Here is a 72,089-nt window from a genome sequence, read left to right on the forward strand (position 1 = left end):
TCCTAACAGACCGGTGACATCTAGCCCTCGCTATCCACGCCAGGAGGGCAACGAACAACGCTGCTTCCGGTGCAAACAGCTGGGTCACTTCAAGCAGAATTGCCCCATGAATGACAACACCAGGTCAAATTGGTCTCAACCTGGGTACCGCCCACCAGCAGCAGCCCATTGTGTAGACTCGGCTTGGGATCCCCAGGAGCTGGGTCAGGAAGAACCATTGGGCACCCCTTACGAAGCCCTCATGGTACAATCTGTTATTACGGACAACAGGGAACACCATTGTCAGCTGGTCATGGGCGACAGCCCTGAGCCGGAGGGGCCCTGGAGGGAGCTGGGCAGAAAGAGGCACCGCCGGCCACCCTTCAAGAAGAAGAGGTCCTGGAAGCTGTATAACAAGCTGACCTGGGAGGAGAAGAAGCGACTGGAGGAGAGGGAGTCGCAGCGGGCGTCCCAGATGCGTGCCGAGATGTTCGCCAAGGGCCCACCGGTGGCCCCTTACACCACCACCCAGTTCCTGATGATGAAGGACCACGTGGAGAGCCTGCAGGACATGAGCAAGCAGGATCTGATCCGTGAGTACATAGAGCTGGAGGAGTGCATAAGCCGCATGGAGGAGGAGAACAACCACCTGAGGTCACAGCAGGCTGACCCCCCCAGGCTCCATGAACTGGAGATGGAGCTGGAGAAGCTCCAAGAGGAGAACCGGCGGCTGCGGAGGGAGCAGGGGGTGGCTGACCTTATGGGGCTCTGATTCCCCTCCCCCCCCCCCGGACTCTGAGCACCAGTGCTACAGCATTTCAACAAATATAACTTTTTCCTTTTTATGAATCTCCTGGGATTGTCACTTCAGAGCCATAACCTGCCCCCTCCCATAGCGGGACACCTAGACGGCGGCGCACAGACCCATTCGCTGTCTTCACACTGACTTCTGGTGACTTTGCAGATCGCACAAAGACTTGGGGACTGACCGGCGTGTGATCTGACGACCCGGTGACATACCTGAGTCTGAAGCAGTTGCCAAGGGAGGTCAGTCATGCCAAACGGAGTTAACCTCGGACTAAAAGCTCTGAACCCGTCAACCCTACTGGACCAGGGAAGGTCCAACCGGGTTTGCCGGAGCAGGGAGCAAAAGGGGGGCCATTGTGATACATTTGCCTATATGTCTCAGTTTACTGCTCCCTGCTAGCCATATGGATTCATTCCTCTGACAGGTTATTGACGTGCTAATGTCCCCTCACTATTTCTAAAGGTTAATTGATCTATTGTGTTGTGTGAAGGAGAGCTGGGTTTAAGTGGCTTGTGTTAATTATTCTGATTGCTTCATTGTGGTAATTATCTCTCTATATGCGGGGTCGAGCGGTCTGGTTGATGTATTCAGTACAGCTAGTGCTCAGCGTCATTGATGTCATTGTCTAAAGAAAATGTGTTTTCAGCATCGGCCCCGTCGTGTCTACCTAGTCATCTGTATGGAAGCCCCAGTGTGAGGGGGGCGGAGATTTGTCATTGTAACAGTTTTGGAAATGACATATAAGCTGTGTGTGTTATAACATTAAAGTCTGTGTTGTTCAAGCAGTAAGCTGGACTAATGTGTGGCTTTCTGGGCGATTCCAGGCATATCCCTCCTCGTGGAATATTGGGGTGATTTTCGTTATGGGAAGAAGGGAACGTTGACTGGGATATCATACCGATACCGTCACACCGCCGCGCAAGACAGCAACACTGTAAGTACTAAAATCTTTTTTTACAGGAATGTCGGTTCCACTTTAGGGGTGCGCGCTATACGCCGGAGCGAGCAATACCCCGATAAATACGGTATGTATAATTGCAGGTGAAAATGTGCAGAGCCTCCACCACAGATAGCGCTAGCAGCTCACCTCATAACATGGACCCCTGACTTAACAGATGGGTCAAATGTGCCTTCCCATATAGTATAAAACACTTGGAACCCTCATCGGTAGAGTCATCTCAGGTCAGACAACCAACAAGGGCAGCACGGACATATATAGATCTGATGATCCGATTCTCCACAATGGGAACACCGAAGCTCAAATTGGCATGGTACATACAATAAAAGGAGATATATAGTGCTCTCTGCATAGAACTATTTATTTTAAAATTAGTAGTATAGTGGAACCCTGAAATGCGAGTGATGTGGTTTACGAGCGTTACGCATATACAAGCTTCTTAAAAAAAAAATCTGACTCGTTTTGCAAGTGTTGTCTCGCAAGACGAGCAGGATTCAAGCCACTTAGGTGGAATGCTCTACCCACGACCATCCGCTTGGAAGAAAACCATCGGGATTTTAGGAAAAAACTGAAGACCCACCTCTTCTGAAAGACATGTACAACTCTGGATGCCAGCGCCTTGAGGCGATTAAGTTCACATTTGTTGCGCTTAACAAGTTTCTCACTCACTCACAATACCGCATTTGGCCAGATGTGCGCGGGAGCCGGTGACACTCAGAGACATTCGGAAACACTCAGAGACACTCTATTCCCGAGTGTCTCAGAGCATTTCCGAGTGTCTCCGGCACCCCCTGCACCCTGGCCACATGCAGTACTGCATAGATAAGCAGTGGCTGTGGAAGGATTATCTGAGTTTTCATTATTTCCTATGGGGAAACTCGCTTTGATATACGAGTGCTTTGGATTACAAGCATTCTTCTGGAACGAATTATGCTCGTAATCCAAGGTATTACTGTAAAAACTTACAAACATAGCACTATAACCCAGGTATGCGAGCATTCGTATTAACCACTTCAGCCCCAGAAGGATTTGCCCCCCTAATGACCAGGTCATTTTTTGCGATACGGTCCCAAATTTGTTCTGCAGCAGGACAAGGACCCCAAACATACAGCCATCACATTACCACTTAAGGACCGCCTCCTGCACATATACGTCGGCAGAATGGCACGGCTGGGCTGTGCTATTGTCCAGCCGTGGGTCACTAGCGCGCACCCGCGACTCGGTCCGAAGCTCCGGGACTGTGGGACCCGCAAACCCGATCGCCACTGGAGTCCCGCGATCGGTCCCCGGAGCTGAAGAACGGGGAGAGCTGTATGTAAACACAGCTTCCCCGTTCTTCACTGTGGCGGCGGCATCGATCGTGTGATCCCTTTTATAGGGATTCACAATCGATGATGTCACACCTACAGCCACACCCCCTACAGTTGTAAACACACATGAGGTCACACATAACCCCTTCAGCGCCCCCGTGTGGTTAACTCCCAAACTGCAACTGTCATTTTCACAGTAAACAATGCATTTTAAATATATATATATATAGGATAAAACTAGAGCCAACGAGCTGGAGCCCCTGCACGGTGCACCTGAGAGGAGGTGAGTGACAGCACCGCTAGGCCAGTCTGAGTGGGAGGGTCACTGATGTAAGGGGGAAGTAAATACAATAATGTAAGGGGGCACTGATATAAAGGTTTCCCCCTTATATAAGTAACCCACCCCCCTTACCTTAGTGTATTTTTTCTGCGGAAGATGGTCCCCCCCACGTTCTGAGTTCCTGGGGTCCCCCTTGATGATTGACCACTTTTACCACTTTTAACTGAAATTTGCTTTTATAAATATAAAGCCCTATGTGTTTTTATATCTGTCTTCTCTATATATAATACACTCATTAAATGTGCTTTAAAATGTATGGTTTTCACTTTCATAATTTTCAAAATCTCATTTGGGTACAGCATTGTATGACCGTGCAATTGTCATTCAAAGTGTGACAGCGTTGAAGGCTGAAAAATAGCAGGAAGGGGGTCAAAGTGCCCTGTAGGCAAGTAGTTAAATGAGCTTCAAAGTGATTTTTCTTTAGCAATAAAGTCTTACCTGGTGAGTGTGCATACAGGCCATGGCAGTTGAGTGCAATACATATTGTTTTCTTTGAAACATTCGTACCTGCTAATTCCAGGTCTTTCTAAAGCTCTTCACAAGTGGTCCTTAGCTCTTGGACAACTCTTCTGAAAATTCTTTTCACTCCTCTGTCAGAAATCTTGCGTCTTGTCCGATTTATGATGAAATATTGCTCTTTCCATTTCTGGATTATGGCCCCAATAGTGCTCACTGGAACATTCAGAAGTTTAGAAATCCTTCTGTAACCAATGCCATCAGTATGTTTTGCAATAAGGTTGTGAAGGTCTTGAGAGAGCTCTTTGCTTTTTCCCATCATGAGATGTTTCTTGTGTGACACCTCAGCAATGAGACACCTTTTTATAGACCATCAGTTGAGACTGAACCAGCTGATATTAATTTACACTAAGGTGCAGGATTGCTTTCTAATTACTGATAGATTTCAGCTGGTGTCTTGGCTTTCTATGCCTTTTTGTACCTTGCTTTCTTCATGTGTTCAATACTTTTTCCCTGTGTCATTCCATTTTATTACACACAACTTAATTCTGAACTTATTTGTTTTGGTCTCTTTGTATGTATGGATTGTATGGGTTGTAACCGACGCATGGTGAAAATTTCATGTCACCTTTAGTAATATATTTACCTAGAAAAATGGTGACATGTTCAAAACTTGTTTTTCCCCTATTATATTTACAATATATAAATATTTTATATTAAAGTGTAGCCTTACTTATAAACACATTAGAAAACAAAAGTTTGGGCAGAGCTACACACCAGACATGCATAGATTGTTGACTCAAGTATATTGCAAGCTTGAGTGAAACAGTAAAGCAGTAGCAACTAAAATGCTCAAAACAAACATAAAAAAAAAAATGGAAAGGTCACAATAGAAAACAAGGATGCCATAGCAAGTGAATGTAAGCATTCAAGAATGCCACAGTCATTAACCTGCTTATTCGTCCATATCCCCGATGAAGGTGTTTTCAAAACATATGTCAGACAGGTGTAGCCATTTGTGGCCATTGAGTAAAAGAATTACAGCAATAAGACTGACCTTTGTACTTTCTACTGCTTAGACCTTTTGGCAGGCTCTAAAAGAAAGAGAGCCCCAGTAAAAAAATGATACAGTGCAAAAAAAGTTTAGCAGGACCTGTTTAACAGTTTGTGTTAAAAACAGGGGTTTAGTTAACACTAGAGTTGAGCGGACACCTGGATGTTCGGGTTCGGACCCGAACCCAAACTTTGAAAAAAAAGTTTGGGTTCGGGACCGAACCCGAACCCGGACTTTGACCCGAACCCGAACCCCATTGAAGTCAATGGGGACCTGGACTTTTGACTACAAAAATGTCTCTAAAAAACTAAGGGAAAGGGCTGGAGGGCTGCAAATGGCAGCAAAATGTCGGGAAGAGCAGAGTCACCTATAGATTGCAAACAGCCACTATAGTTGAACAAAATTCCTAAACTATATGAAGCACAGCAGATGTCACAGGAATAGAGTGCTTGTTGATATTTTTGGAGCAACATAGACCTAACACTTTCCCTCAGCAGAATCAGGAACCTTCCCCTCACATAAGTGAAGCAGTGACAACGAGCCAGATGCCATAAGATGATGCAGATATCTAAGGAATAAAGTGTGCCTCTTGATATTTCTGGAGCAGTATAACAGCATAGACCTAACACTTTCCCTCAGCAGAAACAGAAACCTTTTCCCTCACATAAGTGAAATCGAGCCAGATACACCTAACACTTTCCCTATGCAGCAGATTCCACCAGCCTTTCCCTATCTAGAGTGAAGCAGAGTGACGATCTGTGCTGTGTGCCTCTATCTAATATAGAGGCACGTCACATGATGGGTCACATGCTGCACTGGCCAATCACAGCCATGCCATAAGTAGGCATGGCTGTGATCAGTTCCCAGTCACAGTAGTAACACGAATGGCGATTGGCTGCCGTGCAGCGCGCCAAAACATACCCGAATTTCGAACCCGAACCCGGACTTTTTCCAACTATTCGGGTTCGGGAAAAACCCAAAGTCCGTACCGAACCCGAACTTTACAGTTCGGGTTCGCTCAACCCTAGTTAACACACATTTGCAAATAAATGCGTAAGCTGCAGAGCCGCTCCAAGGCACCCCATTATTATCTGCAGGCCTAACTCTTGTAAATGTAGCGGTACCCTCATAAGCGCTGCTGAGTGTTGCGGTCCATCCATCACCCTGCGCGGCCAGGTACACACTTTTCAAGCATCCAAAGGCATGAAACAGTCCTTGCATTTGTTTTTTTTGTTTTATTGCGGGGAATAAACACGGATGGGGATAGGGAAATTATGAGATGCCCAGTTGATTATTAGACAGTTCAGGGACTTGAGACTATATACACCTCCTAGCTTCTCTCCAGCATATCGCTTGCAGACTATTAGCATTTAGGATGGCGGGCGCATAGTTGCGGCAGCGTAGCGTATGGCATTTACACTACGCCGCCGTAAGTTTGCAAGGCAAGTACTGTATTCACAAAGTACTTGCCTGCAAAGTTACGATGGCGTAGTGTAAATGGGGCCGGCGTAAGCGCGCCTAATTCAAATGAGGATGTGGGGGGCGTGTTTTATGTATATGAAGTGTGACCTGACGTGATTGACGTTTTTTTAAGAACGGCGCATGCGCCGTCCGTGTACATATCCCAGTGTGCATTGCGGCTAAGTACGCCGCACGGACCTATTGGTTTTGACGTGGACGTAAATTACGTCCAGCCCTATTCACGGACGACTTACGCAAACAACGTAAAATTTTAAAATTTCGACGCGGGAACGACGGCCATACTTAACATTGGCTACGCCACCTAGGGGGCATGTTTATGTTTAGGCGGCCTATCTCTTACGGAAATGGCATAACTTTACTGTGACGGGCAGACGTACGTTCGTGAATAGGCGTATCTAGTGATTTACATATTCTACGCCGAACGCAATGGGAGCACCACCTAGCGGCCAGCCTAAATATTGCACCCTAAGATAGGACGGCGCAAGCCGTCGTATCTTAGATAGGTTTAAGTGTATCTCTGTTTGAGAATACACTTAAACTTAGGACAGCGCAAATTCCGAGTTAGGTCGGCGTATCTACTGATACGCCGGCCTAACTCTTACTGAATCCAGCTATATCTCTCCTCAACACCTCCAGTACATCACTTACTTGCACTTCTCAGAACCATCTAGCACTGAGATTTAGACATGACACTGGCTCAGCCAGGCCTTAGCAAATGCCCTTTGGAGGCAGGGACCGCAGGCCCCTATGGTGTAGCAAAGATATGGTAGTTCTTGGTGCTAGCTGACCACGTGGCTACTGCTCCCTGTACCACCTCTTCTGGCACTACCAGCCCTCCTGGCTGCAGCTGCCCCTCTCCACTGCCCGTGCCACCACAGTCTACTCTCCTCGCTCTACACCCATCCCAGACTGCAATCTCCCAGTCCTCTCAGGTGTGCCTCCCCAATCCTCTGCTGACTGTGTGTCACTCACCAGCCCTCTTGGCTGCAACTTGTTGTTCCCTCCTAGAGACTTGCCCGGCAGTGCTCTCTCCCGCTGTCCTCTCTTGCTCCTCCCGTGCCTCCTGTCCAGGACACCTCTGTGGGTTGTCAGAGGGTCCCTTCTGCACCCGAGCCCAGGCCCAAGCTCACCCCCCAAACCGGGGAGCTCCCTCAATGGCCACAACAGCCTAGCACTCTATCTCCAAAACAACTCCTCCCCAGCTAGGCTGACCTTGGGTATTTAAGGAGGCCTTCCCCTTGCCAATCCAAGTTGGTATTGGTCAGGGTTCCTCAGAATACCCCAGGTAGCTCCACCTTTATTCTCCTCTATTCTTTCCAGAAGACACCAGAACATTCTGGAAAGTAGTGGGAGGTGTTGGTGATGCTGCCTGTGAGTCACCCAGCTCTGCCTTGGGTCACTCCCAACTCATATCAAAACACACACCCAGGCTTCAGTCAAGCCTGGAAATGTACCTATTCTAACAAAAAGCTAACCACTACACCTCTAGCACACTAGAGTGGGCTACATAAATTTATGAGAGCCTCCATAGTAGAAGCACATGCATTCTAATGAATAGAGAGAGGGCAGGTGAGCCTGGAGGGAGCCCACCCCTCCTTAAAGGCACAGGGGCGCACTGGACACCCAGCACTTAGCACCATGACAGTAAAGGTGTCCAATGAGTCTCCTCACCAATATTACATAAGTAGCAAACAACTGGCCACTGCCCCCCCACCTATAACTGGCCAACATGTAAGTCTTGCAGTTAACCTAAGTGTCTCTAACATTTAACCCATAACTTTTTTCCCTAACTTGAGCCCTTAACATTTGATCTACCTACCTCACACATAATCCTTAAAGCAAACCATTTAGGGAAAAGTGATGGAATGGCCTTAATCCCCCCAACCCCAGAAGCCTACAGTTCCCTTCCATTTGCTTTCCACTAAAGGAAATATTTAGTGCTTCTGGGTATGGAGGAGCATACGACTATTTTAAAGTGCTGGGCCACGCAGAGCAGTCACACAGGGAGTCATAACCCTGTGTAAACTACAACTTTGAAAGCTCATCTGGTGCGAATAACTACTACTGAACCTACATTCTCATGCTTCAAGTTTTCATGCTTCCAGTACTGTTTCTGTTTTTGAGGTTTCTAATCACTCCCTGTCCCAGTAGCAAAAAGAATGCTCCTCAAAGGCACCTATACAGCACTAAAAACCTGGAAAACGTGCTAACTCTTCCCCACTGCTAAAAAAAAAAAATGTTTTATTGCTGTCCTTGTTACAGTTAGAAAGATTTAATCTCAGTTTCTGAATTGGTGATCACAAAAAACTTAAACTGGAACTTTGCTTAAAATGGAAAGTTCCATGCATCTTCCTCCCCAATCCCCCCCACTGTACCATTATTGTTTTTTTTTTGGAGGGGCACCTTTATCTGACAGGTGCCCGCTCCCACATTCACATTTCTTACCTAGGCGAGAATTATGGAAGTTCGGGCCACCAGCTTCTCGTCCAGAATCTCCTGGGACACATCACAACCAGTCTAAAGGCACAACCTAATTTCATGCATGTGCAATGGGGAGATGGCTGTGAAACAGCAAGAAGTGACAGCTGGCTCCTACAGGCAAGATGGTGGTACCTGGGACCTGAAGAATTTGCCCTGGTGAAAATTAGTTTTAATGAGTGTAGTTTAATCACTTGCTTACTGGGCACATATACCCCCTTCCTGCCCAGGCGAAATTTCAGCTTTCAGCATTGTCACGCTTTGAATGACAATTGCGCGGTCGTGCAAAGTGACTTCCAAACAAAATTGACGTCCTTTTTTCCCCACAAATATAGCTTTCTTTTGGTGGCATTTGATCATCTCAATTTTTTGCACTATAAACAAAAAAAGACCACCAATTTTGAAAAAAAAAAAACCAACAATATTCTTTACTTTTTGCTATAATAAATATCCCATTAAAAAAAAAAAAAAATTCTCAGTTTAGGCCGATATGTATTCTTCTACATACTTTTGGTAAAACAAATCGCAATAAGCTTTTAGTGAGTGGTTTGCGCAAACGTTATAGCGCCTACAAAATAGTTGATAGAATTATGATATTTTTTTTATTATTTTTTTTTACTAGTAATGGCGGCGATCTGCGATTTTTGTTAGGACTGCGATATTACGGCGGACACATCGGACACTTTTGACACATTTTTGGGACCATTCACATTTATACTGCGAACAGTGCTATAAATATGCACTGATTACTGTATAAATGTGACTGGCAGGAAAGGGGTTAACACTAGGGGGCGATCAAGGGGTTAAATATTTTTCCCTGCTAGGTGATTCTTACTGTGGGGGGGAGGGCACTGACTGGGGGAGGTGACCCATGGTTTTCCCTATGTACAAGGGACACACCATCGGTCTCCGCTACCTGACAGGACGTGGATCTCTGTGTTTGCACCTGAGTGACGCGGCAGGCGGGCACGCAGGCACGCTCCCCATCGGCGGGAGGCCAGAGGCCGTATATTGACGGCCTCCTGGCATTGTAGAGCCACCTTGTGGCCGTAAATAGACGATGGCCGGATGGGAAGTGGTTAAAGTGATTTAAAAACAAACATGCTATACTTGCCTACTCTGTGCACTGGTTTTGCACAGAACAACCCTGATCCTCCTCTTCTCAGGTCCCCAACTGGCGCTCATGGCTTTTCCTCCTTGCTGAGTGCCCACCATAGCAAGCCACTCGCTATAGGGACATGGCCTGACCCCATCTCCTGCATCCTCATCACTGGCCGTGGTTAATTGAGTCTATGAGAAGGGAGGTAGAAGAGAGAGCCACTGCTCTTGTGCACATCGCTGGAGTCAAATCGGGCTCAAGTAAGGTTTTTTACATTAAGGCTGGGTTCACACTGTGTGCGGCAGCAGGGGGTCCAGTGTGTTCCCATTCACCATTTCAGGTCAGAATTAGGTCTGACTTTTTGTCTGAATTTGAACCTGACACTGAGTCAAAGACGCACAGGACTCTTCTGCAGTGCGCTCCGCGGTTGCTCTGGAATGTGTGAACTCTCAAACTCAAACTCTCCTGTCATGCGAATTGGATGGGGGAAAACCCCATTCAATTCGCAATAGTGTGAACCCGGCCTAATTCAGAGAATGCATTAAGGTTAGAAACCTTCAGCCTTTACAACCACTTTAAGGGGTCATTTCCCCAATAGGATCAATGACAGGTAAAATCTGACTGAAATACTTATCTTTCCCCATTTTATCCAAAACTAAAACAAAAGAATTTAGCTGACGTGATAAATCAAGTTAAGCCCTGTACACACGACACACGGTATAAAGTCCGTCGGGAATCCCAACGGGAAAACCGAGAACCTGCTCGGTAACTTTCCCTGTGTACACACGAGAGGTTTTCCCGTCGGGGAGAGCTCTGGCCGGGAATCCCTGCCGTGTGTATTCTGCCTCGCAGTGTTTACCCCTAATAAAACTGCCGGGCTTAAAACCGCCGGGAATCCCGGCGAGAAAAAAGAGAGCAGGTTCTCTATTTTCCCGATGGGATTCCGTCAGTTTTTCTGACGGGAAAACTGTGAGGAAGCATGCACACAGCCATTTTACCCAGCCAAAAGCTCTCCCCGCAGTTTTCCTGGCAGGAAAACCGGTTGTGTGTACGAGGCTTTAGTGAGGCTTTAGTGATGCTGAGCTGTGGGAAAATAGAAGCTACACCCAACCTATTTAACTTAACACAAAGCCTGCCACGGAAAATTAACAAAATCAAATCTGCTTGCAAATATTTACCTTCTGAAATAGACACGTAATTTCCATCATTCCCTTGTCCTCAGATAGGAATCACTCTTTACCCATCAGTGCAATGGCTGTCTATTCCTATTTTTCCATTAGTCTTGCAACGGACTGTATCCACCTGATAAAAAGATTAAGATATCTCCAATTTCACCCTGCCCATTATCTGCCCACTTGATCAGCAACGTGGGGGATTTTTGGTAAACCTAGCAAGCTTAGCATTTCACAGATTTCACATCCATTTTACTTCTAAGAGAAGTGCTGGTAATAGGTCTTAGAAAAACAAACACTTATTGGCTGCCATTGATGTGGATAAATAAATCCTCTTTAGGATAACATGGTCACCTTGGTTATCAGGCCTACTGAGTGCCTGCTGTGTTTATTTTCACTAGCGTGGCCTGTGACATGTGTCACTATAAAAGAAGGAAGACAGAGTGTGCTTCACATTGGGGATGAAGGTAATCCTTGTCAGACACGTTACCTGTCAGTTTGGTAAATAGGAGCCTTTTAATGGATTACATTCAGGTTACATTTCATCGAGTCGCTGTGTACCAGATGGCGGCCTTCCCATGTGCTTGGCTGTATGGTTATCTCTGCTCCTCTGGCCATTTGCCTATTACAGTCAGGTATGCTTTGATGTGCTAATTAAGAACTCTATACTGTGCTCCTACTTGTCAATCATGCATAATTGTTTTATATTGCCTAAGTAAAGGAAAAACAGACTAAAATATGCTATACGTGAGAGACAGTTGCCATGGACCCTTGTCTAGAAAAGTGATGAGCCGCACTTCATATGTGTCAATATTTCCGTGCTGTCCTGCTACAGGATAACACATCTCTAATAGCAGGTGACTTCATGATGCCAAGCCTGTCCTTTTCTGTTAGGTCTAGGGCTGCATTCACACCTTGGGGTATTTACGCCCGACGCCCGGCGCTCGTGCCGCTGGAGGGGCGATTTTACATTGTTGTCTATGAGATGGTTCACATCTCATGCCGAACGTAGAAACGCTGTACGCCTCCTGCCTGAAAACAAGTCCCGGACCCTTTTTTTCAGGCGGCTTTCGGCGTTCGGCATAGACAAAATGTGTTGTAAAAAAAAAAAAAAGGTTATAACGACCCGCTTTGTCGCGGCAAATCGCGGTACAATACACCGCAATTTGTTGCGGCAAAATACGCCGCGTTATAGTGTGAATGCAGCCTTAAACTCCTTTTCAGAGGAGAAGTGGTTGGAAAAGGCTGCTGACACATGTATTTCTGTCTCCTGCTGACGGGAGCACCAGTTCATACATCTCAACCAATGTGTGACCTTGAGAACTAGAAGATTGCTGAGTAACTGAAAAGTAAAAATGTAGTATAAGTAGACTAGTGCGAGGGTAGCTAGATGTTGCGATTACTAGCTGCTTAAAGAGAACGTATAGGGCCAGATTCACAGAAGAAGTACGCCGGCATATCTACTGATACTCCGGCGTACTTTCAAATTTGCCGCGTCGTATCTTTAGTTTGAATCCTCAAAACAAGATACGACGGCTTCTGGCTTCGATCCGACAGGCGTACGGCTTCGTACGCCTTCGGATCATAGGTGCAATAGTTAGGCGCCCGCTGGGTGGAGTTTGCCACGTTTTCCGCGTCGGGTATGCTAATTAGCTTTTTCCGGCGATCCACGAAGGTACGCGCGGCCGTCGCATTCTCTTACATCGTCGCTAGTCGGCTTTTCCCGGCGTATAGTTAAAGCTGCTATTTTGTGGCGTATAGATAGACCTGCCATGTTAAAGTATGGGCGTCGTTCCCGCCTCAAATTTTTTTTTTTTTTGCGTAAGTCGTCCGTGAATAGGAAAGGACGTAACTCACGTCTACGTTCAAAAAATGACGTCGGTGCGACGTCATTTCGCGCAAAGCACGGCGGGAAATTTTAAAACGGAGCATGCGCAGTACGTTCGGCGTGGGAACGCTCCTAATTTAAATGATCCACGCCCCCTACCCGGATCATTTGAATTAGGCGGGCTTGCGCCGGAGGGATTTACGCTACGCCGCCGCAACTTTACAGGCAAGTGCTTTGTGAATCAAGCACTTGCCCGTAAAACTTGCAGCGGCGTAACGTAAATGCGATACGTTACGCCGCCGCAGATGTACCTGAATCTGGCCCATAGTGTTTTTTGTACCAAAGTCTGGACTAAAGAATAATGAATTGCCTGCAAAATAATTTTTTGGAAGTCAGGTAAATATAAAATATTGAATATGAATATTACATAATATTCTATCCAACCAACAGGTGGAGCTTTGGGCTCATACTCTTCTGTATTGCCCCTTTGTTGTAAGCAAAAAAAAATTTGGAAAGCTTAGTAGCTCAAGCTAAAAATGTAACACACAAGATAAGGGAGTAATTCATCCCTTATTAGACAGCTCAATCCGATGTTTCATTTAGACAAAATTAGCCTAAATGAGATGTCTACTACCTCTGTAGTTAATCCATGGTGCTTTGGGAATCCCTAGTCATGAATGAAAATTGTATTTACAAAAGTAAAACATACTGTGTGTGTGTATGTATCTACAGTATGTATAATGTGTGTATATACAGTATCTCACATAAGTAAGTACACCCTTCACATTTTTATAAATATTTTATTATATCTTTTCATGTGACAACACTGAAGAAATTACACTTTTTTACAATGTAAAGTAGTGAGTGTAAAGCATGTATAACAGTGTAAATTTTCTGTCCCCTCAAAATAACTCAACACACAGCCATTAGTGTCTAAACCGCTGGCAACAAAAGTGAGTACACTTCTAAGTGAAAATGTCCAAATTGGGCCCAAAGTGTCAATATTTTGTGTGGCCACCATTATTTTCCAGCACTGTCTTTTCTATTATCTCTCATCATTAGTATGAGAGGGATTTTTTACCTATGTATTTTATTATTTTCCACACGATAGTACTCCATGTGTGACACATCAGGGTTCATCAAAGTGTTCTATTAACTAATGATCACCTGTGGGTTAATTGGTGAAACGCCCCATTCACCTCTTTCCCTCCTTCTTTTAAACACAGTTTTTGTCATTGTTCACTAGCTACGAGTAAGCATCTTACGATGTGAAACATGTCAGCCATCCTTTTCCTTTTGTCCAATTCTTCTTTTTGACTGCATTGTTTTTGGTTGTTTTTTGTTTTTTGAACTTCACTTGCTAAATAAAGACATCGTTTCAAGGAGTGCGGTGGTCCAGGACCTTTTTTATCTAATGCACCTGTGCACAGCCAGCACCCTTTTGGTTCAGTGGGACGGAAGCAAAGCCAAGGGATCAGCAGTTTACAGAGCGGTATATTTTCTCACTGTCTTAACCCTCTTGGGATAATGTTACAAGATAATGTTACGCAGAGTAAATTGATACCCAACATGTCACGCTTCAAAATTGCGCCTGCTCGTGGAATGGCAACAAACTTTTATTAAGCACTCTTTAAAGCAAGCCCTCACTGCCCCCTGTAGCTATAGGCATTGTGGAGCAATTAATCCTGAAATTTCACAGCAGAAGGCTTTTAAGTCATTAAAGCGGATCTCCGCCGGAAAAAAAATTAAAAGCCAGCAGCTACAAATACTGCAGCTGCTGACTTTTAATATTAGGACACTTACCTGTCCTGGAGTCCAGCGCCGTCAGCAGCAGAGGACGAGCGATGGCTCGTCACTCTGCTGCCCCCACCGCCATCCTCGGTGAGGGAACCAGGAAGTGAAGCATTGCTGCTTCACTGCCCGGTTCCCTACGGTGCATGCGCGAGTTGTGGTCATATTGACCTAAACACATTCAATATGTATGCAATCAGGTAACCCTTGCACTACATCAGGGATATGCAATTAGTGGACCTCCAGCTGAAGTCCCATGAGGCATAGCAAGACTCTGGAGGAAGGAAAATTAATAAGAAAATTAATAAGAAAATGGTGTAAAGTTTGGCCAGCTATAGTCCCCATTCACATCTAGTTGTTTTGTCGCCTGTAGTGTGACGCCGCTGCCGCAAGAGGGCTGGAAACACATTGCCCTCTATGGAGATGGTTCACATCTCCACGCCGAACGCCGGACGCCTGTCGCCTGCCGCCTGAAAAAAGGTCCTGGACCTTTTTTTCAGGCGGCTTTCGGAGTTCGGGGACCATCTCCATAGAGGGACACATCCTAGGGGCACATCTAGGCGGACAATCGTGGCGTTTTGGCACCGCAAATCGCGGTACAAAACGCAGCTATTTGCCGCCGCAATTCGCGGGACAAAACGCTGCAATTTCGTCCGCCTAGATGTGAATGGAGCCTAAGGCCCCTTTCATATGGGCCAGATCCATTTTTCTTAGCAGGGGATCTATCCGCTAATCCCCTGCTAAGCTGAGCAGAGTGGATAGATGACAGGTCCGTGTCTACTCCACATATGAAGAGTGGAGGCGGACACAGCCCCTCTGCTCTATGGGTGGATGTAAACAGACCAGCTGTACATTTACACTTGACTAATCTCCGAACTGTTCCAGCCAGATGAAGTTGAACAGATGGCCGTCCGTTTGTTTTTGCTGGATTGAAACGGATTGGAGGTAGGTGGTTCATTTACATCCGCCGCTCCATAGAGATGAATGGAGGGGCCGATTGGGTTCACCGATCGGAATGCTCATCTTAATGGGGCTTTAACCATTTGTTAGGACATATGGACTCATCAACCATGAATGAAAAACAATCTATGAATGGAGGATGAGCAGATGAATGAAAGGTCCGACTCCTCAATTTATAGTTCGTTTTTCATTCCTAGAAGCTATAGTACAGCTTCTATGAATGGATAAGGGGCAGCAAGGGTGGATATAGTCTGCACTCTTGAGAGCCTGTGACAGGTCCCTCAGCTGTTTTAATCCACATAGCACCAGAAGATTACCACTGCGGGGGCAGAGGGGAATCAAAGGACAGAAGATTTCAACTAAAGCAGAAGCCATCAGCACAAGGGGCACATTATATTGACTGTAAGTATAGTCCCTTGTGCTGATTTTTTTTATATTTTTTTGAACTAAACTCAGACTGTAATTATGGCAGTGTAAAAGCATACACAAGAGGGAGCAAGATGGTGCAAACGCCTAGTGCATTACTACCAAAACAATTTATTAAAAGCATGCAACAGCGTTATACTCACAAAATTGAAATAAAATCAAGCTTATCAAATAAACAGCTCCAGCAGGTCAGATGGGTATCTCAACTGATGCCACACAGTGGAAAAACGTACGCATTTCGGGGGACAGACCCCATTTGGTGGTAGTGCACTAGGCATTTGCGCCCTCTTGTGTAGTTTTTTACAGTATTCTGGAGATCGCCCAGTCTGAGGAGGTCTGCATCGTTGAAATTATTGCCCATAGTATTCTTTGAGGATTTCACTGCATTGAGCACAGAGTGGCTTTCTATGTTTTTGTCTTTAATTATGGCACACATTAATTCCCCATCCCCCCTGCATTCCACTTTAAAATTCTGTTTAATGGTAAAATGTAAAAGAAAGTAAAAAGCTTAGCAGCAAATTATTATAATTTTTTTATTTTACGTGAATAGGAGCATGTAACAAATATAAAATAGGCGTTATCCCATTTTTCTTGCAAAAGTGAAAGAAGACTTCAAGCTAATAGCACAACATGTTTAATTGTGTGTAGGATTTATCACAATCTTCTGATGCTTTGTGGACTTAGGCTCCATTCACACTAATGCTTTTTTTGATGCATTTTGCAGAAATGCAGGGAAATTTTTTAACATGGTTTCCTATGAGACATGTTCACATCAATGCTTTTTTGTGCCTCTGCATTTTTGGAAAGGGTCAGGGACTTTTTTTCCTGCAAAAGGCAGCGTTTTGCATGCAATAGAATTCAATGAACCTGCATCAAAAACGCAAGTGTCGCGATTTTGCCGCGATTTTGCATTTTTTTTAACCTGTTTATAGCTGGTTGTTAAAGGAAATGTAAAAAAAAAATTACTGGCTAAAAAAAAATGCAAATCGCGGTAAAATCGCTGTAAAAACGCACGTCAAAAAACGCAGCAAGCACCGCAAAAAGCATTGCAAAAACGCTCAAAAGCAACATGCATAGGTGTGAATCGAGCCTAAAATGATCACAACTTGGAATTTTGAACAATTGACCGGGTTGGCTGAAATTATTTAGACATATCACTCTTTTTATTAGTCGACTTTAGTAATACATGCTCCCCATATTTCTACTCATGTAAAAATGTATATATGTAACATATGTTACTTTTCAGAAAGAAGCACTTTGCAAAAGTTACATTTTATTGCAGCTCTCATGGCTGCCAACGGTCTCTGGAAACATGCCCATATTTTAGCCTTGCCTCATTGTAAAAATCAGTCCTTTTTATTACATTATAGATTTAGTTCTCAGCATCTATGGGCTATGGAATATTTAATTTAATACAGTAGTCATGATGCAAAAGAATTGCTAAAATCCAGTTTGGCAGACTTGAGATGTGTGCCTAATATCTCACCTTTGACTGGCCTACTCTGAGCACCTCAGCTGCTTGCCTTGTATTTCCAAAAGGAGGATACCAGATACAAGTCAACCACAGGTAGGTATAAAAAATACAAATCTGTGTGATAGATATGACAATTACATATTGTCTTTTTGAAGAAACAGTGCCAAAGCTCCCTTTTTAAATTAACTAAGATTTTGTCCATGATGCAAAGTTGCAGGAAGTGGCAAGGGCCAAGCTAGAGCCCATCACCACAGAAGCTGGTAAGAATTTTGACCATGCTGGGAAGTTGCAGGAAGTGGCAGGGGACACGCCAGGGCCCATCGCCACAGAAGCTGGTAAGAATTTTGTCCATGCTGGGAAGTTGCAGGAAGTGGCAGGGGACACGCTAGGGCCCATCACTACAGAAGCTTGTCAGAATTCGGTCCATGCTGTGAAGTTGCAGGAAGTGGCAGGGGACATGCTAGGGCCCATCACTACAGAAGCTCGTCAGAATTCGGTCCATGCTGTGAAGTTGCAGGAAGTGGCAAGGGACAGGCTAGAGCCCATTACTAGAGAAGCTGGTCAGAATTCAGTCCATGCTGTGAAGTTGCAGGAAGTGGCAAGGGACAGGCTAGAGCCCATTACTAGAAAAGCTGGTCAGAATTTGGTCCATGCTGTGAAGTGGCAAGGGACAGGCTAGAGCCCATTACTAGAGAAGCTGGTCAGAATTTGGTCCATGCTGTGAAGTGGCAGGGGACATGCTAGAGCCCATTACTAGAGAAGCTGGTCAGAATTTGGTCCATGCTGTGAAGTTGCAGGAAGTGGCAGGGGACAGGCTAGAGCCCATTACTAGAGAAGCTGGTCAGAATTCGGTCCATGCTGTGAAGTTGCAGGAAGTGGCAAGGGACAGGCTAGAGCCCATAACTAGAGAAGCTGGTCAGAATTCGGTCCATGCTGTGAAGTTGCAGGAAGTGGCAAGGGACAGGCTAGAGCCCATTACTAGAGAAGCTGGTCAGAATTCGGTCCATGCTGTGAAGTTGCAGGAAGTGGCAAGGGACAGGCTAGAGCCCATTACTAGAGAAGCTGGTCAGAATTCGGTCCATGCTGTGAAGTTGCAGGAAGTGGCAAGGGACAGGCTAGAGCTTATCACTACAGAAGCTGGTCAGAATTCGGTCCATTCTGAAGGTGGCAGGAGATGAGCCAAAGCCCTTGAGTTCAGAAGCTGGTCAGAATGTTGTCCATGTTGGGGAAGTCACAGTGAAGGTGTGGGGAGCCAGAGCCCCTGACTAGCAAATCTGGTCAAAGTTTGTCTGTGTTTTTGTAAACAAAATTTGTCTGTGTTTTTGTAAACAAAAATTGTCTGTGTTTTTGTAAACAAAATTTGTCTGTGTTGGGAAGTCACACAAGGTGGCGGGGGTCACACCAGAACCTCTGAGTACCAAAGATGATCAGAATTGGATTGAATAAAAAGGTGGTGCGCAAGGCACCTACAATTTTCAATAAACTTTTTTTTTTTTTTTACCACAGGATGTTTTTAAATACCAGATATAAATACATGGATTAGGATTTATGTGCATTAGTAAATAAATGTAACTTGGACATTTGTGTTTTATTTCAGATACATTTATCTCTTAGTTGGAGGAGTGATTTTAGCTTGCGCTTCCATGGGGCCCTATGCAGTATTTATCTTCATCCCTGCCCTTTGTCACGCAGCATTGTTTCATATTGTCAGCTGGGAATCTGTCTATAAATGGGCATTTCTGTTACAAATGACATGGCAGACTGGATGTCACCTATGGCTAATGTACAGACAGTATTATCTGGAGGAAACCATGTCTGTAAAGTAAGTACAATAGGCAGTAACAGGACATTAAAGTATAATTCTACACTATTTTTGTATTTGGAAAAAATGAGAGACTAGAAATATGGTAACGTTTTTATTTTTGTCTATGAGGAGATTTGTACTCACTTCCTGCCCCTAGGACGTCTGTGCAAAAACCCTGGTGTGTGGCTGTCCTCGGGACAGGAAGGCAGAGACAGCAATAAAACATTCTCAGGCCCCATACACACTATCAGTTTTCCTGATGGTTTTCTCCTCAGGTTTACCAAAACCATGTAGTACAAGGACCTGCCTGATTGCATTCAAATTGAAATGCTTAAGGTTTGACCTCATATTAGATGGTTTTGGTAAACCTGAAGAGAAAAACCTGCAGGAAAACTGATAGTGTGTATGGGGCTTAAGACTTGCTAACCCTTTTCCACTACATTAAAAATGTGTTTTTGTTTATGCCCCCATTGGGGAGATTTCCTATCACTTCCTTTCTCATCAGAAAGTAAAGGGAAAAATCCCCAATAGGGTGCAGAAAGGCCTGAGAGAAGTTCTGTCTTTTCTTGCACTATTCAAAACAATATCAAATGTTTTGGGCTGGAGTCGGGCTTTAAAGAAATGATATTCACCAAAATGACATACATATTAAAAACCTATACAGTACATACATTGCATCGATTCGGCATTTTATATATTATCCCTTAGCAGGATTTTATTCTGCAGTAATAAAAAATATAATTTACCATTTTGGATAGATGGACATTTGTCGCTAATATGATCCTAATAAGGAAAACTGCATATTGTATACAGCAGGGATATGCAATTAGCGGACCTCCAGCTGTTGCAGAACTACAAGTCCCCTGAGGCATAGCAAGAATCTGACAGCCACCAGCATGACACCCAGAGGCATGATGGGACTTGTAGTTTTGCAACAGCTGGAGGTCCGCTAATTGCATATCCCTGGTATACAGTATAGAAGGCTCAGATGGCAACAAATGGCAGCACAGGGAAATTTGAGATTTGCATATCATTTCAGCTGCCTCTATTTCTGAATCTACTGATTGCTTGCATATGCCATTTTCACTGATTATGTTCAGTTTAAAGGGGTTGTAAAGGTTTGTTTTTTATTTTCTAAATAGGTTCCTTTAAGCTAGTGCATTGTTGGTTCACTTACCTTTTCCTTCGATTCCCCTTCTAAATGTTTTTTTTCTTTGTCTGAATTTCTCACTTCCTGTTTCTCCTCAGTAAGCTTTCCACCATCATCCGAGCCGTTGTGGCTGGGGGTTCACTTACCTTTTCCTTCGATTCCCCTTCTAAATGTTTTTTTTCTTTGTCTGAATTTCTCACTTCCTGTTTCTCCTCAGTAAGCTTTCCACCATCATCCGAGCCGTTGTGGCTGGGGGTTAGTCAGCCAGAACACCTTACTGAGAAGGAACAGGAAGTGAGAAATTCAGACAAAGAAAACTAAGAAAAAAAAACATTTAGAAGGGAAATGGAAGGAAAAGGTAAGTGAACCAACAATGCACTACCTTAAAGGAACCTATTTAGAAAATAAAAAACAAACCTTTACAACTCCTTTAAATTACCCAGATTTGTGGCAGGTGTGCTTTAATTGGTGACCTTCTACATGCCCATGTTCTGTTCTTTGGATAAGAATTTGGGGCCAGATTCACGTATTTCCGCGTAACTTAGCCACGGCGTAACGTATCACATTTACGTTACACCGCCGCAAGTTTTACGGGCAAGTGCTTGATTCACAAAGCAATTGCCTGTAAAGTTGCGGCGGCGTAGCGTAAATCCACCCGCCTAATTCAAATAGGGCGGGGACCATTTAAATTAGGCGCGTTCCCGAGCCGAACGTACTGCGCATGCTCCGTCCCTAAAATTTCCCGACGTGCATTGCGCTAAATGATGTCGCAAGGACGTCATTGGTTTCGACGTTAACGTAAATGGCGTCCAGCACCATTCACGGACGACTTACGCAAAGGACGTGAAATTGAAAATTTTGACGCGGGAACGACGGCCATACTTAACATTGGCTAGACCACCTAGGGGGCAGCTTTATCTTTACGACGCGTATCTCTACAGAAACAGCGTAAATTTACAGCGACGGGCAAAGTGTACGTTCGTGAATCAGCGTAACTAATCATTTGCACATTCTACGCCGACCGCAATGGAATCGCCACCTAGCGGCCGGCCTAGAATTGCAGCCTAAGATCCGACGGTGTAAGTCACTTACACCTGTCGGATCTTAGGGAGATCTATGCGTAACCTGATTCTATGAATCAGGCGCATAGATACGACCTTCGTATCTCAGAGATACGACGTCGTATCTCTTTTTTGAATCTGGCCCTTGGTTCTTGTCCCTTTTTAAGACCTGTGTTAGTGTGTGAAAAGCAATCCAAGGTGACTGAATGCAACATGGGGATCATTTGTGCATGTGTATACCCCATCTGCTGCCTTTGCAGCTTACAGGGGGACTTCAGGGGTCAGTAAGAATTCAGCTTGACCCTGGGTTCACACTAGTGCAATGCGGGAACCAGCGCGATTCTAGCGCCAGTTCCTGCATCACTCCTCTCCTGCAGGCAGTTCACACTGCCTTCTGCGAACCGCTGTAAGTGTCATTAAAAAAGTTAATGACACCCCCAGTTTAGTTCACAGATCGCAGTACGAACACCCATGCGATCCGATTCTAGTCCGGGGAATAACAAGTCCCTGGACTATTTTCTGTGCGAATTCAATGCGAGTTCAGCCGTACAACTGTATGGCTGAACTTGCATTGCTCAGAGATTGCATGTGATCATCACCTGCAGTGTGGGTGTGAATCACATGCAATCTCTGAGATCGCGCTAGTGTGGAAAAAAAAAATGCTCAAGCAAAGCACGGTGACGTACAACACGTACGACGGCACTATAAAGGGGAAGTTCCATTCAGATGGCGCCACCCTTGGGGCTGCTTTTGCTGCTTTCGTGTTAGTAAAAGTTTGGTGAGGGACGATTCACGCTTTTCAGTCTTCGTGCTTTTCAGTCTGTTACAGCGTGACGAATGTGCTATCTCCATTACTAACGCTAGTTTTACCAGAACGAGCGCTCCTGTCTCATAACTTGCTTCTGAGCAAGCATGTTTTTTTCACATCGTTAAAGCCCACACACAACCGTTTTTCACAACGTGAAAAATGACAACGTGAAAAACGACAACGTGAAAAAATAGAGCATGTTCTCAATTTTTAATGCCCATTTTCCACGTCCTGAAAAATGCTCTGGAGCCTACACACGATCGTTTTTAATGACCATTTTAAAACATGTCCACATCATGAAAAACGGTCATGTGTACGCGGCTTAAGACTGGGTTCACATATGAGCATGCAACGGCTCACAGCACGTCTGTGTTCACCGTTTCAGGTCCAATTGCAGCCCAAATTTTTGACTGAATTCAGACCTGAAATGGACCAAAGATGGACAGGGCTCCTGTGCAAATTAAACCAGAGCCGATGCGGAGATATGTGAACCGGCTCCATAGTGAGCCGGTCACAATCTCCTGCTGTGCAAATTGCATCCGGGGAAACATCTGCATCAAATTTGCACTTGTGAACCCAGCCTTAACCACTTCCCGCCCGGTCAATAGTAAATTGACGTCCGGGAAGTGTTTCTGTTATCCTGACTGGACGTCTATTGACGTCCAGCAGGATAACATGCCAGCACGCTCCCGTGGGGGCGCGCAGCGTGGCGATCAGTGATGCGGGACGTCAGTCCTCTGGCGAAAAGCTCTTTACCACGTGATCAGCCATGTCCAATCACGGCTGATCACAATGTAAACAAGAAGAGCTGTTGATCGGCTCTTCCTCACAGACCGACGCGAGTAGAGAAGAGCCAACCAGTGGCTCTCCTGACAGGGGGGATATACACTGATTGTTTATCAGCGTAGCCCCCCCCCCCCGCAGATGCCCATACTGGACCATCAGAGAAGCCACCAGGGAAGGGGGCAACATGTGGATGGCCAGGTATGTACCCCATGGCCATCCACATGTTAAAAAATATATACAATATGGGCACTGACTGCCAAAAATATAAAACAAGTGATGCCCAGCAATTTCACCATCAGTATCATCAGTGCCACCCCTCAGTGTCCATCAGTGCCACCTCTCAGTGCCCATCCATGCCCATCAGTGCCCACCAATCAGTGCCCATCTGTGCCACCTATCAGTGCCACCCATAAGTACCCATCAGTGCCACCCATAAGTACCCATCAGTGCCGCCTATGAGTGCCCATCAGTGCCGCCTATGAGTGCCCATCAATGCCCATCAGTGCCGCCTATCAGTGCCCATCAGTGCTGCCTATCAGTGCCCATCAGTGCCACCTATCAGTGATCATCATCAGTGCCCATCAGTGCCACCTCATTGTTGCCACCTCATCAGTGCCCATCAGTGCCACCTTATCAGTGCCCATGAGTGCAGCCATACCAGTGCCCATAATTGAAGAAGAAAACTTATTTACAAAAAAAATTACAGAAAAAAATAAAAACTTTATTTTTTTACGCAAAAAGTAAAAATCGCAGAGGTGATCAAATACCAACAAAAGAAAGCTCTATTTGTGGGATTGTCATTCAGATTGCGACAGCGCTGAAAGCTAAAAATTGGCTTGGGCAGGAAGGTGTGTAAGTGTCTGGTATTGAAGTGGTTAAAGTAGAACTATAGGCAAAAAAAAAATTTCACCATCTGTGCCCCATTTCTGAGATTTTACTTCACTTCCTGTCCCATAGCCAATCAGGAATGAGAGAAAATTCCTGCAAATTAAGGGAATCCATTGGGGACCTCCAGGTCACCAGAACAAGTGTCCCCATTTGAAGATTTTTGCCTTTTTTCCATGATCAACCTGCCCCCTGTCTTAGCATCTCCTCCTGTAGCCTGGGATAATGACTATCACCTTCCCAACAGATCAGAACGATGCATCTAGTGCCACATCATCACAGTGCCAGAACCAAAAAGAGACAGATGGCTCCGGATCATGAAGAAAACAAAGATAGCGACGCAGGACAGGATGTGCAGTGGAAAAGCAATGGGGGAGAAAAAGGAAAATTTATATGAAATACTTACCGTAATTTTCCTTTCCTGATGGACTCCATGGCAGCCTACGTGTGGGTTAATCCCGCCTCTCATACCTCATAGGACCCTACTCCCATAAAGCTTTGCTTCTTCCAATAGACTGTGTTCCATAATTTAGCCTACTCCAGCAAAGGGGAGGGATTTCCTGCTGCCATGGAGTCCATCAGGAAAGGAAAATTACGGTAAGTATTTCATATACATTTTCCTTTTTCCTGACAGACTCCATGGCAGCCTACGTGTGGGAAATAACTAGCCATACACACCCGGGTGGGCAAATTGCTGGTTAAAGAGAAAGTTTTAATTGACATTGTCAACAGATAAAACATGTAAACCAAAATTAACCGACGATAAGGAAGCCGGTTCCACGCAGTAGTGCGTCATAAATGTATTCAGTGATGACCAAGAGGCCGCTCTGCAGATTACTTCCGGAGAGACGTGTCGGGCAGCTGCCCACGACGTAGCCATGCCCCGAGTAGAATGGGCGGTTACCGCTTCCGGTGGAGCCAAACCCTTCGCTTTATAAGCCCCTTGGATTGCCTGTACAATCCATGCTGCAATAGATCTAGGGGAAGCACGCATTCCCTTGTTCTTTCCGTGAAAGGAAATAAATAGATGATCGGATTGCCGAAAAGATGCCGTAGCTTCCAGATATTGTTTTAATACATTCCCAACATCCAAAGGATGAATTTCAGAGTCCTCAGAAGAACGAAAGATGGGAAGGACGATCTCTTGGTTCTCATGGAAGACTGATGTAACTTTAGGTTTGTGACCTAGCATAGGAATCAGGACTACACGGTCCGGGAAGAACGTAAGAAAAGGTTCCTTACATCCCAATGAGCCAATTTCCGAAAACCTTTTCGCTGAAGTCATGGCCACTAGAAAGACCGTCTTGAGAGAAAGATCTTTGATTGGTTGTTGGTCTGAATTCTGTATGTTTGAGAAAAAATCCAGAACTAGCGGAAGGTCCCATTTGGAGAATCTTGGTTTTCTTAGAGGTCTCAGTCGGATAGCTCCTCTGAAAAACTGTCTGACGAGAGTGTGAGTGGCCCAGGATATCCCGGTGAATGCAGAGATAGCCGAGACTTGGACTCTTAGTGAGCTTACAGATAGAGGTAGCTCAAGACCCGTCTGAAGAAAACCCAGAATGTCCTGAATTCTGGGATTATTAGGAGAACCGTCCATAGAAGTGGTATAGTCAGAGAATTTTGACCATATCCTTTGGTAGATTCTGTTAGTACTTGGTCTCCTAGCGTTCAATAGGGTGGAGATGGCTCCGCTTGGACAACCTAACGCTTCCAACCTTCCCCTTTCAAGAACCAGGCCATCAGATGTAGATGGGTTGGACATGGATGAGGAGTTGATCCTTGTAGCAGGAGATCTGATCTGGATGGAAGAGGAACTGGATCCCGGAAGCTCAGCTGAAACAGTAATGGGAACCACGGCCTGTTGGGCCAGTATGGGACTATTGCCACTATCTCGACTTCCTCCCTTCTGAGTCTCGATAGAAACTTGAGGATGACTGGAATTGGAGGGAAGGCATAGGCTCTGCGAAACCTCCACTGATCCGTTAGAGCATCCACCCCGAAGGCCTGGGGACAGCGACATCTGGTGTAGTACTTCTCCAGCTTGAAATTGCATGGGGATGCAAACAGATCCACTTCTGGTGAAAAATCCAGTGACAGGATCCAACTGAAAATCTCGTTGTGGAGAGACCACTCGTTGTTGTCGAGGGATGTCCTTGACAGAAAATCCGCCTGTAGATTCTGAGATCCGGGGAGATAAACCGCTGTCAAATCCTTCAAGTGTGTCTGCGCCCAAGACATAATTGGATTCACCTCCTTCAGTAGAGACAGACTGCGAGTACCACCCTGTCTCTTGATGTACGAGACTGCTGACGTATTGTCCATCCTTAGGAGGACTGAAGACCCCTTTATCAGGTGAAGAAAAGCTTGTAGGGAACAGAAGGCTGCGCGAAGTTCCAGCACATAGGACACGATTTTCTGGGACGGAAAGTCCCACTTCCCTTGGGCTACTTCCTTCAGGCAAAGAGCCCCCCAACCTGTGTTGCTGGCATCTGACGTGATCGTGATCCAAGATACAGGAGCTAGGGAATGGCAATTGAGGAGATTTTTCCTTAGTAGCCACCAGGAAAGACTTTCCCGCATGTGTGACGTTATCCGGATCAATTGGTTTTGTGATCTCGGGTCCCACTGTTGAAGAAACCCCTTCTGGAAGGGCCGCATCTTCCACTGTGCCCATCTCACCATCGGAGTTGTGGAGACCATGGTGCCTATAATGTTGAGGCATTGTGAGGCTTTCAGGAAAGGAGACTCTAGAGCGCAACGGATCCTGTCGCGAACAACTGGGATTTTCTCCAGGGGCAAAGAGATGGTACTTAGAGATGTATTGAATTGGGCCCCGAGAAATATCAGTGATTGTGTTGGTACTAGGTGACTCTTCTCCTTGTTCAGTAGCCAGCCAAACTCGGTCAGAATCGATATGACCAGATCCCGGTGCGTCAATATTTGCTCCTTGTTTTGCGATAGCAGTAGTAGGTCGTCTAGGTAGTGGTGTAGATGAATGCCTCTGGTTCTGATCAGGGCTACAACAGCTAGTAAGAGTTTTGAGAATACCCGTGGGGATGTTGTGAGTCCAAACGGGAGACAAACGAATTGGAGGTGAATATTGCCTACTGCGAACCGCAGATACTTCTGAAATTCCATTGCTATGGGCACATGAAAGTAAGCATCTTTCAGATCTATGGCCACAAGCCAGTCGCCTGGTTGAACTGCTTGCCGGATCCTGAGCAGCGATTCCATTTTGAACTTCTCTTTTTTGATAAAGGTGTTCAGATGTGTCAGGTCTATCACTGGTCTCCAGGAACCTGACTTTTTTTGGACCAGGAAAAGGGGTGAATACATCCCCTGGAACCTCTCGGCCGTTGGGACATGTATAGCGGCACCTTGAGCCACAAGAGAGCTCGTGTAGGACAGGAGGACTTGTCTTTTTTCTTCTGAGCATGGAATTGTTGTGTGAATGACTTGAAGAATAGGGGGTTCTGTAAAAATCCAGGAATGGCCTGTAGATATCGTTTTTACTGTCCAGAAATCTTTTATTGAGGCTGCCCAGACATGCTTGAACTGGAAGAGACGAGCCCCGACTCTTTCCGTCTGGGCCGGCTCTATATCAAAAGGACTTAGGAGCCTCACGTCCACTAGAAGAAGGGCTTTTTGCCGGCTTCTGACCAGAGGGTTGGTTTCTTCTCCAATTCCTCCTAAAATCATGTCCAGGTCTGTACCGACGGGCCTCCCTTGCCCGATCTTGATCTTGCCTGGGAAAGAATTTTTTCTGTCCATACGGACGACGATCCTGGGGAAGGAACCCTGACTTACCCCCTGTGGCTCGGGTGATGGCATCATCTAGTTTGTTCCCAAACAGGGAAGAACCCAAAAAGGGTATCTTGCACCATGCCTGTTTAGAGGCAGGGTCAGCCACCCAAGGGCGTAGCCACAGGGCACGCTTGGCTGTGACAGAGGAAAGCATGACCCGAGACACTAGACGTATAAGGTCAAGGGAAGCCTCCCCTAAGAAGACTGAAGCCATCTTTAGTTCTTGGACTGGGATGCTTCCAGATATGTCTTCAGAGACACAAGATAACACAGAGTCCATTTCACCTGTCCAGGCCTCCATTGCTTTTGACAGGGCTGCCAGCGCTAAGGCTGGTTTACAGGCCATGCCCGCTGTAATATAAATTCGTTTTAAGTCAGTGTCTATTTTCCTCTCCAGACCATCTTTAAAGGAAACGGTGTCTTCCAAAGGGAGAGTAACGTGTTTCACCAGTCTCATCAAGGCCGCATCGACTAGAGGAGCTGACTCTAAATGTCTCACCTCTTCACTTTTGAATGGGTATAACTTCGCTATCTTGGATAGTAAAGAATTTTTCTTGTCTGAACCAGACCATTCTTCCATAATTACATCTCCTAGTTCACCAAGGAGGGGAAAGTTTGGGCGGTCTTTCTTAAGCTGGCTAAAGAACTTCCTTTGCTTGGAAGGTGCTTCTACTGGATCCTCCCATTTTAAAGCGTCCTTGACTGCTTTCACCAATGTTGGGACCAGGGAGAAATCAAAACCAGCAGCATAATGGACATTTTCCATTTCACTTTCTGAGGAAACACTTGGAGAGCGGTTGACTCTAGAGGGCCCCGCAACTTCAGGATCATCCTGTACCAGGACTGGGGATGGTTCAACAGGAGGAACAACCGCTTGGGCGGAAGTAGAGATGTTCAAGGATTCTTGGACCACTCTTCTGACCAGGGCTTCAACCTGCTGGTCCTCACCCCCTCTTTCCCTTACAGCACGGGAATAACATGGCTCACAGAGGGATTTTCCTTCTGGGACCTGAGCTCTACATCCCCAACAGGAATTCCTTTCAGAATGACTGGAGTGACGGTGAGAGTGGTGACCAGACGAGGATCTAGAACCTTCTCTATAATGCTTAGATCTAGAGCTTCTAGAACTTGAATGATGTTTTTGTGGTTGAACTTCAATAACATCTTCACGTGCTATTATTTGAGAAATAGACCTGGAGGGACTGGAAACAAAAGAGACAAAATACAAATTTTTTTTTTTTTTTTTTTTTAACCAAAACCCATAGAAAAACAGGCAGAGGGAATAAATTCCATCCTACCTGCATCGTAAGGTTTGGCCACAGGGGGGCGGTGACACATCCATAGCGGTGAGGGAACAGTACTAAAAAAGAAACCAACAGGAATCGTGCATCAGGCAAAAGGACCCATAATCACAGTGCTTACATAAGGCATAAAAGAGCAGTCTCCTACCTTGATCCACAGCCAAGAGAGATCACACCTAGACCGTCAGGGATGTGCCACCATATAGCTGTGTTTGACAGCTATTTAAACTTGCCGCCCTGTCGATGACGTCACCGCGCACCGGCGTGCGCATGCGCGGTGAACCTGCGTCACCTCGTTGGCCTCGCGCGCATGCGCGATCGCGGCTAGCTAGACCAAGGAGCTCACACGCAGCCATGCCTCGTTCCCAGAACGAGGCGTGCGCGTGCGCAGACCACTAGCAAGCGGCGAAGCTGGAACGCACTGCGCTCCAGCGGCCATACCTGGAAGGGAAAAGACAGACTACACACAAAAACTGGCTGCCATGATAGGTAAGAGCATAAGTTTATACATTACCACCTTAGGAAACCCATGATCCGGCCTGGATAAGGAAGCCACCGCTGCTTACTCTGCAAGGTCTGGTAATTTAGAGACCCCCTGCTAATAGCCAGGGTATGTGGTCACATAATCGCTTACCTGCCAGTGGCAGGCTAGTAAGCATAAAAAGGGGTACCGCAGACAAAAAATGTCCATCCAGCTAATAGCTGAGATCTGAAGGACTTCAGAGCCACCAGGCATGGGAATCAGGGACTAAAAAAGGTTTTTCTTTAAACAAACGATTACTTCGGTCCTAGGAGGAGGACAAAAAAGGAACACAGTCTATTGGGAGAAGCAAAGCTTTATGGGAGTAGGGTCCTATGAGGTATGAGAGGCGGGATTAACCCACACGTAGGCTGCCATGGAGTCTGTCAGGAAAGAGTCAATGCAGGATTCAATGGGCTTGTAACTATGTTTATCCTGGATAAAGCATCATACATAAGTGACTTATAAGAATTATTTTCATGAGTCAGAGCAAAGTTCCTCTTTTCAATACCTATTTATTAATTTATTTGCTTGCTTATTGTGTTGTACAAAGTGCAGTGGGTACTATGTACCATATCAGCATTCCAATTAACAGGAAGCGATGGCTGCTCTAGTTTGCAATCCTGTATGTGATTGCTTGCCATGAACAAAGTGCAAAGTTTATCTTTATAAATGACCCCTTTGTTTCAAACAAAGGGGCAACATTGAACGTGACTGTTTTTGGAGTTGATTCACAGTGTACTCAGAATGCTTCCTGCTCTACAATATTTGTGTGAAAAGGAAACTATAAAAAGTAATCTGAGTTGCAGAGTGATTAAACTCATAATTAAAGGGTATCTAAAGCCAAAATGGAATTTTAGTTTTGAAGTGAAACTCCAGATAGAATAGTGATGTTGGCTTTTTTGTTTCCTTATTGCTCTTTATGGGGTTGATTTACTAAAAGGAAATAGGCTGTGCACTTTGCAAAGCACAGTTGCACTCTGCAAGTGCAATTTCTTCAGAGCTTAGTAAACGAGGTAAAGCTTCACTTTGCAAAAACGACTCAATCACGTGCAAGAAAAAAAAATGTTTTTGCTTGCACGTGATTGGATGATGTAAGTCAGCAGAGCTTCTGCTCATTTACCAAGCCCTGGAGCAACTGCATCTGCACTTTGCAAAGTGCACAGTGTATTTGCCTGGTAAATCCACTCCTATTGCCTCGTACACAGGATCAGATAATTGCATGAGAAAAATCGCTTTTGGAATTGATCGCGCGATAGTCTGAACGTTACTACACAGCTTTCGACAGCCGATCATAACAGTCCGTCCAGTATGCGTCCGCTAGACAAACACCACGCATGACCGGAAACAAAAAACATACCCAGAAGAAAATGAGAGAACAATACGAATGGAAATAGACAAAAGGCGTGGAAAACATAGGGGGTCACTTGTATTGGGCTCCATTTCCCATACCTAACTACGCAAACAGAAAGGTTTTCCAGAATCGTATGAAAAAAAAATTGTATATTTCATAGAGAGCAAAATGCACTGTTGATTTAGATATTAGTATTATGCAACTAAATGCAAACGATAAGTCTTACAATATATCTGATCGCGTGTACGAGGCATAATGCCGCGTACACACGACCGTTTTTTCGGGTTGTAAAAAAGGAAATTTTTTTTATGTCATTAAAAACGACCGTGTGTGGGCTCCAGAGCATTTTTCAAGATGTAAAAAATGGGCATTAAAATTTTCGAACATGCTTTAATTTTTCACGTAGTTTTTAACATCAGAAAAAATAGTTGTGTGTGGGCTTTAACGACGTGAAAAAAAAAGCGAATGCTCAGAAGCAAGTTATGAGACGGGAGCGCTCGTTCTGGTAAAACTAGCGTTCGTAATGGAGATAGCACATTCATCACGCTGTAACGGACTGAAAAGCGTGAATCGTCTTTTACTAACACAAAAATCAACAAAAGCAGCCCCAAGGGTGGCGCCATCCACATGGAACTTCCCCTTTATAGTGCCGTCGTACGAGTTGTACGTCACCGCGCTTTGCTAGAGCATTTTTTTTTTCACGATCGTGTGTAGGCAAGGCCGTTTTAACGATCGGGTTGAAATAAAACGTAGTTTTTTCTAGACCATTAAAAACGTAATTTTTTACATCTCGAAAAACGGTCGTGTGTACGCGGCATCAGTCTCTACTGGGGAGATTTATTTTCACTTCCTATTCCAGACAGGGAAGGTAGTAGAAATCTCAACCAACAGGAGAGAAATCTCAGCTTTGACAGTTGTTACCAGTACAGAAACTCATTTGAAAGATTTGCCCTCTACTCTTGTACCAGTAGAGCTGCATGATTCTGGCTTATTTTTAGTTTTTTTTTTATTAACTAAAGTATATTTTCAAAACAAATTGCGTTTGAAAATCCGGCGTACTTTCAAATTTCCCGCGTCGTATCTTTAGTTTGAATCCTCAAACCAAGATACGACAGCATCTGGGTTTGATCCGACAGGCGTACGGCTTCGTACGCCTTCGGATCGTAGATGCAATACTTTGGCGTCCGCTGGGTGGAGTTCGCGTTGTTTTCCGCGTCGGGTATCCAAATTAGCTATTTCCGATGATCCCCGAACGTACGCGCGGCCGTCGCATTCTCTTACGTCGTCTCTAGTTGGCTTTTTCCGGCGTATAGTTAAAGCTGGTATTTTGCGGCGTATAGTTAGATTTGCCATGTTAAGTATGGCCGTCGTTCCCACGTCAAAATTTTTATTTTTTATTTTTTTTGCGTAAGTCGTCCGTGAATCGGGATGGACGTAAGTCATGTCTAAGTTTAAAAAATGATGTCGTTGCGACGTCATTTCGCACAATGCACGGCGGGAAATTTCGAAACGGAGCATGCGCAGTTCATTCGGCACGGGGAAGCGCTTCATTTAAATGAAACACGCCCCCTAATCGCCGATTTGAATTTCGCCGCCAGAAATACACTACGCCGCCGTAACTTACGGCGCAAAATCTTTGAGGATTGTATTAAAACTTCTAGCTGTTAGAACTCAGGGCCGTCTTATCAGCATTATGGGCCCCTGGGCAAAGTAATGCACTGGGGCCCATACCAGCCTGCCCCAATTTATGCACCTACTCCCAAGAATTAAACATATATTTATTAGTAATTTAGAATTGATTTTAAACAGTAAGGCCCCATTCACACGAGGCGGACTCCGTTCCTACGGAGTCCGCCTGCTCCCGGGAGACCAGTCCGCAGATCTCCGCTGAGCCGACGGATGACAAGCTCCTCTCTGCTCACTAAGCGGGGAGGGGCTTGTCGGACACCGCTGTCTCCTATGGAGCGATCTGATGAAAACGGACAGCATGTTCGTTTTCATCAGATCTTACCCGATCGGATCCGGATGGGGACGTGCCCCCCCTATACGTCTGTTTTTAGCGGATCGGATAGGGTCGGATGTCAGCGGACATGTCTCCACTGACATCCGACGGTCCATAGGGATGCATGGAACGGGCCGTTCAGGTCCGCCGTCAAAACTGACAAGCGGACCCGAACGATCCGTCGTGTGAATGAGGCCTAAGAAAACATGCCATAAATCAAAGACTAATCAACAAAAAGGGCACAGAAAGGGGGGTGAAGAAGTACAGGAGGAGTCAGGAGGGCACAATGCTGGGACGCTGCCGGTCATCCCGGGAAAGATTAGTAAAAAGCGTGACCATCCTGGCAAATCTGGGACAGTTGGCAAGTATGATATAATTCAAGATTATTATGGGACCCCCATGCACCTGGGGCCCCTGGGCACTCCCCAGGGGTGCCCATGCATTAAGACAGCCCTGCGTGACATGCAATTTTGAAGATCGGGAAGGGAAAAAGATCGCGATTTTGATTCTTCACGATTAATCGTGCAGCTCTATGTACCAGTCACAACTATAAAATTTTAGATTTCCCCACTGCAGGACAAACAGAAATGTGTGCTTTACCAATAGGGACACAAAGAGGGGTTCATCATTTACTAAAAGCAAATAGGCTGCAAGGGAATTCAATTTAGCTTAGTGAATTTGATGAATATTTACTGTGCAAAGAATAAAGGCAGGCAAGAAAAAATAAATAATTTTGCTTGCATGTGATTTAATGATGGTCAGTAGATTTTCCCCACATTTACTAAACTAGGGGAAAATGCCCTTGCAAAGTGCAAATTCCCTTACAAAGCAAAAAAACTCAACTCCAAAAATATTTTGCAAATTGTAAATGCAATTTATTTATTTTTTACATTTTTTTATTCAATGGCATGCAGCAGATACAATAAAACGTAGACTTCACACAAAATTGGTTGCGCAATGCTAAAGTCACATCTGAAACGCCAAGGAGCCATTGCAAGGTATACATAAAAAAAAAAGTAAATGTAATTTATGATGTAAATGTAAACTCAGTAGATAGTAAATTGTGTTATAGGCTACACCAACTCTATTATGTCCTGAAAGTATGTTCTCTTTTAGATTATCCATTATGATTTCATCTCTTATGCTCTTGACGCAAAAAGTCACATCTCTGGCTATGGATCTCCATGAACGAAAGATGACATTTACAGCAAACTATTGCACGAAGGAGAAAAGTTTCCACGCCGTGTGGAGGTACAATATACTGGTCATACTTTCTTATTTCATGTTCTTCCCTGCTCTCCTGGGCGGTCCACTGTGTTCATTTGTAAAGTTCCAGCAGCAGGTTAATAAAGCTTCCACGTGTTGTAACTATAGGCATGCCTGGATATTAAGTAGAGGCCTGACATTATTCATGCTGCTGCAGATTCTTCGAGCTGTGCTGTTTGAAAAAATGAACTTCCAATGTGACCTCATGAACTGTAGACACCTAGGCTGTATATATGTTATGTGGAGCACAGCGCTGATATATAAAATGACTTATTACTCCCACTGGCTACTGGATGAAGCCTTATTTCACACAGCAGGATTTTCCATAGAATTATGTTCACACGTAGAAGTTTCCGACATCAATATCTTCACCTTAGAAACAACTAATAAAATCTCGGTGTTTGCCAGGACCTGGAACAAAAGCACAGCCATGTGGCTAAGAAGACTTGTATTTGGAAACTGCAGGACAAGACCTGTACTGTGGACATTCGCATTCTCAGCTTGGTGGCATGGACTGTACCCTGGACAAATCTTTGGATTTTTGTGCTGGGCGTTGATGCTGGAGGCTGATTACAGAATACATACATATTTAGAATATGTTTCAAAACCCTGGTATATCCAATATCTGTTCAAAACATGTACCTGGCTACAAACCCAGTTAATTATTGCATACGTCATGGCAGCCATTGAAAGCAGGACTTTAGCAAGTGTATTGGCCCTCTGTTTTTCGTACAACAGTTTATTTCCTATTTTCTACTGCATGTCATTTATATTCTTAGGAAAACATAGAAAAGGGTAGTTATTTGTTATAAAGTATGACACATTACCATAGCAGTACTGTACCTTTAGACTGTAGTATGAAAATCAATATTTTTTAAATTGCTTTTACAAATATGGATCATATATACCATATATACGGTATATATGATCCATATATACCATATATACGGTATATATGGATCATATATACCCATAGGTGTGCACACAGGGTGTGCAGGGTGTGCCTGGGCACACCCTAATCACCCCATGTGCATTAGCATTATTGCTCTGTGTGCCAGTGGGACGATAGAAAAGATCTCCCTCTTACCGGCTTTGCCATAAGAGAAGTGTTTATGTACTTCTCTTTTATTGTGCTGGCAGGGAGAGCAATGTGCAGGGGTTATATATGTATACACACACATAGGTTTTTGAGCTTTGTGGTGCACACCCTAATGCAATTGGCTGTGCACACCTATGTATATACCGTATATACTCGAGTATAAGCTGACCCAAATATAAGCCGAGGCACCTAATTTTTCCCCAAAAAAACCTGGGAAAACGTATTGCCGCGAGTATAAGCCTAGGGTGTCTATCTGCATGCCTCACTGCGCCTTAATTTGCCTCACTGTGCCCATAACTAGACTGACGTTTAACATGGGAGTCTATGGAAGGGGTGCCCGGGTTTGAAAAATTGGTGCTCCCCAGTCGTAGGTCTCCCAGACAACAAACTTTGCACACTTGTAGAGGAGAAATGGGGCTATACGTGTGCCAAGTTCCGGGTCCAGGGGACCTACGACCGGCTGTCCACAAACTCACCGGAGAAATTACCGGTTAACATGGGAGTTTATGGAAGGGGTGCCGGCTTTGAAAAATCGGTGCTCCCCAGCCGTAGGTCCCCCGGACAATAAACTTTGCAAACTTGTAGAGGTACCGGGTCCCTAAAGTCCAGGAGATCAGGTACAAAAAGTTGACTCGAGTATAAGCCGAGAGGGGCATTTTCAGCACAAAGAAAATGTGCTGAAAAACTCGGCTTATACTCGAGTATATACGGTAGCTTTATATATTTTGAATAAGCATGTAAAAGATAAGTTGAAAATTGAACTATAGGCTAACAACAAGGTATACAGATGAAATGCATATGGAAGTTTTACCTGCCAAAGGATTTGCATTTCTGTCCGAATTGGTGGTCGCATCCATCTTCGCCCATCTTCATTCCGGGGCTGCAGACTCCGGCTCTGTGACTAGAGCTTAGGCTTACCTATAGGTAAATGTCACAATCAGAGGTTTACAACACTTTAAGTGGACACTCACCTCCATATAAAAATAAATAAAAAAGTCAGGCGCTACCTCATAACCTCAAACTCTCAAAACAAGTCCAGCATAAATCACATAAATGCAATATGTACTAAACATGAATCCATAAAAATCAATTGTACAAATAGTGAATATTAAAAATACATATGAAGATGTGAATAGTCCTTTTTAAATCCTCCAACCACCGTGTCTTCAGATTACAAAGTGCTTAGAACTTCTTCAAATAGCGCTCCGCACAGTGTGTACAAATTGAACACTTACCAATCATGCATGTTATATATGCCTTGGATATTAAAGGGATTACCCAATATTACTTCTGAAATCAGTTTTGATGATCCACATATATAATGCTGCATACAGTTACACCAACCACTGGCCTTCTAGATCTCCTTCTATCATTACCAACCAGAGATCCCCCGCCAAGCAAGCGGATTACACTTAGCAGAGGCGCCCGTGTGAAAGGAGCCTTAGGGATGTAGCTTATCTCTGCTCCAACTTGAGAGGCCCATGAACTCATTCAATGTTATCTTAGGTGTACATGTACACAGGTTCGTTTACTGTCGTTTTTAGGCAGTTGCGTTTTATAGGCTTTTTTTTATAAGGCAAAAAAATGAGTTCCGACACCAAATTTTTTGACGCCAAACGCTTCTAAATCCGTGTTTAGCAGCGTTTTGTTAATAGACATTTTTCGTTTTTGGCCATTTAAAAAAAAATAAATTTTTTTTTTTTCAAACGCTTCTAAATGCAAATGCGGCAAAACACCACTTAACGTTTTAAATGTGGGTTACTCTCTGTCAAGTTAACCTCCCTGGCGGTATGATTCCTTCTGGTTTTAGGTGCTGAAAGCGGTACAATTATTTTGCATGGAAATTTGGCATTTTATATTGTAGGCCTGCAATTCTTAGGAATAACTCACTTAAATCTGTCCAAACAAGAGTCTAGTAGACATCTCGGGTATGAAAAGTTTGAAACACAAAATCCTAAATTATAATGTAGCGCTACCCCCGGCGGAGCCGCTGATTTGTTTTTGGGATCGGCATATTGAGTTACCCTAATGTGGCGTATGGGTGCAGTTGTAGATCAAAACAGTGAGCGAAAGTCCAGACAGTGAATAAAGAGTTTTCTAATGCTTTATTCTAGGCCAAACACGACCAACATCAACATTAAATGGGAAGAGCAGGTTGATGAAGAAGAAAGAAGAACCTTGCAGTGTCAGGCACGAATAATAATTGAACAGTACTTCCTCAATATAGTACCAAACTGTTATTCAGCGCCACTCTAGTTGGAGTGGGTAAAGGAGAACGGAGATTTGCAGTCCAAGGACTTCGACTGTGGAACGCTTTACCAATCAGTATCCGAACGGAAGGGAATCACCAGGCCTTCAGAAAAAAACTCAAAACTAGAGTTGAACGAAGCGGAACTGTAAAGTTTGGGTTCGTTACGGACTTTGGGTTTTTCCCGAACCCGGACTCGAACCCGAATAATTGCTGAAAGTTCGGGTCCGGGTTCGGAGTTCGGAAAAAAAATGCGCGGAGGTCCCCCCAAATTCAATAACCAGACCCTTTAGGTCTGGTATGGATATTAAGGGGAACTCCGTCGTCAATTTAAAAAAAATGACGTGGGGTTCCCCCTAAATATCCATAACCAGACCTGTTATCCAAACACGTTGACCTGGCCGGCCGCAGAAAAGAGGGGGGGACAGAGTGCAGCCCCCCCCTCTCCTGAACCGCACCAGGCCACATGCCCTCAACATTGGAAGGGTGCTTTGGGGTGCCCCCCAAAGCACCTTGTCCCCATGTTGATGGGGACAAGGGTCTCATCCCCACAACCCTTGCCCGGTGGTTGTGGGGGTATGCGGGGGCAGGGGGCTTATCAGAATCTGGAAGACCCCTTTAACAAAAGGGACCCCCAGATCCTGCCCCCCCCTGTGTGAAATAGTAATGGGGTACACTGTACCCCTACCATTTCACGAAGGAAGTGTCAATTCTTGTAAAAAAAAACACACACACACCGTAGAAAAAAGTCCTTTAGTAATAAAAAAAAAATAAAAAAACTCCAGCGGTGATAATCCACTTGTTCCCGGCTTCCTGCTCCAACGTTGTCCTGATCCAGCGACGGGTGCGGGTGATCTCCAGCGATGAGAAGATCCAGGACAGGTGCAGGTGATCTCCAGCGATGAGAAGATCCATCCATCCAGAGCGCAGCATCGCCGACCTCCTCTCACCGCTGGACGCAGCCCAGCGAATGACGCGCTGAAGCTGTGACATTACATATATAGGGGAGGCAGGGCCACCCGTCACGTGACCCCGCACCCTCTGACGCACCCTCTGCTACGTCACTGGGTAAGCCAAGTCTTCCCCCTTCCTGGGCTTCCCCAGTGACGTAGCAGAGGGTGCGTCATAGGGTGCGGGGTCACGTGACGGGTGGCCCTGCCTCCCCTATATAAGTAATGTCACAGCTTCAGCGCGTCATTCGCTGGGCTGTGTCCAGCGGTGAGAGGAGGTCGGCGATGCTGCGCTCTGGATGGATGGATCTTCTCATCGCTGGAGATCACCCGCACCCGTCGCTGGATCTGGACAACGTTGGAGCAGGAACCCGGGAACGAGTGGATTATCACCGCTGGAGTTTTTTTATTTATTTTTTATTAATAAAGGACTTTTTTCTACGGTGTGTGTGTGTTTTTTACTCCATTACCATTTCACACAGGGGGGGGCAGGATCTGGGTGTCCCCTTTGTTAAAGGGGTCTTCCAGATTCTGATAAGCCCCCTGCCCTTTATGTCCCTTTATGTCAAAAATGGTTTTAGAGCAGCTAGAAAACAGCGATAATAAATTATAATCACTTGCAGAATTGTGCGATAGCGATTTGTGGGGAAATTCATCATAAAAAAATAAAAGTAATGACAGCGACAATTCTGCAACTGAGCAAATTTCAGTGATTTTGAGTTGATTACATTATTGAATAATTTTTATTATAATTATATTATTATTTGTTATATTTATTTATAATTATTTATTATATTATAATTTATCATTTTGGTTTTAAAAAAATGTCATACCCGGGAATGCCTACTAGACTCTTGTTTGGACAGATTTAAGTGAGTTATTCCTAAGAATTACAGGCCTACAGTATAAAACGCCAAATTTTCTTGCAAATAATGGTACCGCTTTCAGCACCGTTTTTCTGAAATAATCATAACGCTAGGGAGGTTAAAGCAGTGTTCCTCCAAAAACAAAAATATTAAAAGTCAGCAGCTACAAATACTGCAGCTGCTGACTTTTAATGCATGGACACTTACCTGTCCAGGGCGCCCGCAATGTCAGCAGCCGAAGCCGATCTGTCCTTTGGCTCTCGGGTGCTGCCGCCGCCATCTTCGGTAAGGGAATCAGGAAGTGAAGCCTTGCGGCTTTACTTCCTGGTTCCCTACTGCGCATTCCCGAGGTGCGTTGTGCATCCTCACTGGTCCCTGCTGTCTTCTGGGACCTGTGTGTCTCCCAGAAGACAGCGATGGGGACAGAGTAGGCCCCAGACGTGGCGTAGGTCGCTGCGGTGATCTATGCCAGGAAGTGGGAGCAAATACCTGTATTACACAGATATCTGCTCCCTCCTCCCCCCTGAAAGGTGCCAAATGTGACACCAGAGGGGGGGGATTCCAAAAAGTGGAAGTTCCATTTTTAGGTGGAACTCCACTTTAAGTAACCACTATAAACAATGATTTTTTTTATCTGTAAGGGGGAACATTTCCTAATGGCCACAAATGTAAGAAGCATTCTTAATTTGGCCATCACACTAATGTACTGTGAACTTTTCATATAGTAATTATTCATGGGGGCAATGTTTAGGGAGGGGGCTGCCCGTTTTCTGTTACAAAGCTGGTCAGTTTGGCATCTTTGCCCTGGACACTGGATGGCCTTGTCCCAACACTGATCTTGTGACTGGGAGACATGTTTCACATTTTCTGGATCTGCACAGGAGATGCTTTGCTTTGGTACATGTTCCCCAAATCACCATCCATTTACTATCAGCCTAGAATATGGCTATTACCATTTTTTAACATTTGAATTCTAATGACTTCAACAGGGTTTTTATTTGGCACCCAAATTTCAGTCATGTCCACTGACATTCGCCGCTCCACAGAGGACAATGCAGGGTCTGATTAGGTCAGCCTGAAAAACTGACAGGCGGAACTGATCAGATAGCCCGTGTGAAAGGGGTCTAATGCCGCGTACACACGATCGGTTAAACCGATGAGAATGGTCTGATGGACCGTTTTCATCGGTCAAAACCGATCGTGTGTGGGTACCATCGGTTATTTAACCATCGGTTAAAAAAAAGCCAACTTGTTTTAAATTTAACCGATGGATTCCTAACCGATAGAACAAAACCGATCGTAAGTAGGCACAACCATCGATTAAAAATCCACGCATGCGCATGTGTTTTACGTCACCGCGTTCTGACACGATGGTGTGTAGGCGCGACGGACCATCAGTCAGCTTCATCGGTTAACCGATGAAAATGGTCAATTGGTCCGTTCTCATCGGATGGACTGATTGTGTGTACGCGGCATAAGGCTTCATGTACAAAAATACCGCTGTTAGGGGCGTCTGACTAACGCAGTTGCAGGTTAAATAATGAGACCATGCACATGCAGGCATTTATGTGTATTTGTTTGCAGCGTTTAGGGGGATATAAAAATGCCCCAAAGCTGCATTTAGAGGAGCATATAGTATGAGCATAATTTATGAACATATGCGTACAAGGGCACATAAATGCACATGTATGCAAGTAAATTTATTGTACTGGCTAGAATAAATTAAATTCTAGTGAATAGAATGACTTTATACTCATATGCCTATAAATGCCATATGCACATAAATGCACAATATACACTTAAACACGCATTAATATGCGCATTAACGCTGTTAGAGGCATTTTTCCTGCCAAGTTCTGGCACAAATTCATACGCCCATGGGCATGAGCTCTAATAGTCTGTAAATGACAAGTTGTGGAGGTTTGGAACAGTGCTTCACATTGTGGATATGTCTTTATTAAAAAGGTAATTACTTTGGGATACATAAGGAAACTCTTCAAATGTGTAAGAGGGATAGGGGAGGAAGCAGATGAAAGAAAGTTCATCTTGTGCTGGAAAGTCCACCATAACCTGTAATGATATCATAATATAGCAGCTTTTCTCAGCCACAGGTCTGCAGATCATTGTCAATAAGCAGACTAAGTGCTGCTGGTCAGCATTGACCCAGATAGGTAGAGGTCATCTATAACCAGTATTTCCTGTGTTGATTAGAACCTTTTATTCCACTATGTGTATAGCTCAACATCAAAGAATTTTTAAATACATGCTGGTGTACTAAATAAAGATGAACATAGACAGATATTTAGCACCCTGCCCTTGTCAGGCTAAATTTACTTTTTGGCTTCACTATACTCAGTGATCAGTTTTTCTGCTCTGCCCAGGTTTTCTTTTTTTTGTTTTCAAAAGAGCTTTATTGTAAATAGAAAAAGGCAAGACATAGTCAAGTAAAGGCAAGCATACGGCCAAAAGGCACATGTGTACATTGTAGGTATTGGTTACAACAGAAGCAACTTCAAACAGTGCTCGTTTCAGAAAGATGCATATATATCGAAACATGGTACAACTGGAATAAACAATAACCAGAGACATTATCCTAGGTTGCCAATATTGCAGTCCAACGGGAGACCGAAAGGTCGGTCATCTCGAGTAGTCGAGAATTAGAAAGAGAGTAAGAGAAAAGATGTAAAATTAAACAAAAAAGAAGTAAAAAGGAAGGTCAGTCCTGGAGTCTGAAAAGAAACCATGGGTTCCATTTGGCGTCAAACTTAGGTAGCGAGTCATACAGGGTGTGAAATATTTTCTCAGACAGCATCATTTGGTCTACTCTATTTAATATTAGCGTGAAGGGAACTGCATCTTTCTTCCAGCAAAGGGCAATAGCCCATAACATGGCCAGGCAGACTGCGTGAATAAGCCTAGCCATGGGCAACTGTACTTCTTGAATTTTATCAAAAAGAAGACATTGTGTAAGCTTAAGGTCCACATGTTCTCCCGCTAAGGTGTCAATCAGTTTCAATGCTTCTGTCCAGGTGGGTTTGATTTTGGGACAGTCCCAGAACAAATGGACATAGGAGCCCGGTGTCCCACAGCCCCTAAAACATAGTTGGGAGGCCTGGGGGAATATACTGTGGAGGCGCATAGGGGTGTAATACCATCGGGTTAGTAGCTTAACCGCAGTTTCCCTAATAGAGAGAGAAAGAGTGCTTTTACGCATATTGGTCCAGCAGGACTGCCAGTCCATGTCACTGGCAGTCAACTGTAGCTCCCGTTCCCACTGGGTCCTGTATTTCAACCCAGTGGAATGAAGAGCCGCGACCATCATAGCATAGATCCCCGATATCAACCCCTTGCCCCTGGGAGTAGAGTTACATATAGTTTCAAAGTCAGAAGGACGATCAGAGGGGGGGGGTACCATAATGTGATTGAAAAAAGTGCCGAATTTGGAGGAAATGATAGAATTCCCCCCCTAGTATCCCAAATTTTGACTGTAGAGTGGCAAAGGGCATAAACTTGGAGTCCTGCAAGAAATCCCGAAGCCTGGTTAAGCCTAGGTCCACCCAAGTCTGAAAAGCCTCAGGGCAGGAGTAGGCTGGGGCAAAACGTGAGTCACCCAAGTATGAGGCGTTCAGGGGTGGACGTGAGACTAAGCCTAGTTTGAGTTTATAACTATCCCAGAGGTGTAGGGAAGAGGCCACTATGAGGTTCTTGGATCGGAGGGCAAAACCCGTGGGGTTAGAGGACCACATAAGGCCCGGGAGATAAAATGGGACTATGGAGTCCATTTCAAATCTAACCCAGGGGACCTTGGGATTGCGAATATTCCATTGGGCCTGTTGGGAGAATCTACTGGATAAATAATAGAGCCAGATCTGGGGAACCCCAAGGCCACCTCTCTTGGAAGAACAGTAAAGGACCTCTTTCGCAAATCTAGGGGGTCTATTTTTCCAGATGAAATTGTTAAACAGGGATTGAATTTTGAGGACGTAAGATTTGGGTAATTTGAGCGGAAGGGATCTAAATAGGTACATTCATTTCGGGAGGCAATTCATTTTCAGGGCAGTCACTCTTCCTAAAAATGAGATGTGGAGGGGGGCCCAGGCTTTGAGTAATTGTTTTATCTTGGCAACTATAGGGGGTAATTTGCGTCAAAGAGTTTGCGATAATCATTGGTAAGGTTTATGCCCAAATAGGGGAGCGAGTGAACAGCCCAGGAGAATTTAAAATTGTGTCTAAGAAGTTCAAGTTCAGAATGGGGGTGACCAATTGGGAGGGCACTAGATTTTGAAACATTTACTTCGAGACCAGAGACCCTAGCAAATTTGGTCAGGGTATCAAATAGGTTGGGCAGGGTGATTAGAGGGTTGGTGATAAACATTAATACGTCGTCTGCATACATGCAGAATTTGTATTCAGCCCGGCCCTTGTGATATCCTGAGACATCTGGGTTATTCAGCAGTTCAATAGCCAGAGGTTCAAGGGCCAGGGCAAAGATTAGGGGAGAGAGGGGACACCCCTGTCTCGTCCCCCTGCCCAAACTGAAGAACTCGGAGCTACACCCCGGAATTTTGATACAAGTCTGTGGGTTGTTATATAAGGCTAGAAAGCCTCGTAAGAATTCCCCCCTGAAGCCCATACGATCCAGTAGAGCCGAGACATAATCCCAAGAGACGCTATCAAAAGCTTTTTGTATGTCCAAGCTTAACAAGATCAATTTTTTGGAGTATAAATTAGCATCTTGGATTATGTTAGACGCTAAGCGAATGTTGTCTGTGATTAAACGATGGGGGATGAAGCCCGCTTGAAACGGGGATATCAAGGAAGAGATCACTCCTCCAAGGCGGTCCGCTAAGATTCTACTGAAGATTTTGAGATCATTGTTAATGACCGATATGGGCCTGTAGTTTTGGGGGAGGGAGTGATTTTTGTTAGGTTTGGGGATAAGGGACATGTTGGCCAGCAACATCTCTTCTGGGAGGGGGCCCCCCTGTAGAAAAGAGTTAAATAGTTGGGCCATTTTATTGGCAAGCGTGGGAGCGAATTTTTTAAAATACAGGGCGGAAAAGCCGTCTGGACCTGGGGCCGAGCCTAATTTCAGGGCCTTAATCACTGCCACCACTTCCTCTTGTGAAATTGGGGAATTTAATTTTTCGACCTGGGAGGGGGAAAGGGAGGGAACTGGGATAGCAGCCAGCCAGGCCAGGTCCCTCCCAGAGGGACTCGATGGAGAGCGTGCCAGGAGGGAGGAATAAAATTTGGTGAAGACCTTAAGGACCTCCTGAGGATGTGAGGTAGTCAGGCCTGGGCCAGTGCTGAGTTTGTAGACATGAGGAGGTGTAGTGAGGCGGTTCAGTCGTCTGGCCAGCATGGCCGACGGAGAACTGCCCTGCAAAAGGAATTTTGCCTTTGCCCACCGTAGGGCCTTTTCTGCCTTAGTGGTGAGCAACTCTAAGCGTTTTTTTGTCAATTTCCACCCTAATAGAGTCCTGGGAGAGTCTGTTTGTGTTCTTATACAGGGAGTCTAGTTCTGTCGTGAGATCTATCATACGTTGTCTGTTGCTCCTATTGCGGGCTGAGGCAATCTCAATCAGCTTGCCCCGCAGAACTGCCTTATGGGCTGTCCAGACCACCGAAATAGGGGTCTCAGGGAGGGCGTTAAGTTCGAAGTATTGATCAATGGATGTTTGAACTGTCCCCTCGACCGCTGCATCTGAGAGGAGGGACTCATTTAATCTCCATGTGAAGGGCATAGGGGCTAGACCAATAAAATCTGTTTCAAAACAGGCGATCTGGTGATCAGACCAGGCACATGGGAGAATTGCCGCTTCTCTAGAGTTAGCCATAATAATGGGGGTGACAAAAATATAATCCAGCCTGGCTGAACTTTTATGGGGGTGTGAAAAAAAGGTGTATTCTTTAGCACCTATGTTGTGGGCCCTCCAGGAATCAAGTAATTGATGGTCTTTGAGTGCCCGTACAAGCGATCTAGGAAAAGCTTTGGTGGATGCAGAGATCGAGGTTCTGTCCAGAGAGGGATTAGCTACCAAGTTGAGGTCCCCTCCCACTATCATGTGAGGGGACTGAAACATAGCAAGGTGTTCAAAAAAAGTGGTGTAAAAGGAGGCAGGGGGGTCATTGGGAGCATAAACACTGGCTATTGTAAGTTCTTTGTTGTTCAACACCCCCTTAATAATAACATATCTGCTCTCCCTGTCCTTAAATACCTTCTTGACGTCAAAAGGTAGAGAGGAATGGAGAAATATGGCGGCACCCCTGCTCTTGGACGAATGCAACGTATAGAAGGATTGGGGGTAGTGTCTATGAAAAAATTTGGGGTGGGAGGATTCGGAGAAATGCGTTTCCTGAATCAGGAGTATCTTGGCCTTGATTTGAGTATATTGGGCAAAGGCTTTCCTCCTCTTAACTGGGGTATTAAATCCTCTGACATTATGAGAGATGCACTTAATCCCCATTGCAAAGGTAGAAGTGTATTATCATCTGGACAATGAGACCTAGTGGGAATATAATTGCGACACCATTGCGGGCTGTCGGGGGGCTAAGCATCAGAGCCAGGGGCTCCACCATACCCTCCATCCTCATAAAAACAAAACAGACAACATATTCCTGACTATATCGCATGTAGAACAGCACATAGAGCCAAATGAGACAAGTAGAATGCATGTACCGACCAGAACCGAAAAAAAAAAGGATAATTGTGGAGAAAAAGAAAAAAAAAAGAGTAGACAACCAGAGGAAAAAAGAGTTATTTGGATCAGGTGGAGAGTTCAAACCTGATAATAGAAGGAACAAACAGAGACCTCCAGGTCTCGGGACCAGCCATAAACAAAAAAAAGAAAAGTCCAAAGCAAACCGGAAGGATGAGGTGAAATACCGGAGCACGTTAAGCGGAGCTCCACGAGTCCTGCGGGTATTCCGGTTCACTGCCGAGGCGATCCAACAACGGCTGGGCGGGGAGGTCATGCAGCAGCTCAAACCGATGAGCCCGAGGAACCAGGGCTAAACAAAAAAAGAAGTAGGCAAGGTGCAGAAAAATCATGAAATAAAAGGACACAGCACTCAGTCATTTACTATACCGCCGGCATCGTATCTGATCCGTCTGCGATCCCTGCGGGGGGAGGGGTGCGCCACAGGGGAGATGGTCTGGGAGTAGCGGGGAGACGACGAACTGCCTCGGCGTCCAGGAGGCCCAGTTTTACCAGGATTTCTTGGCCTTCAAGTAGTGAGGCGGCTACGTAGGTAGATCCGTTGTGGGGGATTATCAATTTGAAGGGGAACCCCCATTTGTATCGAATGCGTGCGGCTTGAAGAGCCGTGGTGATTTCCTTGAGGCCTCTGCGCCTCTCAAGGGTGGCCTGGGAAATGTCGGGGAAGATCTGTATCACCTGGTCATCCAGGGTGATCCGATGCTGGTTCCGCGCGGCTCTCAGTATATCCTCCTTAACGAGGAAGTCTTTCATGCAGAGAACCACGTCTCTGGGTGGTTTATCCGCCGGGGGCTTCGGCCGAAGCGCCCTGTGGATCCGGTCGCAGATGAACGCGGCGGAGTTGCAGTCTGGTAACAGAGACTTGAAGAGGCGGACCACCGCAGGGATCAACTCAGTAACCGACTCCGGGATGCCACGTAGGCGGAGATTGTTGCGTCGATTACGATTGTCCAGGTCTTCTAATTGGGCCTGAATGAGGGAGAAAGCTGAGGCCAGATTTTCATGTTCGCGGCTAAGGTCGTTGTAGGCCAGGGCGAGCTCGTCGTGTTTTGTCTCGAGCCTATCCGTCCTCGTGCCCAGGGCCGCAATCTCCTGAGACAGGGTGTTAGAGGTCTTATGGAGCTCCGTCTGGAACTTGGTCGCAAGCCGGGAATACATAGCCTCCAGGCTAGCGTCCAGATCGGCCTTCGATAGAGCTGGAGCACCAGACTCCAATGGTACAGGGGCAAAGAGTTGGGAAAGGCGAGGAGTCGAGGGAAGCGTGTCACTTCCACACGCGGCGGCGCCATCTTGAGACATACCGAACGTCTCCCTGTTGCGGAGCAGGTAGTGAGTCAGGGTCTTCTGTGCTGTGCCCTTATTCTTCTTCTTCTTAGCGGTCGACATGCACCACAGTCTAGGGGCTCGAGGGGTGATAAGAGCAAGGTTATAAGAGATGAATATAGCCCTCTATGAGCCGGGATCAGCCCTGTAGCTACGGAGCTATTCCCTCAGGCGACCATCCTGTTCAGCGCCGCGCATGCGCCCCCCTGCCCAGGTTTTCTTAAAGTCGGTGGTTGATTGTTTCTGTCTGCCTCCAGAACATAGAATGGCAGGACCAACCACTGATTTATGAACATTTATCAGAGCCCAGCCGATCCCTGGAAAGAGGGCGTCCAGAAGGCGACTGGGGAGATGATAAATGTTTTGGAGGCTTGCTCAGAGTATTCTTGTCCTGGGGCTACAGCCTGTGTACTGGAGTTGCTGTTTTGACCTCAGCAGGTGCATAGCTAAAGGCCTGGAGAAGATATGCTAAAATACTTTTTGCATTCGTCTTGGAGTGTGGTCTGGAGAAGGATCTTTGTTTCCCCCACTAAATGTCGTGTGGAAGCTGTATGCAGACAGCTGTACTAAGACACTGTGATTAAGGCCTGGTTTTGGACTCTCAGGTGGGCATGTTCTGGAGGGAATTGAGGGCCAGAGGTTACTGGATGGGCTGGGTCTGCTCCTACAGAGACGTATAGCTGGATTCAGGAGCGCGCATCTTTGCGGCGGCGTAGCCTAGTGTATTTACACTACGCCGCCGTAAGTCAGAGAGGCAAGTACTGTATTCACAAAGTACTTGCCTCCTAAGTTACGGCGGCGTAGCGTGAATAGGCCGGCGTAAGCGTGCCTAATTCAAATGAGGATGTGGGGGGCGTGTTTTTTGCATATTAACTGTGACCCGACGTGATTGACGTTTTTTACGAACGGCGCATGCGCCGTCTGTGTACATATCCCAGTGTGCATTGCGAAAAAGTACGCCGCAAGGACGTATTGGTTTCGACGTGGACGTAAATTACGTCCAGCCCTATTCACGGACGACTTACGCAAACGACGTAAAATTTTCAAATTTCGACGCGTATCTCTTACGGAAACGGCGTATCTTTTCTGCGATGGGCGCACGTACATTCGTGAATAGGCATATCTAGTCATTTACATATTCTACGCCGAACTCAATGGAAGCGCCACCTAGCGGCCAGCCTAAATATTGCACCCTAAGATACGACGGCGCAGGCTGTCGTATGTTAGCTAGGTTTAAGTGTACCTCAGTTTGGGAATACACTTAAACTTAGGACGGTGCAGATTCCGAGTTAGGTCGGCGTATCTACTGATACGCCGGCCTAACTCTCTCTGAATCCACCTAGTAGAGTTACTGGCCATTCCCTATTACTTTTTAGTTAAAGGGGTGGTTCACCCTAAAAACTACTTTTTTTTATTACACTGCCCCCCCACATTACAATCCGATTAAGGCTATTATTATTTTTTTGATGCTGTACATACCTTTGTACAGCATATTCACCCGTGCATCTGGGTTGCGAGTCCCGCGGGAGTGGGCGTTCCTAACATGTCTGTGATTGACGTTTTGCCCAAAAACTAGCTCCCCCCGTCGCGTAAGCCGCGTCACGATTGGCGAAAGGAGCCGAACGGCGATGCGCATGCGCAGTATAGCGCCGACTCGCCGTTCGGCTCCTTTCGCCAACCGTGACGTGGCTTACGCGACGGGGGGAGCTCGTTTTTGGGCAAAACGTCAATCACAGACATGTTAGGAACGCCCACTCCCGCGGGACTCGCAACCCGGATGCACGGATGAATATGCTGTACAAAGGTATGTACAGCATCAAAAAAATAATAATAGCCTTAATCGGATTGTAATGTGGGGGGGGGGCAGTGTAATAAAAAAAAGTAGTTTTTAGAGTGAACCACCCCTTTAAGGCTGTTTCAATGGTATTTTGTAAGACTTTCTTCCTCCTGTTGATTTCTGCTATTATTTCGGAATATCCCAAACCCTATTTCTCACGTTTCTGAAAAAAATTAATTCACAAAAAGACATCCACAAGACTGCGCCTAAGTTGTCAGTATGCTTGGAACTGTGTCTATGGCAGAAAGCCTCTGTACTAGTAAGGGAGACCTGGACATATTCTGTAGTGCTCTCCCTTTGGGGGAGAGCACTACAGAAAGAACAGCAAACGGAGAGAGATGACCATTTTCGACGAAAACAGGCTTCACTGAAAGCTACTGAAGTCGTCTCCCGGTATGAGCCAGTGAATGGACAGATCAATGAAAGGTGTAAAGTTCATTAATTTAAAAACTCTGAGAAAAGTTCATCCAGTTTAATCCAAGTGTTAATACATGTGAAAAGTCCAATTTCCTTTTCCTCCAAATATAGTTTGCTGTGAGCTTCCAGATGGTGGTAGACCAGCCTAATATTTTTGTTTCATTTACACATTTTTCTATTTCATATAATAATACAAATAAGGCAAAACAAAAATTCAAATGTGAAAATCGCATGCATTTAGGATAAGCATTGCAATAAAAAAGCTCTCAAAAATACACTAGACATTTCCTTTAACATATACAACTCACCTGGCTGTGGTTTACATATGGCTAAATAGTCAACTGGTGACAAGGATATATGGTTTATTACACAAGGTAATTTCAACATGACAGTGCCAAGATCATGATGGAGAGAAAGGTACATATATAGAGAACTATTTGATTTGATTTTTTTTTCTTTTTACATTGGGCTTGAAATAACAATGTCATACACTTGGTTGGATATGTTAGTTTAACCTTTGCTCCGATCAATAAATCATATTGTAGTTTTTCATATCCTGGTTTGATAAAGCCAGCGGTTAGATTTTTTTCCTTTGGACAAAAGCTTTATGACAGGTTTGGGTAGAAAATAATACCTCTACTGTTAAAAGCTAGTTAAAAATGTCTTCCACGTTCTGGCTATGGGTGAGAGCTTAAGTAAATAGTCTAGTTATTCATGAAATCTCCTGAGTGTTATTTGATGTGCATGAAGTCAAGTCTGTAAATTTAAATCATAAAACTTTTCCTAAGAGGCTACCCGCAACTTTTGTTCATTGTCAAGAATCACTGTGGTGCACATGTTTTTAGCTCATTGAAATTCATGAGAAAAGTCATATTTTATATTTATGTTTTGTGCAGCAATTTTAATTATTATTATTATTATCTTCCCATACATGTACCGTATATGGGCTGTCTCACTGTAGCTGGGTATAAAAATAATATTAAAATAAGCCCGTTACTATGCCCATTCTTGGCAAGATAAAAGGACCATCTGTTGCAGATAATTACCTTACCTGCTCTTTCCCACTGTCACATTCCCTATCTGAGGGGTAGGCAACCTCGGCCCTCCAGCTGTGGTGAAAATACAAATCCCATCATGCCTCTGCCTCTAGGAGTCATGCCTATGATTGTCAGGGTCTTGCAATGTCTCATGGGACTTGTAGTTTCACCACAGCTGGAATACCGAGGTTGCCTACCCCTGCCCTAGCTGGTCCCCCACGAAATACCAGGTAATGGATGTGGATGAGCATGTCACCCTTTCCCTTTTCTCTCTTAATGCAATGCTCAGTGCCCAAGCACTAACGTTAACATGTAAGCTCCAGCTCAGACTGATGAGTCTACACAGGGCTTTTAACTTATAGCAAAAGATGTATGCATCTTCCTTGGTTTTGGAGTTTTGCAGCCCACAATGCCCTTGAAAGGACCCCTTTTGGGCTGTAGTTAAGATCTCTCTTCTGCCCTCCCAGTCTCTGCATTCACAGTTGTCCCTTTTGTTTCCCTTCTTGGGACCCTTTCACCAAGGGCTCGCTCCACCACAACACCAGGCTTAGGGGTTTTAACTTCTTATGTGGTCTTGTAATTACTAACCTCTCTGTGAGCTTGTTTACTGATGTTCCTGAGGAAAAGGGATACTCAAAAGGCATTGGACAGCCTTTACTTCAAGACTGTAATGCCGCGTACACACGATCGGTTCGTCTGATGAAAATGGTCTGATGGACCGTTTTCATCAGACGAACTGATCGTGTGTGGGCCCCATCGGATTTTTATCCATCGGTGAAAAAACTTAGAACTTGTTTTAAAATTATCTGATGGTTAAAAAACCGGTAGAAAAAAAAGATCGTCTGTGGGCACGTCCCTCGTTTAAAAATCCACGCATGCTCAGAATCAAGTCAACGCATGCTTGGAAGCATTGAACTTAATTTTTCTCAGCACGTCGTTGTGTTTTACGTCACCGCGTTCTGACACAATCGTTTTTTTAACTAATGGTGTGTAGGTACGACTGATGAAAGTCAGCTTCAATCCATCAGTCCGTTTTCATCGGATGAACCGATCGTGTGTACAGGGCATTACACTTGAGGATTAAGAGAGTTGCATATAGGGCTCTTTTTCCCCATTAGATCAAAGCCTGCACTATATGCTTTGACATATGGTTTTATGTTCTGGAATAAAGTTGCAATAAACTGTTTTTATATACATATTTTGGTGTGTGAATTATATCTAGTGCCGTGAAAGTCCCACACTACCACGACTCAATTTATTGGAGGGCTTTTAACTTGGGGTGCTGGCAAATGAGGCAGTAGGTAAAGGTAAGGCCGGGTACACACGAACAAACATGTACGGTGAAAGCGGTCCGTCGGACCGTTTTCACCGTACATGTCTGCCAGTGGGCTTCTGTACGATGGTTGTACACACCATCGTACAGAAGTCCACGCGTAAACAATACGCGGGGCGTGTCCGCGTCGTCGCCGCGACGATGACGCGGAGACGTGGGCGGGCCTGCCATTTAAAGGCTTCCACGCATGCGTCGAAGTCATTCGACGCATGCGAGGGACGGCGGGCACCTGGACATGTACGGTAGGTCTGTACTGACGACCGTACATGTCCGAGCGGGCAGGATTCCAGCGGACGGTTTTAAAACACGTCCAGGAATATTTGCCCGCTGGGAAAAGGCCCGGCGGGCAAATGTTTGCTGGAATTCGGCCCGCTCGCGCCCACACACGACCGAACATGTATGCTGAGACTGGCCCGCGGACCAGTTTCAGCATACATGTTTGGTCGTGTGTACGGGGCCTTAGTATTAGTATCCAAGGTAGTGGGCTATCAAGAGTACCCATTACTTTGTACTGAATGTGCAAATATATACGTTCATGCTGATGCAAAAGTGAAAAAGTTCTGCATTTGTCTCCCTCACTGTCCTTTATCGTGAAAGGCCAGCTGCAAATTGTATTAAAGTTGTGTGTTAGACAAAATTTTGAAACATTTGTATGTGATTTTGTGAGAAACCACCACTTCATACTGTAGCAATAAGCACTAAGGTTTGAACAGGATGCAAATGAATAACAGTTCAACTGCAGCTTTCAGACAAATACATGGCTTATACAGGAAACAATAAAACCTTTGTCTATTTTGGTATTAACACGTACATTTTCGATTTTTTTGTTTGCTAAGTTGATGCAGGTGTGACAGGAAGTCAGGTAAATCTGTGGGTGTTGTCACAGACGGAACATACATTTCTGCCTTCTTTAGACAATACACCAATCATTATTGGGCGTCGGCTGCAGAAATAGCCAGGAAGGCTAAGGGCCGTTGGAAGACTCCAGCTGTTCAGAGTGAGGCAATTAAAGGCCTCTATAAGAAGTCCAAAAGATTACTACTAATTGGCTGCAACATCCTGAGTCTGTGTGAGTAGGAGAGCAGTGCCAGAAAGCCTTGTGTAAAGGTGAGAAGAGGATTGATTTTTCTGTGTGATAAAAATCAAAAGACTATTGTTGTGTGCTGTATGATCAGCACTGTCTACCCAGCAGTAGGCTGTGTTAGACTTCCTAGATAGGTTCCTGTGTGGAAGGTAGACGCCCAGAGTGGCTAGGATTTATTTTATGTTTGATTTTGTTTATGCTGTTTGAATGCTTGCAATTGTTTTCCAGCAAGATGGAAAAATAAACCAGAAACTTTGTTTTCAACCGTCTTCGACTGCCAGTCTGTAGAAATTCAGTGTGTGGTGAACCCATCCAATGGGTCACACACCCCGCTACCGAGCTATCCCCTTACACAGGTAATATATAGTGAGTGTTAGAACTCCATGTACCAGCACTGGCTGGTGATGGTGCAGCATACCTCACGCCATCAGGAGAGAATAGGGCTATTCTGAGTTATGTTGGATAACTCCATAGATCTGGACTGTCCCTGATTTGGAGCAATGTCCCTCTGTCCCTCTTCCCCCCTCATTTGTCCCTCTTTTTGGTTTGAACCTTATAGCTGTATATAAAGTTCACTTTTTATCTTTCAAAAAGTGTTTCCCATTGCTAAACCTTTCATCCAATCTCTAAATTGCCACATTTGTACATTTTAAAAGCCAATATAAAAGAATAGTAGTGGTAAAAAAAAGTCCTTGTGGATTTAATTAAACTTTTTTGGGTTAATTCTCCTTTTAAAAGGATGTGGCAGGGGGCATGTACTATGCCTACATACATTTGTTAGTAGGTGTCCCCATCTTAAAATGTTGGGAGGTATGTAACTCTGTATTTGTGTAAGTACTTGTCCTTTTTTTTATTAAATCAGGCACTTTCTATATTGAGCACTATGATGCATATTAGTAGTAAAGTTGTCTGAGGTTGACTGAATGAAGGGGCAGCACGTTTGGAATTATAATTTAATTTAAAGAGACAGTTCAACACATTTTGTTTAAATATCTTTAATTATTTTGGTATCCAGATAAAAGTGAGTGTGCCTGTCTTATAGAACTTTTATTGGATTTTTGGGCACCTTACACATGGTATTTTGGTTTATTTGATACACTTATGCTGGGTTTACACTAGTGCAAATTGGATGTGGGTTTCCCCTCATCCAATTCGCATTACAAGAGATTGTGACCGGCTCTCTATGGAGCTGGCTCACACTTCTCCATGGCGGCTGCAGAGCGGCTTTCACAGGGCTTGTGTACATCTCTGGCCGTGTTTCAGGGCTGAATTCAGGCAAAAATTTGGCCCAGATTCATCCCTGACACATGGACGCACCGGACCCCTGCTGCGAGCTGCAATTCGACAGCAGTGTGAACCCAGCCTTAAACATATAGGCCCAGATCCACAAAGAAATTACGTCGGCGTATCTATTGATACGCCGCGTAATTTCTAAGATGCCTCGTCGTATCTTTGTTTTGTATCCACAAAACAATATATGACTGAATGTGGGCTCGATCCGACTGGCGTACGTCTTAGTATGCCGTTGGATCTAAGGTACATATTTACGCTGGCCGCTAGGTGGCGATTTCCGCGTTGAGTATGCAAATTAGCTAGATACGCCAATTCACAAACGTACGTCCGCCCCTGCTCTATGAGGCGTACGCAATGTTAAGTATGGACGTCGGGCCAGCGTAGAATTTTCCGTTGTGTACGTCGTTTGCGTAAAACGTTCGCGAATAGGGCTTTGCGTAAATTACGTTCACGTCGTCTAGGCATTGAGCCGGCGTAATTTAATTTGAAAATCCGACGTGATACTGAGCATGCGCCGTATGAAAAAATCGTCATTTACGTGGGGGTCAAGCTTGTTTTACATAAAACACGCCCCCCTGTTCATTATTTGAATTCTGCGCTCTTACTCCGGGAGATTTATGCTACGCCGCCGTAACTTTAGAGGCAAGTGCTTTGTGAATACAGCACTTGCCTCTCAAAGTAGCGGCGGCGTAGCGTTACTACGATACGCTACGCCTGCCTAAAAATACGCCGCCCTACGTGGATCTGGCCCATACTTTGCAATGGTAGATTCATTTCCATCAATAATTCAATCCTTTCCATAAACATATTTTCATGCTAGACTAGTGTTAGTGTATATAGCATAAAAACAGACAAGGTGTGTCTCTTGTAATACAGAAAATAGAAATTCATTATACATGTACGTCTTATTCTGTTCTGTGAAATATTTTTGAAAACCACATCATTTTGGTGCTATTGATACACTGATGACAGGCAAACAATGGGTCACTTACAGTATGCAAACAAATGTGTGCTACAGCAGAAAAACGCCTGCTTAACTCTTTGCTGAGTTCTGTTTAATTGTCTCATTTCAAGATTGTTACACTTGAGGAGTATGAGAGTTGCATATGGGCAGAATATACACTATATTGTCAAAAGTATAGGGACGCCTGCCTTTACACGCACATGAACTTTAATGGCATCCCAGTCTTAGTCTGTAGGGTTCATTATTGAGTTGCAGCTGTAACAGCTTCAACTTTTCTGGGAAGGCTGTCCACAAGGTTTAGGAGTGTGTCTATGGGAATGTTTGACCATTGTTCCAGAAGCACATTTATGAGGTCAGGCACTGATGATGGATGAGAAGGTCTGGTTCGCAGTCTCCGCTCAAATTCATCCCAAAGGTGTTCTATTAGGACTCTGTACAGGCCAGTCAAGTTCCTTCACCCCAATCTTGTTTATCTATGTCTTTATGGACCTTGCTTTGCGCACTGGTCCAAATCATTTTCTGGAGGGGGGATTATGTTGTGGGGTTGTTTTTCAGGGGTTGGGCTTGGCCTCTTGTTTCCAGTGAAGGGAACTTAAGGTGTCATCATACCAAGACATTTTGGACAATTTCAGGCTCCCAACTTTGTGGGAACAGTTTGGGGATGGCCCCTTCCTGTTCCAACAAGACATGGCTGAGCGAGTCTGCAAGTACAGGACATGCATAGTGTATTTAACATGCAGCACAGTATTCAGAGTAAAACAGTGTGAAGTATGTAATAGACAGCACAGAATAATAACAAAGCAGTCTGGAGTTTGTAACACTGATCACAGTCTACATACTGGAGTGACCCAGAGAATTTAACGTACAGCCCAATGTACAAGGTGGGATAGCTGAGAGAATGTAGCAGTTCAGCCCGAATGGACACTTTTGCTAGTATCATTGTAAATGTGCTGACCCCACACTGAGCTCTTTCATGTGAGAGTGTTTGAAAGGCAAGTCGGGAAGAGGTCCTTGTCCCCATCGACATCCCCCGATGTTGAGGGAAAGCAGCCTGATATGGTTCAGGAGGGAGGGCATTCGCTTGTCCTCTCCCTTTTCTGACCTGCCGGGCTGCATGCTCAGATAAGGCTGTGGTATGGACCTATGCCATTATTTTTGCATTTTTTTTTTCACATTCAGCTGTCAGCGGGGAACCCCACTGACAGCTGATGACTCATCAGTTGTTAAGGATACTGCGACCGGCTTCCTGGCCCCCTCCTTAGCAACCAGCTATATACAGTGTTTTAAACAGAAAAATAAGAACCGCAAAAGGCAAATAACATAAAAAATTATGTCACAAACACAACACTTGTATTTCTGGTGCGATTCCATTGAAGTCTATTACACGCAAAAAAAAGGCCCCAACCCTTTCCAAAAACTCACTGATGTGAACATGTACCATAGGAAACTATGTTAAATGAACTGTAGTGCATTTCTGCAAACTGCAAAACGCACTTAAAAAGCATAGGGTCAAGCTACACACTATTAGAAAATCATACAAAAAATACCACCTTTCAATCGATTGTAAAATTATCTGATTGTTAGTACACAGCTTTTGGGAGCCAATCACGACAGTTTGTCTATTTGACAGCATAGTCTATTATAGCAAAACTTAGCTTTGCAATTTGAGTGAAAATTATCTGTTTATTGAATAATTCCATAGATACCGTATAGAAACAAAAACAGAAAATTCTGCGCTGTCTTAAATGGTGAGCAGCTACAAAACCAATCAACAAATGGAAAAACAAACAGAACATATAAATGTAGCGCTAAAAGTAGTACCAAGTGATATAAACACTGGCCCAGATTCAAGAAGCACTTGCGCGGGAGCAAGTGTGATTTGCGCCGCGCAAGTACTGATTTGCTCCCAGGCAAATTTGCGGCTGATTCTGTAAACCAGTTAAGCCTGAAATTCGGCCTTTTTCCCGCGCACTCAGCCTCGCTGCTCCGGCGCAATTATTGTGCAATTTTGCGCGGGGTGTAACTTGCGCCTTCATGGAATTCCCTCAGCGAATATGCAAATTAGATACTTCCGATGATTCAGAAACATGCACGTGTGATGCGCATCTTGCGCTGGAAGCGCGCAAGCATTTTTCCCCGGGCAAACTTGCTCCTGCTAAAAGCAGGGGCAAGTTAGCAAAAGATGGCCAAATGTCATCTGCAGGAGCGCGCAACTTCAGCAGCACCTAGACAGACGAGCTGAACAAGCAGAGCACCCACATTTTCGGGACCTCACATCTGTGCACCAACATGCCAGGGGCAGCTATGGTTCTTGATATTCTATTGACTGAGCCGACTCGTAGGAGGGCACGGGAGAGGATTTACAGAGGGCGCTACAACCTTTTTGATATGAGTGATAATGAGGTGTATCGCATGTTTCGCTTCAGCCCTGAAGTCATCCTTGAGTTGGTAACAATCCTGCAGGATGACATCAGCAGCCCGACCCATCGGGGACAGGCAGTGCAGCCACTGGTGAAGGTAGTGGCAACCCTTCATTTTTTGGCAAGTGGCTCATTTCAGCGCACAGGTGGAATGGTGGCGGGGATGTCCCAATCCAGCATGAGCAGGTGTGTGCACCAAGTGATCCCTGCAATACTCAGACGCATGGGCACACAATTTATCAAACCAACCACGGCTGACCTGCGGCAGAAGGCAATCAGTGATTTTTATGAAATAGCCAGATTCCCACGCACTGTGGGTGCAATAGATTGTACCCATGTGGCACTACGCCCCCCCCGGCTTCTCGAGCATATCTACTGCAACAGGAAGCATTGGCATTCAAAAAATGTGCAGGTGATTGTGGATGCACATGGCCTCATATGGCATGTCCGTGCCAAACACCCAGGGTCAAGCCATGACAGTTTTATTTACCGACACAGCCCCATCCCAACCGAGTTTGACCAGAACATGTATGGAGACAGCTGGCTGATTGGTGAGTGACATGGGTGTCAGGTATGACTGCCCCCCCCCCCCATGATGCAGACATCACAAGGGGCACATGCACGACTAACATCCTCCTGTCTTTTCCCTTCCAGGTGACTCTGCATATGCCCTGGGACCTCACATGATGACCCCATTTTGTAACCCTCAAACACCAGGAGAGGAAAGATTTAACGAAGCCCATGCACGTACCCGTGCGGTGGTGGAGCGCACATTTGGCATCCTTAAATCTAGATTCAGATGTCTGGATAAATCAGGGGGGACCCTGTTGTATTCACCCAACTTTGTGTGCCAAATCGTCGGGGCATGTTGTATTCTCCACAATTTTGCTGAGAGAAGGGGCATGCACATTGAGCTACGCAATGACCTTACCCCCGAACCACGCAACCCCCCCCCCCCAATAAACACTACCGGATCTTCTGAGGGAAGAGCAATCCGGAATGGTCTTGTGGAATGTCTGTTTGCACATTAAACACACTCTGATCTTGTCACAAGTATAATGCATGTATGCACACCACTGTAGTCCCTAGCACACACACGACACATGCACCCCAAATTGGATTAGACCCAACAATACCCCATGGTATTAGGGAGCAGCAACGCCGCGTCAAGGCTCCAATTATGTTGCTGTCCATTCATACACCTTTCACATGGCAGAGGGTGACACCCCTTTTCCAGCAGGAGTGCCACCCCCCCCCATTCACACACCAGTCACACTGTAGTATACACTCCTCACCGTGTGTAGGGACTACAAATAAATATAAAAGCTCATATTCTGAGCATCTAACAAAAAAAATAAAACTCATATTCTGAGCATATAATAATTGTTCAAATTATATCATTTTTTTGATTTCTTCTTTGGGCCAAGGGTGCCCCGGCTCCGGCTCCTCAATCTCCGTGGTGCGGAGGAGGCATGGGGTGGGGATGGAGGGGGGGGGGGAGCATCAACCCCTACTTCCAGACTCCTCGCAGGTGGTGGCTGCATGCCCACCATGGCGTTGGCCAGGCGGGCGAGGATGGTGTTGGTCTGGGCCAACATCCGCATTTGGCGGGTGGTGGTGTTCCGCTGATGACGGCGGGTAACTCTCCCCTCCTCCCGCACTGCAGCGGTGTTGGCCTGCACAGCAGCGGTGTTGGCCTCCACCGCAGCTGCCATCCTGCTTAATAAAGCGGGGGCGTTCTCCTGAGCCACCAAGCAGGTGACTATGGCCTTGGAGTTGCCACTTATTTCAGCCAGGCTCTGTGAGACATGTTTGTCCCGGTCTGCATGCAGGGTGAGGGCATGCTGCACAGAGGTGGAGGTGGATGCCATGCTGTCCACCAGACGTCGAACATCTCCCACCATGGCCCCTATATGGCGGGTCTGCAGGGCCTGCTCCTCCAGCAGACCGTCACGGAGGCTGGAGGATATATGCCTGGTTTTGGACAGAGCCTTCCTGGGAGGAGAGGCTCGGGCACGGACAGAGGGAGAAGGGGAGGGGTCCACAATGGAGGGGCTTGCCCTGGAGGGGCTTGCCCTGGAGGGGGATGACGTGCTGGCCGGGGGGGTGGTGGGTTGATCAGGGATGGTGGTATCCTCCTGGAGGGAGCCAGAGTCCTCCTGGATGAGGAAAAAGGAATCCTCCTCCAAAACCACTTCCTCCACCATACTTGGCCCCGGTAGGATCTCCTCCTGTACCAGCATTGCCATAATGTCCATGGGGCCTGACTGGACCCCTGGCTCAGGTATGGATGGCGTGGGTCACCCCGCAGCCGAAGACGGCCCAGCTTCATCATCCTCATCACCACCTGTGGATGACACCAAAACGAAAGATTTTGCTGGTGCAACACACTGCTCACATGTTCACTTCTACCCCCTCCCATGATGCACAGCAGATATGAAACAAAAATAGTTCCATCTTCACTTCTACCCACAAATATGTTCACTTCTACCCCCTCCCATGATGCACAGCAGATATGAAACAAAAATAACTTACCAGTCCCCAAGTTCCCAACAGTGGAGTCGTACCCTGCAAGTCCCTCCACCTGCTCCTGCACAAAAGTTTGGGCAATAAGCTCCTCCTCATGATTTAGGCGGATCTTACATCGTGGTCCACCTCCCGTGCCACCGGTATGTTTTCGGATAAGAGCCAGTTTATCCCGGACCCTGCGCCTCATATCATTCAGTTTTTTCTGGATGTCATCCCAGGAACGATCTTCATTACCCAGGGCATTGATGTCCAGGGCTATGGCTTCATAGATAGCCCTCCTTTGGGCAACGGTGGTGTTTGCCCGCTGGGCACCATATAGGACTTCTTTATGTTGCTGGAGTGCAGCAATTAGGATGTCCATCTCCGCAGCCACGAAGTTTGCCTTTCTTTTTTTAGTTCCTTTGGGAGGTGCCATCTCTTCAAAATGGGCTGAATTTCCTTGCTCAGGGGGGGTTGGAAAAAGCAGGATGAAATTCAGCAAAGAACCTGCGCAAGTCTGCTCCTATTTATTTGCTCAGTGCAAGCAGCTGAGCAGGATTTGCCCTTAAAGTATGCTAGGCGCAGTTTGACGCATGCGCAGACGGCAGCGCTCTAACTGCGCATGCGCGCGCCCGGCGCAAACCTCTGCTGAGCCGAAAAATGCTCATTTACATAGGGGCACACCCACTTTCACTTGTGCGGCCTTGCGCCCTCAGCCTTGCCTTAAACAGGAGCAAATTAAATGAACAAACGATTCCTGAATCAGGTGGCAATTTGGCTAAATTGCCCCAGCGCAGAGAAATTCAGCTGAGCAGCTCATGTGTAAGTAATGGGCAAATCTACCTGAATCTGGGCCACTGTGTATAAATTCAGAAAACATGTGTCTGTGAGTTCATATGACAAATAAATATGAAGAAATAAATCTATATATGAGCAAAAATAATAATAATAATAATAATAATAATAATAATAATATTAATAATAGTCCAATGAAAGTAAAAATCCTGTAGGACCATTGGGAAATTGGGGATTTCTTCTTCCGACGGTTTTGTCAACATAGCCAGGCTCCCTTTACGCTATGTGCCCCTTTTTTCCCCTTTTTTGAATACTCTACATTTGGCGTTGTTGTCTGACCTCTGGAGGGTCATTCTTCAAAAACATCCATTATCTACTCGCCTTGGGCGTCACGCCTTGAAGTGCCGGATGTCGCTTAAGAGCCGCAGCTGATGATTGGTCCTACTGGATTTTTATCACGCTTGATTGACCCGTTGAACGTATGTTCCTCAGGGTTCAATGCTTCCGGTAAGCCTCTCTCCAGATGGTGGCAGGTTCTTCTTCCTTTCTGCACATTCATTGTTACGTTTGGATTAGGGATCACCATCACCTTTACCTTCATTGGACTATTATTATTATTATTATTATATTTGCTTATATATAGATTTATTTCTTCATATTTATTTGTCATATGTACTCACAGACACATGTTTTTTGAATTTATACACAGTGGCCCGGATTCAGATAGGAGATACGACGGCGTATCTCCTGATACGCCGTCGTATCTCTAAGGCCGGCCAGTCGTATCTATGCGACTGATTCATAGAATCAGTTACACATAGATATGCCTAAGATCCAACAGGTGTAAGTGACTTACACCGTCGGATCTTAGGCTGCAATTCCAGGCCGGCCGCTAGGTGGCGCTTCCGTGTCTTTTACGCGTCGAATATGCTAATGAGCATTTACGCCGATTCAGAAACGAAAGCCTGCCCGTCGTTTTTTTTTCGTCGCTTGCGTTCGGCTTTTTCCGGCGTATAGTTACCCCTGCTATGTGAGGCGTATCCTATGTTAAGTATGGCCGTCGTTCCCGCGCCGAGTTTTGAATTTTTACGTCGTTTGCATAAGTCGTTCGCAGATACGGATGGACGTAATTTACGCTCACGCCGAAACCAATGACGTCCTAGCAACGTCATTGGGAGCAATGCACGCCGGGAAAAATCGTGGACAGTGCATGCGCAGTTAAATCGGCGCGGGGACGCGCCTGATTTAAATACTACACTCCCCCTAGCCGCGGAATTTGAATTCCACCGGGGGGGTTACGATACGCTGCCGCAAGTTTTGAGGTAAGTGCTTCCTGAATACACCACTTGCCTCAAAAAATTGCGGAGGCGTAACGTAAATCAGATAGGTTAGCGGATCTTTAGATCCGCGTAACCTATCTGAATCTAGCCCAGTGTTTATATCACTTGGTACCACTTTTAGCGCTACATTTATGTGTTCCATAGATACCGTATATACTTGAGTATAAGCCTGACCCAAGTATAAGCCGAGGTACCTAATTTTACCACAAAAAAATGGGAAAGCGTATTGACTCGAGTATAAGCCTAGGGTGAGAATTCAGCAGCTACTGTAAGCTACTGCCTTCCTCTTTGACCTGACAACACAGCACATTTTCAGCTCTCTCAGGCCCCGTACACACGTCCGAGGAACTCGACGGGCAAAACTCATTGTTTTGCTCGTCGAGTTCTGTGTGAAGCCGCCGAGGATCTCGGCGAGCCAACTTTCCTCATTGAACAACGAGGAAATAGAGAACATGTTCTCTATTTAGCTCGATGAGGAACTCGTCAGCTTCCTCGGCCGAAAGTGTACACACGCCGGGTTTCTCGGCAGAATTCAGCTCCGATCAAGTTTCTGGCTGAATTCTGCCGAGAAACTCAGTCGTGTGTACGGGGCCACAGACTCCTTAGCTTGTGGTGTCAGCCCTGCCTACTTCACTTCTGACAAATTACATAGAACAAGCTCATCTTTATAACTCCTGCTTGTCTATAGAAAGTTATTAGCTCACCTGAATTCTAGCAAAATTGATACATTTTTTTTTTTTTTGCACTTGCATAAACAGATATAACAAAACGTCTTGATGGTATATTTTGCAAAACAAAGGGGAGAAAATAAGAAATGTGCATTCTGAAGGATTACATACACTTAAAACTTGCACAGTTGTACAGGCTCCTCTCCTGAAATTGCATTTTCTGATTACGCTGTATACTGTGAGCTTTTATTAAAAATGCATATTCTTCCAGATTGATACCCACCCATCAAGATACCCACTTTTCCTAAGAGACAGCCTACTACTTGCATCAGGACTGAGGGTTCCTAAAGTGGTTGTAAACCTGTACAACCTTTTTCCCTACAGGTAAGCCTATAATAAGGCTTACATGTAGGCACTAGAAATAAATTAATGTAGGTACTGCACGATTTAGGAGATATTCGCCATATACGCCCGTGCCGACGTCATTGGCACATGCGCATTGAAGAAAGGGCACCATCATGCTGTGACCATCGGCTCCTGCGCACATTCGCGGGGAGTGACGTCACACGACTCCGGCCAACAACAGAGCCAAAGTCCAGGGCCCCGGAAGGAAGAGGGGTTGAAGATGGACACGATTAAACAGCAGGGACAGCGGTGACATTGCGGGCTTCTTCTGCAGGTAAGTGCCACATAATGGACTAGTATGCGATGCAAACTAGCCCATTATGCTTTTACTTTGCAGGGAACAAATAGGAAGTAAAACCCATCAGGGTTTACTTCCTCTTTAAGAGGAGTATTGAGACAAGGGGCTCTGATGTTTTCACAATGTAAAGCACACTATCGATCTTTCCCAGCAGCCATGATATGCCTGCATTGCGTAGAGAAGAAACGGTAATGTATTATTTAAAAATTATATTTGCCGGTTGATGACGTTTAAAAGGAGGAACAAGGGAAGGCAAATAAAAGCAGAATAAATTTTAGCTTTAAAAAATTTTAAGAACCAAAAACAAGTCTGTCATCCCTTCACTCTTTGTCTACAGCATTTGTCAGCAGCTAAACTACATGATTACTCTATAGAAATCAGCAATCTGTAAAATGTTTATTATAGCATCATTGTTTTTTTTTAGAAATGTGCAATTTTTTTTTAGTTAATGTGCTAATGTTTCTGGCCTTTCACTTACAAATTACAAAAAAGACACATATGGAAACATTGACTAAATATAATGAAGAGCTCAGACAGTACTAAGTAGCTGTTACATATGGATTGGCTAAGCTAAACCATATGTTAAGTGTAAAGAAAAGTTTACAGCTCAAAATGGATCTTTAATGTGGAAACTATACCATAAAAGTGATGACCACAACTTTTTTAAATTAAAAGGGACAATAATGCTATTAGCCAAAGAAGGCCTTTTTTAGTTTTTAATTGAGTATCCTTTACATTAAAACATCCAAAAATAGCAAGATAGTTTCAATTGAAGCAATAAGAATTTTAAAAAGAGTCACAGACATTATTATATGAGAACTGTAATCCACTTAAAGGGGCTGTAAAGGTTTGTTTTTTTATTTTCTAAATAGTTTTCTTTAAGCTAGTGCATTGCTGGTTCACTAACCTTTTCCTCCAATTTTCCTTCTAAATTTGTTTTCTTTGTTTTCTTTGTCTGAATTTATCACTTCCTGTTCCTTCTCAGTAAGCTGTTCTGGCTGACTAACCCCCAGCCAGAACGGCTCGGATGATGGGGGAAAGTTTACTGAGGAGAAACAGGAAGTGAGAAATTCAGACAAAGAAAACAAAGAAAAAAAAAACATTTAGAAGGGAAATCGAAGGAAAAGGTAAGTGAATCAACAATGCACTAGCTTAAAGGAACCTATTTAGAAAATAAAAAACGAACCTTTACAACCCCTTTAATATTTTTTAGGCATGTAAAAGAGATCCGCTTAATGTGTCAATATATTTAAAATATCAATGTGTTTTATTGTATAAAAATGTTTGTTTCTGTGGGTAGTTTCATTATTTGCGTTCAGTGGTCATTTGCTATATAGTTTCTACATCCTGCTTAGTAGTGCTATAATATTTCTGTGCCGTGCTTATACTCTAATTGCACTGAACTCTTACCAGACAGGGTTTGTCTGATGAAAAACAGTAGACTCTCAGCAGTCTTCAAAGACATGAAAAATCTGAATGCTCCTGAAACACATAAATCATGGGACCTAGGCTTTAATTCACACAAGGATGGCTTTCTATAAAGTTACAATATACATAACACAAATAGCTAATGCCTTAATGCCTGTGTAGCAAGGTGTTCAGCTGGCTGGAGGAGTGGGTTGTGTCCTCCCTTCTCTTTAGTGGTAGTAGAGGACTTGTTGGATGCAGCCACATGAAATCATGGGAGTTGTAGTCCAGAGGGAGCGATACACTGCAGAGGGGAATACAGCTGTAAACTACAGCAGCCAACAAGCCTTGTAGGTAGGAGCTGGAGAGGAGGGATAGTTTCCTGCGCTCAGATCAGGGTCTTTGCTGTCCAGGAGCTGGACCAGTGAGATCTGCACTTGTGTGTTTGTGTGTTGGGACCAGAGGGTAAAGGCCTGTGTGCTAGGTGTGCAGCGACTGAGAACTGAGAGGGAACCGACTTTTACTGCTCGGACAAAAGCGGTAAAAACCTGCTGCCTATGTGTGTGTCTGTACCTACACCAGACAGTGCCACCAGAGGGCTGGGACTGAGCCTGGTGGGACCAGGTTTATGAGGACAGAGCTAGAGGGACTGCCCAACAGACAAGCGTTCAGTGGCAGGACTAGTGAGCCACTGCTGTATGTGTGATCTTTACCACTGCTAACAGATCTTGAAGGGGACTAGCCTCTACTAAGAACCAACTGCTGCATGCAGGGACAGTAACCAAGTCCACCACCATATAAACTGGGCCCCAACATTAGCCAGATTAAGTTGCAAATTAGGAATGGTACTGTACAAACATCTGGAACACTTATTTTAACAGTTGTTGCAGAGGGTTACTGTGAGACTTTCCATTTATACTTTTCTCTGTTTATGCTGTTCTTTATCATTGCTGTGTAAATCAGGTAACTTGGTTTGTTATTATTGTGGTCTAAGTTAACTGTCATATCATCGACCTGGTATTCACATACGTTACTGTAACGCAGTGTTTCTCAATTCCAGTCCTCAGGCCCCCCCAACAGGTCAGGTTTTCAGGATTTCCATTATTTTGCACAGGTGATTTGATCAGTTTCACTGCCTTAGTAATCACCAAAGCCTTTTCATCTGAGGGAAATCCTGAAAACCTGACCTGTTGGGGGGGGCCTGAGGACTGGAATTGAGAAACACTGCTGTAACGGAATGTCCCACACTCCGCTTGAGTGCTTCCGTCATATACCGCTCCCTATCAGTCTGGATATAGATATTCCAGCTGCTCACAAGCACACAACGAGACGAGACTTGTTTGTCTGCTGAACATAGAGTGCTTAAAGGAACACTAAAGGTTTGTTTTTTATTAGATCAATTGATTGCTGTAAGCTAGAGCATTTAAATATCACTTACCTCGTTTTTCCTTTTGACCTCCAAAATACAGTAATCCAGGTTTGAAAATGCCATTTCCTGTCTCTCCTCTTCTTTCTTTCCACCAGCATCTGAGCCGTTTTGCATTCTGCGTGAAGATGTTCTCTTATCCCTCACAGGCATGGAGGCTAAGCCTAATGGGAACTGTAGTTCCCATTAGGCCGTGATGTAGCAAGAATGAATGCGCACCGCAAACCAGGAAGTCAGTGAGAATAATAATTCAGGAGTGCTGGAGGTGAATAAAACAGCTTGATTTCAACAGGTATCAAACTAGTTATAATGCAAAACATTACTTTTTACTTTATCAGCTACTGTCAGACTTTAATTTAAGAGGAAAATATTTTTGTCTTTACAACCCCTTTAATAGAACCAAGAATACAACCGTATATACAGTTTAAAGAGGAGGTAACCAGAACATAAATTAACATGAGCTAATTAACTAATCATTTACCCAGACTAGGCGACTCATAGATATGACCTTTTCAGGGTAGACTTCACGTCTCCTCGCTCACCTGCTATACAATACACATTATCATAAGTGTAAACACATGACATTTTCACACAATAGCAGGGTCAATTAGCACAGAGAACAGACAGATGGCTGGAGGGGATGGCATTAGCATCTAACAGTATGTGTCCCAACATTATGAATGAGTCACTTTTACAATTAACCCATTGAGTTCAGAATCAACAAACAGTAAATAGTTCTTTACAGATATCCTGGAATATATTGTTGATAAAAATTACATAATAATCCCATCTCTATATCATTTCTCAGTCATCCTATGCCCCTAGTGGACATAGGATGATTTTATACATAAGAGGGTTCGGGGATATCCCGGGTGCGTCTGTCACAGTTACCTTAATGCAATTTAATGGATTATTTACCTGTTCATTAATGCTGGTGTACTGCCATTTACTTTGCCTTTTTGACAATATACTTTATTCACAATCTACTAGCCTAGCAATCTTTCTTTCCTATATGCTAATATAGTTATGGTATTATACTTCTTTGTGATACTTAAGCTCAAACATGTGTTTGTATGTTAGAGGGGACAAAGTAATATGCAAAGTCATGGCAGAACAGAGAGATCATCACACCAAATGGTTCCTCTGGGGGTAAGCACTACTCCAGCACTACCTGCTAAACTTTGTTTTTAGGTTCTTTGTGTCTTCCATTTTAATATGGTGTTTTTTTAAATCTTGTCCAATAATAAAAATGAATTGAAGGCTTTTGCACATGAACATACATTAGATTTACAGCTGTACAGAGTAAACTCTGCCAGGGAAATCACTAGTGGTATGTCGTAAAGCTCATTTACTGCTTGTCAAGAATATGTAGATACAGGGGGTAATCCACAAAGATCCGGCGTAACGTAAATTTTCCCATTTAAGTTACACTGCCTTAAAATTTCTACCTAAGTGCCCGATCCACAAAGCACTTACCTAGAAATTTTTGGCTGTGTAACTTAAATTCCGCCGGCGCATTCCCATTTAAATTAGGCGCGCTCCCGCGCCGGCCGTACTGCGCATGCTCGTGACGTCATTTTCCCGACGTGCATAGGGCGAAATTACGTTATGCCGAGCTTTGTGGATCGCGACGGGTCAATAAAGTTGCGTCGGGAAAAAAAAAAGATATGGCGGGAAAAAAAAAAAAAAATCGCGTCGCTGGACAGAAGGGTCTGTTTTTACAAGGTGTAAACAGTTTACACTTTGTAAAAGCAGCCCTAATTTTGCGTTTGCAAACTAAAACTTACGGAGAAAAAACGAAGCGTAAAAGCTTTGTGGATCTCCGTAAGTGCTAATTTGCATACCCGAGGCGGGTAATGCCGGGTAATGCCCCCAGCGGCGGATGCGGTACTGCATCCTAAGATCCGGCAGTGTAAGTCCCTTACACATGTCGGATCTTCTGCCTAACTATGGAAAACTGATTCTGTGGATCAGTTCCATAGTTAGAAACAGGGATACGACGGCGTAACAGCAGTTACGCCGGCGTATCCCTTTTGAGGATCTGGCCCACAGTTCTTAGTCTGGGCACAGGTAAACTTTTGTCATATGCACTTATAAAAATAAATTTCATTCAATTTTTTCAGACTAATCTCTCAACAACTAAAGATAATGCAGGAAATTGTGATTATTAAATCAGATACCTTGTGTTATTTCTTCTACAACTTCATATTGTCTGTCAGAGTTCCATTGTTACTCATCTTCCTCTTGGAAAGTCTGTATGTATAAATGTTGGCAGTATTTCCGCTAAACTTGGCTACACAAAGGATTATTCATACTGAACGGATGTGGTAAGGGTAGATGAGTATTATTCTGTATTTCATTGTTTTAGGTGACAGCAGACATTTACTGACAGATTTGCCAAAAAGTCTGATTTTGTCACTGGCGGAAGTTTCACTGAGCAAATTTTACTTTCCTAAAAGACAAGAGAGCTCAGAACAAGAAATTGCCAGTGTTATACGTCCACAGATGATTGGAATTTCTATTTGAAAAAAATGATATTTACAATTATGTAGTTAAGGAAATATGCACACATTGCGCACACAAAGTCTTTAAAAAGACCCCACCAGCCCCCCCATCCCTACCAAACCCTACACTACTGTATATTCATTCCCTACCTGTGCTCCCTTGGAGCTCCTTGGTCCACCACAGCTATGGACACACTATGAAGGAGCATGTGACTTGTTTCCCTGTGGCAGTGCCCAGAGCTCATAGCCAATTGCTAGGCCTGGGCACCATCACATGTCTGGGGGAGCAATGCCACCACTCTGCCGGTAAGCAAACACATCACTGACTGCAGAGGAGCAAGGAGCTGCTAGGGAGCATAGTTACGGTAGGTGGTTGGGGTGACGGGAATGCCCATTTTAGAGACAATGTTTCCTTGCCCCCAGTGTCTATTTAAAGAAGTCCCCTTCTTAAAGTTGAAGTTGACCCTTCATTCAGCACCCTGCAGTTTTATTAAAAAAAATTGCAAGTCAGATTTTTTTTGGCCATAGTTGGCAAAAAGATAATTCTGAGCTCATACTCTATACTACAAAAGTCAAGAAACTGTAAAACAGGGAAATGCCAAGATTTTATTCCAAATCTGATGTAATTACAAATCATGCAACTCTTTATCCAGTGGTTTTTCTATGTGTCAGACCAGACCAAGGAGCGTGGATGGTGCTAGGATTTATACCTACAGTACTAAATCAAAGCCTTTTGTAAGTTAATTTTGTGTTAACAGATTCTAGTGGTAGTACCAATAAAAGTTTCCTTCTGCACAAAACCAATAAAAGTTTCCATCTCCAGGCATGGATGAATCAGTAGTTTTCTGTGCCCAGATCTTGAAAGAGAAAAGTTAGGATTCAGTGCAAATGTTATAGGGTTTCAATAAGGTATGTGTGCTTCTGAAGGGATTCATTTTGTGTTAAAAATTAGGTAAAGCCCTTCTCTGGGCAAATTTAACTCCCCTACCATCCTCCCCTTTCATTTACCTCCCACTCATTCACAAATTTGTTTTTAAAAATAAAACTTTAAAACACAATTTTTACTCTCCTAAGTTCACCACCATACGTCCATCATCCTCAGGAGTGGAGACCTGTAATCCAGTGCTGCAGTTTATGGTCACAGGTCCCCTCGTAATGATGTTGTAATATACCTCAATTGGTTGAAAAAACAGACAAGGAGCAACTACTGTATAATTTATAATTTGTGTGGTATGTTGGATGCACCAACTTAGTAAATTGGGGTATTGGGTCTCTATTACATGTATGTGCAGTGGGATCGGCTATGGATAGTGTTTTGTCATTTAGTGCCTCTTTATTCATGACTGACATCTGCATATGCATTTAGGTGAGGATGTTAGGTTAACCTATTGGTCTTTTATATATTTTCTTCTGTCCATTATTAAGCCGATTATTGTGACAATTTTTTGTTTCTAGCAATAGTATAGTTTTTGCCCATATTCAATATGGCGCTTTTAGCAAAATGCTTGTGACTCAGAACAAGGTTTTGGTTCTCTATATAAGGTGGTGAATCATTGTGCTGCCCATTCCCAATTGACAACGTTACGTATGACGAAACACATCTGGAGGAGGGTACGTGCTGACGTCACCATGCTGTTTACTAGGAGGAAGGGCTTCCAATTGTTTTGCTGGCCAGCTTCAATTATATTATGCTAACTTTTATCGTATCTATGTAAGTGCAATACTTCCTTTTTTTTATTAAAACCTATTAGACTGTATTACGCTATGGTCAGTCTTTTCTTTCTGGGTCATTTGCTGGGCTCACAGCCACGGACTCTATAGACAGTGACAGGGGAGATCTGCAGCCATCCAGCCTGTGTTACTGAGGTTTCGTTACTTGACCATCATTGCAAGCTAAAGGCCTTGGCTGGGTTATAGCCAAGTGCTTTTTTTGCTTACCATCCGGTAAGCAGGTCTTTCCTAAGGTGGTGGGGCACTTTTTAGTTTGAAGTCACTGTGGTGCCAATGAGAAGAGGATTTACTATCCCAACATGGAATATTAATATGCCATTCTCAATATTGATTGGGACTTTGTAGCGCAGCTTCTATTTTTTATTCTATTTGTACTGTGTGTATTTCACTTCAAGCTACTGCTTTATGTTTTGTTTTATTTAATTTTATTTATGCTAGCCCCCTAGTGTGGTTTCTTTTGAATAAAAACTGTATAATTTGCAGTTTAATAAACAGATACAAAGTTAAAATCAATAACGCAAAACAGAATCAAGATTGCAAAAAACATGCATACATTTGTCATGACCCGGGTTGTATTCGAACCGGGATCTTCCTGGTCTCTTAAACCGAAGCCTTACCTGTTGTGCTACAGAAGAGATCTAGACTTTGGGAATGTCCTTACTGTGTTCAACACTACATCATACTCTCTAGCTCCACCTGCTGCCAGCTGTGGACAATTCTCAATCTGGACAGCCTTTAAATAGGAAGTGAGGTCATCACTCAGTGCCCGTTTATTTGGATTTCTTCCCTGGGTGTTTTGACTTCAGTGATCTTCCTTGTATTGAACTCCTGCCTGATATCCCGACTATTCTACAGCCTGCTGATTTTGTACCTTGCCGCCAGATCGTGAATGACCTTAGCCTGCCTGACTCTTCTCCGGATTTTGATTGTGAACTATTTGCCTGACGACGCTTTGCCTGGATCTCAAGCACACTACTTCCACTTCGGACACTACCTTTTACAGGTACCTTACATAATAAACGGGCCACAATGGCAGTGGACCCTGCTGAGATTGTTAA

The 72,089-nt window shown here is 44.7% G+C and overlaps 1 protein-coding gene across 1 annotated transcript; it reads left to right on the forward strand.

Annotated features, from left to right (window-relative positions):
* The first annotated feature begins 11,501 nt into the window (after positions 1-11,501).
* Positions 11,502-35,206, forward strand: MBOAT4 (membrane bound O-acyltransferase domain containing 4). The gene is made up of 5 exons (XM_040342681.1): positions 11,502-11,783; positions 17,681-17,708; positions 17,827-18,250; positions 19,179-19,437; positions 34,207-35,206. Exons 1-5 carry the CDS (start codon positions 11,656-11,658, stop codon positions 35,153-35,155), a joined length of 1,788 nt encoding a protein of 595 aa, XP_040198615.1. The 5' UTR covers positions 11,502-11,655; the 3' UTR covers positions 35,156-35,206.
* The last annotated feature ends 36,883 nt before the right edge of the window (positions 35,207-72,089 follow it).

Source organism: Rana temporaria, chromosome 1, assembly GCF_905171775.1.
Source record: "Rana temporaria chromosome 1, aRanTem1.1, whole genome shotgun sequence".
NCBI classification, from domain to species: domain Eukaryota; kingdom Metazoa; phylum Chordata; class Amphibia; order Anura; family Ranidae; genus Rana; species Rana temporaria.

Bases quoted from the DNA above. Each gene is read 5' to 3' on its own strand.
- MBOAT4 (XM_040342681.1), top strand. From the start codon at position 11,656: ATGGATTACATTCAGGTTACATTTCATCGAGTCGCTGTGTACCAGATG. The intron at 11,784-17,680 runs GTGCTAATTAAG...TATTTCCAAAAG, and splicing joins ACAGTCAGGTATGCTTTGAT to GAGGATACCAGATACAAGTC. The intron at 17,709-17,826 runs GTAGGTATAAAA...CATGATGCAAAG, and splicing joins CAGATACAAGTCAACCACAG to TTGCAGGAAGTGGCAAGGGC.